General features: G+C 42.3%; 3 protein-coding genes and 1 long non-coding RNA gene across 4 annotated transcripts; 3 read left to right on the plus strand and 1 right to left on the minus strand.

Annotated features, from left to right (window-relative positions):
• Positions 1 to 6,491: 6,491 nt before the first annotated feature.
• On the plus strand, positions 6,492 to 7,519 carry LOC120958759 (uncharacterized). Its single transcript, XR_005752083.2, has 3 exons — positions 6,492 to 7,194; positions 7,289 to 7,352; positions 7,420 to 7,519. It is a non-coding gene; the product is annotated as an uncharacterized LOC120958759 (long non-coding RNA).
• A 17,288-nt stretch (positions 7,520 to 24,807) lies between these two features.
• On the minus strand, positions 24,808 to 26,424 carry LOC125906475 (uncharacterized). Its single transcript, XM_049605313.1, has 3 exons — positions 25,897 to 26,424; positions 25,503 to 25,807; positions 24,808 to 24,854 (listed from the first exon to the last, which is right to left on the minus strand). Exons 1-3 carry the CDS (start codon positions 26,343 to 26,345, stop codon positions 24,808 to 24,810), a joined length of 801 nt encoding a protein of 266 aa, XP_049461270.1. The 5' UTR covers positions 26,346 to 26,424.
• Positions 26,425 to 31,194: 4,770 nt separating this feature from the next.
• On the plus strand, positions 31,195 to 36,277 carry LOC120961148 (uncharacterized protein K02A2.6-like). The gene has a single exon (XM_040384828.2). The coding sequence runs from the start codon at positions 31,590 to 31,592 to the stop codon at positions 36,018 to 36,020; it is 4,431 nt and encodes a 1,476-aa protein (XP_040240762.2). The 5' UTR covers positions 31,195 to 31,589; the 3' UTR covers positions 36,021 to 36,277.
• A 9,178-nt stretch (positions 36,278 to 45,455) lies between these two features.
• On the plus strand, positions 45,456 to 52,505 carry LOC125906476 (uncharacterized). The gene is made up of 3 exons (XM_049605315.1): positions 45,456 to 47,421; positions 49,074 to 49,586; positions 51,906 to 52,505. The coding sequence occupies exons 1-3, from the start codon at positions 45,481 to 45,483 to the stop codon at positions 52,503 to 52,505; spliced, it is 3,054 nt and encodes a 1,017-aa protein (XP_049461272.1). The 5' UTR covers positions 45,456 to 45,480.
• Positions 52,506 to 65,737: the final 13,232 nt, after the last annotated feature.

Below are 65,737 nucleotides of genomic sequence, written 5' to 3' on the forward strand. Positions count from 1 at the left end.
GCGAAAAGGCAGCCAAGCCTCGAGAGAGCCATCAAACGTTGACAGCCGTAATTCGGGAAGCTTTACACGAGATTGCGAAACATTTGTAGTGATCGACATACCACGTTCAATCCGTAGCAATAAGTTGAAGTGACGTTTTTCGAATCGTGCATATTCCTCCTCACCGTCCTCAAAATTCTCCATATCGACCGTTTCCAAGACGGTTTGATGCCATTTTTCATACTCCGACGCCAGTGAGGTAAGCCGATTTGCAAATCCCTTCAGAAACGTCGTGTCACCCAACGATGTACCACTCAATGCTTCTTCGATTCGCTGTAATTTGTTAAGAAAATGCTTGCGTATACATTGGTTTTTATCAATAGGCCGATGCACTTCCTTTGCTTCATCCAAACCCGCAGGGATTTCCGATGACGGTCCAGCTTCTTCCATGTCAATGGGTGCAATTTTCCATTCCTCGGATTCCGCTGGCGATTTGCGCACATCACTTCTCCTGACCGACATTTTGTTGAGCTATTTACGCCGACAATACTTTTTACGATGCTGCTCTTCAAAATGGCTGCGAAGCGATCTCACCAACACTTCCAAACAGGTACAGCCTGACGACAAGTACACGCACACCAATGTATCTTTTCCTAAAAATTGTCCGCGTCTAATACAGCATACCCGATAGTAAGCTGAATTTGCACAATATCACACTCAATTGTATGATATTCAACAAAGTATCCTCTAACAGGAACTGTCTTCAAATTATCACCATAGATAATAACAACAAGATAAAACTCCACACGAACAAGGCGCATACAACGAAAGGAACACCTATGAACAACGCATACGATAATGCCCGACTGTTCACAAAGGCGTACGAATGTTCACGAAAGATCACCATAGATCACGATTTTCAAACGATATCCGGATTTGAAGGACCAAAATGTTAATTGAAATAAGCGAAATGATTCCAACTCTAATGCGGCACTGTTCGGTGGGTTTTTTACGATGTTTTATTTGCGATCAACTTTCTGCATGTGCTCTGTTCTCGATCTCCTAGCGAACACACACTCACACAACGCTTCGGCTTGTGGTTTGACAGTTCAAAAACGCGGTAATCTGTCAGAGCGCAGGTTGCGTCACTCGGTGGCTGTCAGCGGCCATGATGCCAAGCATTCTTAACAAATTGCCGTAGAGCAAATTGCACAGATAGTCATTATGATACACTGGAAAGCAGGCACACAACAAGTGATATCGCACAGCACAAATGATCAGCAATAGATCTCAATACAACAATCGATGAAAAGGTGTGCAAAAGTCACAAGCGATAGAGCATCAACCAGCCACAGGGCGATTAATCAAGCCGCGTTAAAACACTAGGATAAGCAGGAGCGATCAAAACCACATCTGTGCGTCACCAAGCGGAGAGTGAGAGTCCACGCAAAACGAGAGTGAGAGTCACTCTTGCACGCAAAATGTAACGATGTAGATAATTTCTAATCGGTTGAGCACTGACATCAACTTTACAAGCATCTTTAAGTTGTTTTTTAAGGTCTACAGCGGTAGTAAAAGGTTTAGCTTTTATCGTTTTGAGGATCATTCTGCCATGCCTTGCTTTTATTTTACACTGGGATGAAAACTCTCTTTTTTTTACATTTAATATTTTTACATTTAATATTTTTATACCGTTTAATGACGCCAAAGACCGTAGATTTTCATTCATTCATACATCATTCAAAAGGTCTGAAATATTCATACAGTTTTGTCACTTTTATAGTGGTTTATTATAATATGTCGTACGTGTAAAGGCAGGTGAGGCATTTTCACAAGTATGTCACAATATTATCAAATCATACTATGGTCTGTTACGTATGATGGTCACAAAAAGAATAAAAAGAAATAAAAACAATGGATGAATTACACATAAAATCCAAGTGTCCGGTTTTGCGTTTGACCTGTTTCTCGATATGTCCTCTGCTACGTCCAATCCTGATATATACATATATTGTTTGCCAAACATTTCTCTAGTGTTTTTGTCGATCCCAGCTCTTTTAAGGTTTATTTTGACGTAGGCTTGTCTTACAAGCCGTCTGATGTGATATCATGTAATTCAGTCGTTGTAAGCAAAAGCCTAGTAAAATCCGCTTATTCCAAACTTAAAACTTCGTTTTCACCTGGCCCCGATGGCATCACTGCCTGTATTTTGAAAAAATGTGGCAATACCCTCACTCCTATTCTCACTCGTCTTTTTTCTCGCTCGCTTAGTTTAGGGATTTTTCCTAGTCAATGGAAACTAGCTTGGCCCATTTATTAGAAAGGTGATCGCACACTAGCATCAAACTACAGGGGCATCTATATTATTTGTGCGTGTTCTAAAATCCTCGAGTCAATTGTCCATTTATCTGTAATGCCTTGTGTAATAAATTATATTTCTACGGAGCAGCACGGCTTTATGCCCCATAGCTCAGTGTCCACCAACTTCATGTGTTTTTTGTCTTCTCTATATCATAACCTGTCTAGTGGTAAGCAAGTAGACACTGTCTATACCGATTTCAAAGCGGCATTTGACAGTATACCTATCATTATTTGTTGAAAACGGTATGGATTTTTTTAGATAACACTTATTGTGCTTTTATTGTGCTGATGATGAAATCAAATAATTAGTCCACAGTAACAGGTTTTCGTTTCAACTACAAGGCGCATCCTGCCCTTTTATCACCAAACTTATCGTTTTCCCTATCTTTCCTCTCGCTCGCTTGACTTCCCTCTCACTCTTTCTTCATCTTTCTAATTCCTCTCTCGCGCTGTGACCTGGCAGATTGTTGGGCACTCACGAGTTTCCAACAATTATTTGTTGCTAAGCTTCGAAAATTAGGTTTCGGTGGCTCTATATTGTCGTGGTTCAACTCCTATCTTGAGAATCATTCAAATTTAGTTAAAATATGTGGCTCTTTCTCTGATGTTTTCTTAGTTCTTCGGGTGTCCCACAAGGTAGTGTCCTTAGTCCCTTACTGTTCATTCTCTTCCTCAATGACTGTACTTCGATCCTTCCTCCTAACGGCTTCTTGCTATATGCGGATGATGTTAAAAATTATTTCGTAGGTCGCTGGGTCATCACTCTATTCCGCTGCCTTCTTATGGCGATAGATGCACTCTATTAGGCCTTGCCAAGTTAGAGCACCGCCTCTCGGTCGCTCAGGCTTCTTTCGTTGCTGGCATATTGCTTAATACGATTGTTACTCCTTCCCTGCTATCGCGCTTGTATACATTTGTATGCACCTTGTCGCACCTTACGTTATCGTTTTCGTCTCCAGTTACCTTGTTATATGACGTACACGTCGTGCTCGCAATGAGCCGTTTGTAAGAGCTATGTAGTCTTTTAATAGTTCTTCAGATTTGTTCGATTTCAACCTATCCTATCCTGTCTACCGATTCCGTCTTCGCTCCTTTTCCGTACCATAAACTCCTTTCAACTTCTCCTATTTCGCCCTCTTCTTACTCGCGAATTATTGTGCACTATAGTCAGTAATCACTATTGCTATAACCCTACGTGGCCGAGCTATTAGTAAAATATAATAAAAATAAAAATAAAAATAAAATAGTGGACGTTCGCATTCATCGCGATCGCAGCGTCGCTAGGCGACCGATTTTAATTCTTTTTCTTATTCTTTGCATGGTTGGAAGATGCAGAAAACGAACCTTTTAAGAAAAAACCAACTTTATTAATTCCAAGAACACGAAACATGAGCGCAAAGACAGACTCAGTTCAATCTAAGTTTGTCCGGTTTTCCGATTGAGGCACTGTACATTTCAAACTCTATTAAAGTTACGGTTTGCCGTACAATTCACACATTGTTTCGATTGCTGCTGTCGTTGCGTTAGGAAATCGTAGCTTCGGATGAATTAACTCACGCGCTGGAACTCTTAAACACTCCTCTAGTCTTATAGCATTCTCCACCGCCGTAAATCCACAGGCTGTAGTGGAATCTTCGTATGCTCTGATAAATACAGGTCATTCTTCTGGATCGCCTGAAAATGTTGGAAGCTACTTCGGCTAAACATGCCTTGTCGCAATTTGTGCAGCGTTAGGGACAATAGAACACACGGTACTCACCTGTAGCGGGGCAATACCTTGCCAGTAGGACGGTTGCATCTGTTCGGGACCCATAGGTATGCCCTCGAGGTATGCCGGTTCCGCAACTCTAAAATGTAGTTACTGTTGTACCTGTCTGGAGTAGGCACCAAACATTTGCTGCTCCGGAACGGGGACTTGTGCACGTAATTGTACCTGGGAGAGGTACGCACTGGACTCCTTCCTATCCTTGTCGCACGACTGCGCGTTGTATCGTACCTGAACGGGGTACGGGCTACATTTATGCTCCTCCAACAAAGGAACATTCTCCAGGGTGTGTACCTGCACACACCACACCGCTTCTGCTGGTAATCGGGAACCTGCGTGGGGTCTTGTACCTGGATGGGGTACACACCACACCGCTGCTGATGGCAATCGGAAACCGGCGTGGGACCTTGCGCGTGGATGGGATACACACTAGTGATGTGCTGTATGGAGCGCACCCACGACTCCGATCCGACTCCGACTATTGTTAGTTCGATTCCGACTCCGGCAAAATGGAACCATTAGATCCGCCCGGAAACGGAGTCGTTCGGAGTCGTCCGGAGTCGCCCTGAGTCGTCCGGAGTCGTTCGGAGCCGTCCGGAGTCGCCAAAGTCGGAGTCGTCCGGAGTCGTCTGGAGGCGAACGACTCCGAACGACTCCGAACGACTCCGGACGACTCCGATTCCGGGTGACACCGGACGACTCCGACGGCTCCGAACGATTCCGAACGACTCCGAATGACTCCGAACGACTTCGACTCCGGACGACTCCGAACGACTCCGAACGACTCCGGACGACTCCGGACGACTCCGGGCGACTTCGGACGACTCTGAACGGCTCCAACTCCGGGCGATTCCGGACGACTCCGGATGACTCCGGGCCTTTTCGGACGATTCCGAACGACTCCGGATATTGCAGTGCGGACCTACCTTCCGGAGTCGATTCCGAATTAATCGGAGTCGGGTCGGAGTCGACTCCGGATTTTCGCCAACTTTACTTATCACTAATACACACCACACCGCTGCTGCTGCGACACAGTCCAATGCTGCATATCCATGTCGATAAAATGCTCGCACAGCTGCCACTCCGCAACGTGAACTTGCTCGAGGCGTGGCTGCTGTTCCATGGCGTGGAACTGCGCATCGCGTTGTGTCTGAGCCTGATACACACTCTGCTGTCCTGACACTGTGGCCGAGTTGTTGGTAAACGCTTGTTGCACCATATCGGCCGACCGGCTACGCAGCGGCATTTGCTCCTCTTCGCTTTCATCGGGTGCTGCGTTCCGCCCTGATGTTCTGCCCACTGCGAGGTTCGTTCTCCATTGTCTGACAAAGATGAATCGCTGTCAAGAGATTCCTCCAAGCGTAGCAGTTCTTGGGTATGCCGCATTTTCATCCTCAACCGTCTCTCCTTCAAATCTAGAAGGCGTCGCTCGAGCTCCTGGTTATTCTGCACTCTTGCAATTTCCCATGACTACCACCGGGAGCTACGCGAGCTCGGAGCACGAACATTTTTTCCACTAGTATCCATCGATGAGAAATGAAGTTCGCACCGCCTTTGTGAAACTAAATTTTCACGCTTTTATTGAGACATGAAATTCACGCACAACACTGTTTGGTGAAAAACGAAATTTTCACGCCTTTTTAGAGAAATGTTCGAGTGGAATAACAAGAAAAAAAGGGTTTCAGCCTAGCACGGTTTTGTAGCTTCTTTATTGCAAATTCGCAGAGAGCGATTGACTGTCAAACTGAGCCTTCCTCGTGCTCCTGATTTTATACGCTGTTTTGCCGTGTTATTTCTGGAATCTCAACATTTGGTGCTGCTGAGTTGTTCGTACTGGCTAGTGCGTGCCTTCGATTAATATAAAGCTGCTTCTGTTTATTCAACATTTTTGCCGAGAAAGTGTTTGGCTTCGTTTCTGCTCCTGTCACTCATCAGATTGTGCTGAGTCATCGTTATGCAGTGCTCAACCTGCAATGCACCCACCGATAGTGCTAATTCGGTGTCCTGTGCCGGTGTTTGTGGTTCCAAGCATCACACCCATTGCACGGGGTTGTCCCGTGATTCTACTCGTGAGCTTGGGCGTAATAATCAATTGTTGTGGTTGTGCAAAACATGTCACGAGTTTCGCATTGGCACAAATTCACTTCTCACAAGTGAGATAGCAGCCCTACTCGAATTGGTGAAAGCAGATATTCTCACCACAATTGACTCATCTCTCTCTTCTCTTAGATCGGCTATCAAGAGCGATTTGCTTCCTGAGATCCTCGTTCTCGTTGATAAGCGAGCGCTAACACCCATATTAGCTAAGCCGTCTGTTAGCAACGCATCCCCAACCGGCATTATCGCACGATTTTTATGTGTATCTATCATTTTTCTCATTCTAACATTCAGAAAATTTTTCACTCTGTCTTGCTCTTCTGGGTGTTGGTCACTTTTTGCTCGCAACTTGGCTGTGTTTCACCAACCATCCTCATGTTGCATATGGTTCTTCTCTTTCCATCGTTCGAGAGAAACTCTTGTGTCTCGCTTTTCTGGGACTTGTCCAATTTCGCTTGCTACACCAAGCGTTCACGCAAGCGATCTTCTCTCGTCCGCTCTTTGTATCATCTTGCAGGTACTCCCCGATATACGCTATTAATGCGGACCGGCAATAGCGTATCTCGAATATTAGCAAACGTCGAGTTTTCAGTCAAATTATAGCTAATTTTCGTATAATTTTGCTTGAAGTGGTAGGATTAACCACTTAATTAGTTATTTGATCTGATTCAACTGAAGATTACAATTGTACCCCTTTTGAAATGGCTTTTAATATTCGATCAAAAGGGAATTTATTTTGAATTTGATATTCGATGTGTCAAATTAGTACAATTTGCTCAAAGAACTTTCAAATTTAGAAAAAAAGCTTATAGCGAAATCGCGTATATCGAGTATGGCGTATATCGGGGAATACCTGTATAGCCACCAGAGGAAGGCGCTGCTTCGCGTTCACATGAAAATGTGGTAGTGTGAAATCAAGTTTGCAAGCGGTAGGCTACGTCGATGCGTGCCCGTTTTTTTCTCTCGTGAAACCAGTACGGAAAAACTATTTGGTAAGTACAGCTTTTAATAAAGGATTATATCAATCTGTATCAAACTGAATGGTATTAATAATTGGTGATATCAAATCAATTTCGTTTTCTATAGCAAATCGTAACACACGCACAAACGGAAGTGAGCACGGACCACGATAGAAATAATTAATTGGTTGGTAAGTATCATCAGTATCAAATGGAACAGCGGTTTTCAAAATAGATAATATTTCCCTCTTTCACCAGCAGTGCCAAAAACAAAAGGACAGGAGAGGCAGGAACGATCATTCAACGCGTTAGCGCCGGACGAAGGAGAAGCGGCAGGAAGGCAGGAACGATCCTCCAACGTCCTCGCGCTCCAACGTGGTCGCGAAGGCAGGAACGCGCCTGGTAGAGGAGAGGCGGCAGGAAGGTAGGGACGATCATCCAGCACGCTAGCGCAGCACCTGGGAACAGCGAGGGGGAGGCAAGCAGGAATAATTTTTAACGCGTACACACCATTCGACGAAGACAACGCTGGATGAAAGGAAGAACGAGGAGAGAAGGCAGGCAAGACGGGTACGTGTGTATTCCGCACCGGTTTTCGGCAGTGTGAATTGTGTGAGTATGTAAATTTGTATGTGCGAGTAAGAAGGTAAAATAAAGAGCGTAAGCATGTACGGAATCGACAAATGAGAGAAAGAGCTTTGTAGGGAGAATGAAGAGAATGAAAGAAATTGAGAAGGGATGTAGCATACATAAACCAAATGTATGATACACGCTGTCGCACGATTTCAAAAACCTTCTCTATAGTTCTGCTATCGAGAACGATTTGACCGCGCTATAGAGAACACTTTTTCTATACAAAAAAAACCGCTTGCAACGTGACAATGTTGGTTGGGTCGCGATCGCACACATTCACTAATGTATCGTCGCTCAATGCCACAAATACATCCAGAACGACTAAAACAGCTTCCGCTCGCCGTACATTTACTAACTCAACGGAGCTCACTGATGATATCCAAGCTGCGAACGATACCAACACTGTGGATGATTCTGACAACTGTAACCACTACAATCATCGTACTAAGCCGACTAGTGATGTTAGTGCTGGAAACTATCGAACAAATACACAAGCATCTTCTGATCCTGTTTTGAACCAAAACACCACCAACACGGGCATAGCCGAGAAAGTATGGTTATACTTCACGAACATCAAATCGCATGTCTCCGCTGATGATATGCGTGTGTGGCTTAAAGCTGTGCTACCAACGGACGATATTAATGTTTACCGTCTCACGAAAAAGGGTGTGAACCTGGACTCGATGTCCTTCATATCGTTCAAAGTGAGTGTTCCTAAATCTCTTAAGGAGCTTGCGCTGCAGTCTACTATTTGGCCAGTTTCACTTACTGTTCGGGAGTTTGTTGCTCGTGGCCTACCAAAGCAACGTGTACATGAAAGGGCTCGATTTGACCCTTCTGAGCTTATTTCGCATCGTACAAATAGTGAAAATTGCTCTTCTGCTGTGCCAAAAACTACCGCTCATCCGGATCATTTTTTGGAACATCGATCGCCACCCCCACAGCGCGTGATTCTATCACCATCCCAGATGACCGAGATCCTAGAGGCTATTCAACTGGAGTTTCCTCCCACACCGCCTCAGTTATCACCGGGGGTGGGGCTTCAATCACAATCCAATCTCAGCAACACGAACCGCTCACCACAGATCAGCCCGTTTGCCAAACGGATAGCTCACAATTAATAGACCCATTTGTGATATATTACCAAAATGTTCGAGGCCTTCGCACCAAATACAATGAATTGCGCCTTTCTGCGAATGAATCAGGGTTTGAAATGCTTGCCCTTACTGAAACCTGGTTAAATGAATCGATTCCATCCAACATGGTCCTTGATAGTGATGCCTACAACATATACCGCTGTGATCGAAGCAGGTTAAACAACGAACGTTCGCGTGGGGGTGGTGTGCTACTTGCATGTTCCGTTCGATATCCTTCTGTGGCACTTAACATTAATCAACCCACGCTTGAAGCTTTATGTATACGTGTTTCTTTTTCTAAGTTTCGTCTTTATGTGGGGATTGTTTATGTGCCACCGTATTTGAGCAGCGATCGCAACTATTTGGAATCCCTTTCTGCTTTCATCAGTGATGCATACATGCAAATGAAACCTAATGATCATCTTATCCTTCTGGGTGACTTCAATCAACCTGCGTTAGAGTGGTCGCTTTCTACCGCAGTAAGGCCAGATTCATCTTCAGCTATAAGACATTATGTGCCACATATTTCTTCGAATACATCCAGTTCCTGCTTTTTGGATATGTTAAATCTGCATGAACTCTATCAGCTGAACGGGGTGCATAACCATTTAAATCATTATTTGGACCTGGTGCTCTCCAACTCTGCTGCAGCTGCTTGTTGTTCTGTGTATCCTGCTTCGTCACTGCTCCTGCCCCAGGATGCCCATCATCCTGTTCTAGAAATTGCGTTACCGTTCTTCTTTATTTAGGGCTAGTAGGGTTATGAATGTATTACCTTCTGCTCCTAATTCATTGAGAGTTCGTTATAATTTTCGGCTCACAGACTATCGTAAACTTAATTCAATTCTATCTCGTTCCGACTGGTCTTTTTTTTATCAATGTACATCGGTCGACGAGGCTGTCCAATCGTTTAATGCTTTGTTAACCTCTGCACTCCTTTCATGTACACCTATTTTTCGTTCCCCTCCTAATCCTCCCTGGTCCAATCGTACTCTTCGCAACCTGAAAAAGGATAGAATGAAATATCTTAGGAGGTATCGTCTGAACCGATCTGCTTTCAACTTTCGTTTATTTAAGTACGCTGCCTCTGCGCATCGACTATACAACAGGGCTTGTTTTGAGGCCTATTCGAGTAGACTGCAATCGCGTTTCCGTTCTGATCCAGCATCCTTCTGGCAATTTGTTAGGATTCGAAGAGGGTGCAATACGTTACCTAATGAAATGGTACTTGATTCTCGAACTGCCTCTACGCCTGTTGAGATCTGTGAGCTATTCTCTGCACATTTTTCCCAAATGTTTGAGCCACCGGTTAGTGACCCTAACCTTATTGAGGGTGGGCTACTCTACACGCCAGAGAACTTAATTAATCTCTCCGATATTTCGGTTAGCTCTGAAACAGTTGTACAGGTGTTATTTGGGTTGAAACGTTCTTTTACTCCTGGTCCAGATGGCATTCCTGCCTCTGTTTTAATAAACTGTAAGGACGTGCTTGCTCCACACCTTGCTAAAATTTTCAACCTTTCACTTTCTCTTGGGGTTTTTCCTGCTCTTTGGAAATCCTGTTGGCTTTTTCCGGTACACAAAAAGGGATGCCGTAGCATTGTTTCTAATTATCGTGGGATAACCCAAACTTGCGCCACAGCCAAAACTTTTGAGCTATGTATCCTTCCAACCATACTTCATAGTTGTAGTTCAGCTATTAGCCCTAAACAGCATGGGTTTATGCCTGGTAGGTCTACTTCAACTAATCTCATGTCTTTCATTTCCAATATTTTTAGATCTTTTGAGGCCGGTACCCAACTTGATGCAATATACACCGACTTTCATGCTGCTTTTGATAGTTTGCCTCACTCTGTATTATTAGCTAAATTGTCTAAACTTGGTTTTGGTGATGGCATTATTAGCTGGCTGTCCTCATATTTAAGTAATCGATCATGCAGGGTTAAAACCGGGTCGTACTTATCTCAGGAGTTTTTTTGTACGTCAGGTGTCCCTCAGGGTTGTGTGCTAAGTCCACTTCTGTTTTCTTTGTTCATCAATGATGTTTGTAATGTTTTACCTCCTGATGGTCATCTCCTTTATGCGGATGATATCAAAATCTTTTTACCTGTGTCTTCTTCTTCTGATTGTCTGAGACTTCAGCATTACCTCAATGCATTTGCTCATTGGTGTTCATCCAATTTACTTCGCCTGTGTCCCGAAAAATGTTCTGTTATTTCTTTCTCTCACTCTCTTTCTCCTATTTTATTTAACTATACTCTCTCTAGCGCTTCCCTCTCTCGTGTTATGTCCATCCGTGACCTTGGTATTATACTTGACTGTCGTCTTAACTTTAAACTGCAGCTTGATGAGGTGCTACTAAAAGCAAATCGAACCCTTGGGTTTATCTTACGTTTTACCTCTATTTTTAGAGATCAAAGCATCCTAAGAATTCTTTATTGTGCTTTGGTAAGGCCTATTCTTGAATATGCAAGTATCATCTGGAATCCTCCCACTATTGATGGCTGTTCGAGAATTGAAAGCATTCAGCGCCTCTTTACCAGGATTGCCTTTCGTCGTTTGTTCGGTGCTGCCTCACTACCTCCCTATGAAACGCGATTGCAGTTATTCAATCTTCACTCTTTAAGCTTCCGCCGCCAAGTGTCTCAGGCATGTTTTATTGGTGGCTTATTACTTTCTGCTACTGATGCTCCTGATTTACTGTCGTCCATCTCGCTGTATGTTCCCTCTCGTTCTCTTCGTCCACGTGATCCTCTGTCAATTGAAACACGTCATACTCTTTATACTTTCAATGACCCTCTTCTGTCCTGTTTCAGGTTGTTTAACCACTTTTACTATCTCTTTGATTTCGACTCCTCTCTTAACTCTTTCCGTAACCGCATTTTTTCTTCTAATTCCCTTTAATTATTCTCCTTAGTATTCTATTACTCTCTTTTTTTTTGTTTTTGTTAAGTTTATGATAGTCTCTACGCTCTACTCTTGTTTTTTTTCTTTTCTTTTTTGCTAGGTCAAGACTAGGTTAGTTAGGCTTAGTTTTTCATGAATTATTTTGTTTATTTGTTAGTATTAAATTAGTTTTAAGTCTATTATATTTAGCCTTGATGGCGGATATTGTATGAAAAAAAAAAAAAAAAAAAAAAAAAAAAAAAAAAAAAAACAAACCTGTAGGTTTAACAACTGTTCATGAACAAACATGAATTTCAAAAATACCCCTAGACACTACCGAGCTGCACAAAAAACTGGTTACCCAATTGATTATCGCTGCAAACTTTCGCCGTACGTATGAACAGCTGTCAGATTTATGCGCACGGTTAAGCCGCCCGCCGGTTAATCCGTCCCCGGATAATCGACGTTCTACTGTATTTGTAAAAAAACACATGGAGCTGTCAAATTTAGAGCAATCGCGTTCTGCGAATTCGCGTATATCGAGTATCGCGTACTGCGGATAATTGCTGTATTGGTCATTTGGATAGTAAATGTTATCTTACCTTTGAAAAGTGTTCAAAAGCAGTATAACATTCTTTATCTGGGGTTGAAAACAGTGTCAAATTGATAATTTATAAACTTTTTCTTTACAGGTTTCGATGAGAAGCTAAACAACAGGAATAACGTTGTTCAAAGAACAACAGAAAGCATAGATCATTATTTGGATATTGATCAGCCGTATAAAAAAACACAAATAAATATGGTTTTACAAACTGGCACAAATACCAGTCGAAAGGCTCGAACTGCTTTTACAAAGGAACAGGTAAGAACAACACAAAAAATACAGTTTTGTAAACGTTTCGTTTAGGTTGTATTTGACAAATCACGCTAAAAACGAAATATATACAATTTGTAATGAATATTCAAACATTTAATAAAATTTTTATTTATAAAAAATAACCTAACTTATCCTAACATAACCTCTCCTAACTATAAAAAATAAAAAAAAAACCTATCTCGTCCTAGACGTCTGTACTGCTCGGCAGATAACGGAAAAAGAGAATTATCAGATCGTCCCTCGATCGAATGTCACCGTCACAAAGCTGCCACTACAGCCACGCGTATCACCGTTATACCAGTACCATGGTTAATAATGGTTATACCACATAATTCGTCACGGGGGGAAAAGACAGACGTTCCCGGACGTATTACTATGTCCTAATACGATGAATCTTATTTAATGTCGCTGAAATATTTGGCTAACGCATTCTTTACGTCCACCAAGTTGTTTGCATCTACAGTAGAGCGTCGATTATCCGGGCAGCTCGGGACCGGACCAAGGTGGATTTAAAAATATCAGGTGGTGGACTCTAGTGAATTTTGACAATTCACCACTTGACGTAAGGTCCCCAGGATTCAAGCTTTGTTTACATTTATTAAATTTGTTCAATTAGTTTATCTACCCCATTTTTTCGATTAAATATTCTTTGAAAATGTATTTTGGACTTTGCGAGTTCTTATTTAACATTAAAACATAGATTACAGGGTTTCCAATTGAGTTTAGACTAGCCGCATACTTTTTTTTAATAGTCGCATTAGATTCTTGACTAGCATCCTCTATTTTTGATTACGAGCAATGGATTATTGACTAGGAGCAATTGATTTCAGCAGGTCCTTGCATGACAGCCTAAGAGCGTCGCGTTTATAACACCCGGTGTGGCAGATCGACTTGAATAATAATCTGTGGATATTATTTAATTTCATCCACCCATTAGTTTAACGTGTTTATTTTACTACTATATATTGTCCACAAAATAAGATATATTTTATCTGATATGCTTTAGGTGCTATTGTTTTGATTTTATTAACGCACAATACAACACGAAAGCACTTAACGGCTGGATTGAAAAACCCTGTAATGTGTGTTATTTTGTGTTATTCCGCGAATTTATTTTATAATTCATTGTGTTTTCGACATTTTTTATGATAAAAAATAAAAATTCATATTTTTTTTTAATTTTTACATTAATTCCTCATTATCTACGAGTCGCATGGACATTTAACGTAAGATAAGAACTCATACTCACATGATTTTAAATTTCGTGCATAAACAAATCATCAAATCTTTTGTTAACATATCTAAATTTTTCGATAAAATCAATAGACACACAAAAATGCACATACTAGCATAGAAATCTGTTATATTTGCTAAGCTTTGTGTGCGGAAACCAATGGTTAACGGTTTTAAAATGACGTAAAGTCCCTCAACTATGGTGACCCCCCAAAGGCCCTTATCCACCACCTGATATTGTTAATCCACCTTGGACCGGATGGTTGCCGGTTAGGCGGCGCTCTGGGACCAATCGAACGAGACAAACAAACACGACTCTGTTCGATAGGTGCACTGTCAGCTGTTCGATGTCTTATAGACCTGTCATGATGCACTGCAATACGCCCCAAGTGACATTTTCGAACAGATTGTTAGCGTTTTTCGAGTTGCTGGAAGCTTAAAGAGCATGCTTAAAACTGGCTTAAAGAGCAAGCGATATTGCAGAGTTTAAGCTTATTATAACAGTTGAAACGTCAGTATGAAGCGTTTTTTTCTGGTGCCATTTTGAGAATTGTCTTCACGTTGTGCACAAGCTACCGGCCCAAAACAAAACATGTTTACTCTTCGATCCGTATGAAACAAAAAGTTTATCAAAAAACACTCTTTCACGTTGATTTGTTGGTACATTCATTTCCCCGCTATTCTGATAATCCTAGATCGATCGTTTAATTCTTCTTACTCAGTGTTTTGGTTGTTTATCACCGAGGACGAAACTGCAAGCTTCCTGTTTGCCCAGCTTCTACCGAAGTTCTGACATAAATTTCAACGCTTCAACACATCGTTGTTCACTCACACATCCATGTTTTCAAGCGTTTATATGAGGCAATGGGTTGAATCGAGCTGTTCACGAGGAGTTTTAGCTAAAAATGTAGAACAGTTGTCACCTGGGGCATATCTTTTCATCTCGAAAATGAAGCATTTTCATAGTGTTTACGTTTCATGTTTTTAAATGCCCTTAGTTCCGAGTGAGCCGGTCTAGTAGTACAGTCGTCAACTCGTACGACTTAACAACATGCCCGTCATGGGTTCGATCCCCAAATAGACCGTGCCACCATACGTAGGATTGACTATCCTGCTATGGGGGGAAATCAATTAGTCACTGAAAGCCAAAGCCCACTAGTGGTACAGGCAGGCCTTGACCGACAACGATTGTTGAGCCAAAGAAGAAGAAGAGAAGTTCCGAGTGAAAAATTTCACTTGCGTTATTTGCATATGCGTTTCACCGATAAACGAAACGATTGACAGATGCTGTTTTTGTGTGTATTGGTAGGGAATTAGATCGCGGGAATAAGCTGCCATAATGATATTCATTCTTATAACCGACCACGAAGGAGAAACGGCTCACGACAGCGCGCGTTAAATAAAGTATGTAAAATTGTGAAAGCGTGTTCTGGTTTTCATAAAAAATATAACACAACGTAGGGGTTTGCGCGATCACATAGTTTAAATGAATATCCTTCTGCAGGGGGAAGATTCAACAAATAATTTACTACTTATTCACATCAATAATAACATAAAAATCATAAAAAGTTAAAATTGAAAAATGTAAACAAACATCCATGCCAAAACACATACAGTGCACACACATGCATTATGTACACGCAATAGTTTAATATGTTTCAAACCTGTATATTTGATGTTATAATTAATTGCGAAGCATTGCAAATATTATTGATAGCAATTTTAAATATTCTGGTCGCAATTTTAAGACGAACAAGAGGCAAACTACGTAAACAAACTTGAAAATGTCCCGAATTGAATTCTATCTACTGTAGCTGTGAAGCGTTTGACAGCCAAGGTACTCACAGCACAGGTGGGTATCGAACATCACAGACAGCATCAACTGACATGTTCGACTCGATGTTTGTCTTGTTTGTTTGTTTGTATCTCACAGTGCACCTCCATATGATTGTGTGGGTTTGTTCGTGTCGGATGTCGTGTTCGATTGCTGCTAGAGCGCCGCCTTAGACGATTTGCACGGATAATGGTCCAAGAAATGTCAAACGCATATGAAACATATGAAATTCACTACAGGCGGTCCCCGAGTTACACGGTACCTCTTAAGCTACGGCTAGATGATAACTACTTGTATGCGGCTCAAGGACCGTAAAGATATCAGGTCAAGTTATAAGCCCGTTTTGACAGCTAGGTGGAAGAAGAATCGACGAAGAAAACTGACAGTTAGTTTTCCGCGTTTGGCGAACGCTTCAAGTTCTCGAAGGAAAATTTCCATTTGAAATCACGGACTGTGTTCTAATAAACTGAAATATTCACCCAAATTGATCTCCACCAAATATTGACCATGCCAAACGTAAAAATCCATCAATACATATACAAGCGGAAAACCATCTGTCAAAATCGGAGCCCAGGGGGAGGATCGCCAAAAGCGCTATAACTACACCTCATTATACATTCCACCTTGATGCGGCTACAAATGACAGCTACCAATTTCTTTTGTTCTTAATGTCAAATGTAGTTGCGGAATGTAGCTATCGTTTGGGAGCAAGGTGTGTTTATTTAGAAGGTGAATTATTAGCGCGTTTGCCGGGCACCATCATTGAGTAATGTTATGTCAAATCGCATACAAATTTCTATACCCCCCTCCAGCGCTTTCCTATTTTAATACCGGAGCCCAAGGTGGAATATAGAGGAGGTGTCTTCTTTGCGTTTGGCATGTTGCCATTTTGAGATTCAGTTTGACAATAGCCGTCGATATTTGTGTACAGGCAGCAGCTGCATTATAACGTGTAAAATGTTGATTTATGGAGTGTGGATCAAGGTGTTATAAATGACAAGGTGAAGTTGTTCAGAGCAAAATGACATTTCTCGACTTGACACATCTCTTCCGGGGGCTCCGGTATAAAAATCGGGGAGGGCTGGTGCGGGGTAATGAAATTTGTATGCAGAGAGTGACAGATGTCCCCCACAATGTCGCCCAGCAAAATCGGTAAAAATCAACCTTCTAAATACATTATCCTTCGTGTGGATGCAAAATACGAATTTTTAATGCTAAAAAATGTTTATTAAACGAAAACAATTCATATATCATATCCAAATACCAGCAACATTCGTCGCAATTGACAACTGCCGTCGATCCTGGTTTTGTGCTTTTTTCTAAAGCCTCGATGCCCAATTGTTCTACATGACGACACCTCCTTTCTACCCACTTTGCCGGAGCCCCCAGTATTGTTATGTCAAGTTGTGAAATGTCAATTTGCTCTGAAGCACTTCACCTCCTAATATCCAAACACCTTGTTTGGGAGCCCAGCTACGCTAGTTTAGTTTGCTGTCATACTGCGCTTGTCATTTATGGTTGATTTGTGTTCCCAAGTGACATTTGCTCGAAATTGTTTTCCCATATCTGCTCGATTAGTACTCGATACGCCTGAAATTGTGGATTTGTGTGTGATCAAGTGTGTTGAAAGCGCCAAGATTTGGTGTGATCGTAAATTACACGTTCCTCTATCGATGGACGATGCCGTCGAGCTCATTTTTCATTCATGACTATGGTTTTTTGTTGAAAAACAAAAGCTAATTTTATGTGACGTTATTCTATAAAAATGGGTATTCTTCTTCTTTGGCTCAACAACCGATGTCGGTCAAGGCCTGCCTGTACCCACTTGCGGGTTTAGCTTTCAGTAACTAATTGATTCCCCCCCATAGCAGGATAGTCAGTCCTACGTATGGCGGCGCGGTCTATTTGGGGATTGAACCCATGACGGGCATGTTGTTAAGTCGTACGAGTTGACGACTGTACTACGAGACCGGCTTGAATTGAAAAATGGGTATTATTTAAGTATAAAATGGCTACATGACCAACTATAACGATGGCAAACATCGTTTCCGGGCGAATCTAGAAGAAAGTAACGAAAAAGCCGCATTACATTTGATTTTAAAGGACTTTTTCTAAATTCCCTTAAACTGGTGCAGTTTAAGGGAAGTTTAAGGCTCCAGTTTAAGGGAATTTGCTCGAATTCCCGATTATTCGTGCTATAAAATGTCAGTTGGGTTTATACTTGTAGCGATTGATTGGTTTGTGTTTTGCTCCATATGTTTTATTGTTTTGTTAAGGACGACATTAAAATTGATCAAACTCAACTTCTACCAGCTATTGCTTCTGAAGTGGCTACTTTAATGATGCTTCTTATTGAAGAGGAGGAAGAAGAAAATCAACAGGAAATCGAAAGGCGCTGCTGGATGACCGATATCTTCCTGGAGCGGGAAAGTGTGTGGAGCCGGTTGTTTGGCTTCGTGCAATTTCTTTTTTGGTGCGTCTGTTGGTGTTCATCAGGTTTTTCCATTTTTCCTGGGCGTCCTCTGGTTTTTCGTCTAGCGCTGCTCCAATTTCTCGCCAAGCCTGGTGGCGTATTTCGTGGTTTTTATACTGCCGCTCGGAATCCTTCCACAGACATGGATATGTTCCAACCAGCTGGATCAGGTGCAATACCTTTTCCGTCGCTTGTATTGGCTAAAAACAAAGGAATTATAGGACAATAATCATTATTTATTTGGGAGAACAAATATGCTTAAGTTTTTTTTATTTTTATATGAACCAATTAGTGTTTCCATGTCGAATTAATCTGTCGATGGTATCTTTGACCGTCGATGGTACCAAATACAGTAGAACGTCGATTATCCGGGGACGGATTAACCGGTGGGCGGCTTAACCGTGCGCATAAATCTGACAGCTGTTCATACGTACGGCGAAAGTTTGCAGAGATAGTCAATTGGGTAACCAGTTTCTTGTGCAGCTCTGTAGTGTCTAGGGGAAGGGTAAATGTACCTATAGTGGTGGTAGTACCAATAGTGGTGCTATTGCTCTAAAATGCGGTTCATAGGGCAAATTAAAAGTAATTAAGTTATTTAAGTTAGTGTTAAATGTTCTTTAGCCTTTTACAAAGGGTTTAAAATTTAAATGAGGTCATTCCGTTACTTAGTGATCGAAAAATCCATTATTTTGTGAAATGGGTCAACATTTTTTCCAAAATCCTTAGGATTTCATAACGAAACTCATTTTTCTGTTAACGTTCTAAACGACCACATTACCACACAGTTAGCGAAATTTGGGGCAAGTGTGCCACCTTAAGCATTTCAAGTTATAACTCACTAAAACGTGTTTTTCAAAAGCCGATTTGAATCTCATAACCATTTTACATCTATTTCCTTACTTGTAAATGAGTTTCGCTTGAAAAAAGTGCAAACAAAACAGTTTTTGAAGCGTTTTAAAAAGGGTCCAAAAAGACGTTGTTTTTTGGGCTATGGGGCAAGAGTGCCACTCGTATGGAGCAAGACGGCCACCTGGTGAAAATAACCGTATTTCTTAGATAATTGGAAATTATAACGTTTGTACCACTAGTGTATGTATTCCTACATGTATTTAGTCACCAATGAACCCTTTTTGACCACCAATATGGTTTGTTACTGTTCTGTTTTTCTGGCGTGGAATCCGCTCACAATAGCGCACCATTCCGCACCACGCTACAACAATGTTTACATTTTTGACAGTTCGCGCCTATGAAAGATGGTGGCACACTTGCCCCAAAAAGAGATGGCTCTTTTGCCCCAAAAGTTGTAACTTTTTTGAAATTGAATTTTTCAGTGACAAAAAGAAAGTTTTTTTCAACTAACCCCACAAAAAATTTCACGTTTTCTCAGCTATGCGGTGGTGTAAATATTACCCAAATAGCCAAATCATGATAACAGACTCATATCAGAACCGATTTACGACGTCTTATATAGTGACTTAAAGATATAGTTATAGCAGTAATAATATGACTTGGTTTGTGAAAATTATTAAGCCATAATTATAGAAAAAAAGTACCATAATATGAAATATTTAATTTATGGTAATGAAACATTTCAGACTCATTTCATGGTTCATTTTGTTTAAATGAAATAATTCGAAAAAAATTGAAAGTTTCGATGATTCGTTAAAAAAATTTCGTTGTTTATTTTATTCGTTTAGTTTTACTTGACAGCTCAAAGTTTTTTATCTCTTTCCGTACACGCGCCAAAAACATATCCGCCGAATGAAAATACAATACAAATGAGTATTGTGTTGGGTTTGAAAATTCCTCATAAATTCATCAGACTGTAAACTGGAAGGTTCTAGTTTTTTGTTTCAATCGAGTATTGTGTTCCGAATGCTGGCTATTGCATTGGGCTATTGCCACAACTTACTGGCGAAGCACTGTAATTAAAAAGCAGAAAATAATAAAAAAATCTTTTAGTTCAAAGAGTTTGTACGTGTTTTCCGTATCCGTGAGAAGAAAGTGAGTAGTACATGAGTACAATACTGATTTTCTAATGTATTAAAAGCATTTCTATTTGTTTACAGCAATATCTAACTATGCCATTCTCAATAGTGCAAACCCGTGGGCCTAAAGGGTACGCTGAATCAAGCATTGTTCCTGATTCCTGGGTTCAAGGCACTAGCCATAAAAAAAAACATATCTGTTTTGGCCAAACGTTAAAGGAAACATACAACATCTAATTACGAATGATAATAGTGTTCCGGAAGAAGGATGGATGAAACAGGAGTGTCAGATTAAGCGGCAAGGATTATCATACGAAGCTGCTGATTGCACTATAATGATCATATCCGGCGAATCATCTACAGATTCCGGAAAGGAACCGATATTAGCTAGTTGCAGAGAAACAACTTCATACGCTGATATGTTTTCAACAAGAATTGTGGAAAACTCTTTAACTCCAATCCGCGTCGAGAATGAAATCGACATCTCCTCACCACCTACGTCGCCTCTTACACCAAGTTTGTTAGAAGTGGATGAATATGTTGGTTCAGTTGAGGTAGTCCCAGAAGAAGTTTCACGTGACAAGACGATAAAAGAAATAATAGAAGCCCAAACTAATATGATGATAGAGCTTCGTAATGAGCAAAAGCAGATTTTAAAAGAACAAAAGAAAATAGTGAGTCGTATCGGCATAATCGAAGTACAATTAAATACTTTACTTAATCATACCGAAGTAAGTACTACTAATCTTACTGGTTTTGACCATCCATTCAAAGACAATGCCGAAGATCTGGAAAAATTTGAAAAAGATTTAGATGAGGAAGAATATTATATCCAAATAGTAAGCTTATTGAAACAAAAAATTAATGATAAAGATATAAACAACAGAATGTTCGCAACCCTTGATGCCCTTTTCGATAGGAGTTTCTTAACAAAGTGCACATGGACCGGTATTTCTAAATCAGGAACTAAAATAGCAATGCATTCATTTAAAAATGTAGTAAATCTTTTTAAATGCGTAGGAAATACTAACCTTGTGCCAGTCACAGATGAAACGGTGCAAGGTTTCTTCATGAATAGATTGAAACACGCATTAGAACGATCTAAGGCCAAAGGTCTACGCAAATCAACTAGCCGTAAAAGAAAATTAATATAAATTCTTGTCTACATTTAAGAAACATAAAACCTTTCATTTATTTGCCTTACTTACTACATAAATCTAGCTCTAACATTTTCTATTTCAATACGTGAAATTAAACTTAGGTTAACGTGTGCAACAATGGAATAAACAAACATTCAGCACTATTATCTACACTATACGCAACTAATTTGCATTAGTTTAAAAAAGATAGGAAAAAAATTTGTTGTGTGTTTTTTTGCGTGCAATAGGTGTTGCATCGCCAACAGTTGTTGTTGTTGTTAGTATGGTTTAGAGCATGCAAGCAAGCATGTACGTTCTGCCGATTCGCTATGGAGACGCTGCAAGGCTATGTGGAAACGCATAGACAGAAGCGAATGCCGTAACCTCATCGGCGATATGGCCCTACGCTGTGAATAAGTGATAGCGAATAACGGTCAACACATTGACCGTTAGAATATGTTTCCGCTCTGAGGAACACCGCAACACCACCTCCCAACAACCACTTAAACAGTCCTTTTCAGGGCTACCAAATATTTCCGACAAGAACTATGTTTTTCGGTCACAGAAAAAAGTTCCTATTTTTATGTCCACCAGTGTACCTTTCCAAAATTTGAGGTCTTCTAGTGGACCAAGTTTTCGATGGATTTCTTTGGGCAGTTTAACTTTTATAATTTTTTTAGATATTTCTTCAATCTGTTTAGCAAACCATTTAGGTAGTTTTCCATCTCTCCAACCTAATAGTAATCTACGCATTATCCCCAAATCGATTAAATGAAGATTGTCACCAACTATGACATCATCAATAATATCGAAATTTTTCAAGCCTAGAAGAAATACTTCCCTGTGATGTTTTCCGTACGCCTTACGACGAAAGTTACGATCCGTTATCAGTGGTGCATTTGTATCCTTAAAAATGGTACATCTGCCTTCGTCATTGAATTCTCCCTCGCAGGTGCACTTTGCACATCCCTCCTTTGCATTGAAATATGCAACACCTGAAAAGAAAAATAGTATGAGTACTATATATTCGCATTTGAATTGATATCTTATAAAGTACATGAACACACATGATTTGCGAGATGTAGCGTAAAGCCACAGCTTGTAATCGTTGTGAAGAATTTTGCCAGGAGGCAGTCTGATTTTTAATTTTGGTAAGAATAATAGAAGGCCTAGAGCCCTTTGATCAAGTTACGCTAAATTAAACTAACTTATCTACTTTACTGTTGTGGATAGACGTGCCGAGCCCTGGATTTGCCGTAGCAGTTGCGCTGCTGCTGGTCGACATCCAGGGATCGACACTGCGCTCACGCACACTACTACGCCACACTTAGCGATGCGCGCTAAGTGTGTGCAGAGCGCATCTAACCCAGAAGAGTGAGTGTGTTACAGGCTACCGGTCGAGCAGGGCTCACGGTGCGGCTCGTGCGCGCGGTTCCATACTTCATTGTATTGTGTTTTGTTATTATTTATTATTGTATTCGTTTTAATAAATGTGTAAAAGTTTCAAAACATAAAACTTACACTACTAGTACAATATAGAATTAAAAAAAAAAAAATAAATACAGGTGGTCCCCGAGATACACGGTTAATGGGAACTGAAAACGCCCGAAAAATACAGCGTATCTCGAATTTCCGCGTAAGTCGTATCCAGTAATTTTCAAATTTAACTAATGTTCATGTAATTTTGCAAGCATGGGGTGGTTTTAGCCACTTAGTTAATTATTTAATAAAATTCTGACTAAATTTAACAGTTTTAACTCTTTTGAAATGTTTTGAACATTCGATCAAAAGGGAATTTTTTGGCCTTTGACAGTAGATGTGTCAAATCAGTAAAATTTGCTCAAAGAATTGTCAAATTCAGAAAACCGCGTATCTCCGAATCCGCGCATAAGAGGTATCGTGTATCTATAATTTTAAACATACAAATTTAAAAAAGCACCGTTAGAAGGTGAGGACCGACACTATACTTTTAGCTTTTAGCCGTTCTCTTAGGTAATGGACAGAAAAGCGCTGAATGCGATTTTGTCACATGCGCCAAGAAATTAGTTTTCTCAATTTACTACCTGTTTGAGGTACTATTATGACTCATTATTGTATCTCTATAGGGATAATCATTATATGATGTGATTTAAACCATTTGAAATTTAACAAAATGCATGCGACGAAGCGGCAAAATCGCAGCTGCTGTCATTTATGTCCAATCCCATACTAAAGCTTGCACTAAGAGCAACAGCAACGCGCAAAGAAAGGGTGAAGGGTCATGCCGCCCTGGCAGCATCGTGATCGAGAGGGCAAGGGTGCTATACCGCCCTGGATGCAGCATCACTTGCATCAGCATCAGCACCAGCAGCAGCGAGCAGCAGCAACGTGTGAAGTAAGGGCGAGGGTCTATGCCACCAAGCATCAGCAGCAGAGTGCAGCAGCAAAAACAGCAGGAACGTGTGAAGGAAGGGCGAGGGTCCATGTCGCCCAGCATCAACAACAGCAGCAATAGTGTCACAATGTCCAAGGAGGGCGAGTATGCCCTGCTGCAACACTGTGAGTGGAAAGAGGGGCGAGACCACATGACGTCCCGGTGGCAATCTTGTTCTATAGGGGCAAGGGAGGACATGCCGCCCCGGCTACAGCCCGTTTCATGAACAGGGACAGGGACTTCATAATCACCATCTCATCAGCGAGCTTCAACCCGATGAAGGCACGCACCATCACCGCCGCCACAAGTAATCGTCGCCAACACGGATCAAGTGCGATGGCGATGGCGGGGCGGAAAAGGGTGCCGGTAGCCGTAAGCTAAGAAAAGCGCCCACACCACAGCATTCCCAGATTTCATCAGCATCGGCCGGAAGGTGTCACCACACCGGTATTCCCTCAGTGTAATATCCCGTGTCGGTTCGACTCCTCCGGATAAATAAAGGGAGAGATGTTGTGGGCAGCCGTGCGTGCCGACCCTTGGACTTGCCGTGGCAGTTGGGCTGCCACCGGTCAACGTCCACGGGGACGACAGTGTGTACACGCACACTGTCGCACACACTAAGTGTTATGGCCCAATCTGCCTAACGGCTAAGGGCACTCACCGAAGACAGGCAATGGTTTTCGGGTGATGTGTGAGTGTAGCAGGTCGGGCCAGAGAGAGAGAGCCGAGCGGCAAAGTGGATTATTATACTGTAGGCTACCGCATGGGCAACAAGAGGAAATAGATAAAGGCATATTTCATATATTCAGAAAGATGAAAGTGTACTGTATTCGATAGAAGGGTGGCGATATCACAACACTAAGCGTGCAAGGCTTACACAAATTGCGAAGGAAGTGTGGGGCAAGTTTCTGTATGAATAAAAGTATAAAACACACTGGGAAATAATTTTATAGATTTCCAAATCTAAACAAAACATATGAGAAGGCGAAAAAACATAGCGCGTTGGAATTTGAGGAGGAAAACATATCAGACGTCTAGCAGTTTTTCGTCTGCGTCAGAGCGCGCACTAAAGATGCGTTACCTGTCAAAACCATACAAGTTGCATGAAAAAAGACTTCGACAACCACATTCAGTCATTTCCTAAGTGGTTGCCAATAGAGCAATCCGTATCCATTAGCCGGCAGCTGGAACTGGCTATTGACTCCGACGATTCGTAAGATTCCGGATGTCGACTGGCGGCTCCGGATGGTAAAAGGTTCTAGCCTTGGAATATAGCGCCTTCCTTACGAAGCCGCTTGGCGGAGTCATTTAGAAACGATGCCGATTTTTGTCTTTACCTATTACTAGTTTTTTTTTACAATAACATGAGATGGTATTACAAGACGCTCGATCCTCCTCTCACTCTTGTTGGCCTGATTGGTTTAATCCGATGATAGTTCTACTACAGATGTACCAATCGGGTAAAGTAAGGTTCACGCCCAGTAATCCGCACTTTTGACAACCAAATTTATGATATTAAATAGTGTTTGTGTAAAAGCGTTATTTAGGGACCAATTTTAAGTGATAGAATGTAAGAGGAAGTGTTACTTGTTTAGGTAATAAAGATCATTCGAGTCCAGAAAGTCAAAGCGTACGAATGATACAAAAAATTCGGTCAAACGTACAGACATTTGATGAAAAGGATTAGTATCTTTCAATTTTTTTAAATACATGTTTACTTTGTATTTACCTTTTAAAAAAGCTCTGGCAGGAGAATCCGCTATTATTGCCCGTACTTTAATTGTCACTCGACGATTATTCAGCACCATACCAACGTCCATTAACATATTCAGCTCATGTACCAGTGGTTTCATAAACCTTCTCACATCTTTTGGTTTGGTACGTCCACAAAAAATAGCTGCTGTGATTGGGGCAATCTGAGGCATTTCCTTTATGTTGATCATGATCGGCCAAAATTGTATTTTACTGCTTTTGTGCAACGGAAGCCCGTCGATGAAAATGTTTAAAGATAGTGTTTCTGGTACTGTTGCAAATCTAAAAACAAAACAAAAACAAAAAAGCAATTAAATAATGGAAGAAATTAATAAATTAATTAATTTTAAATGTGTTTCAACTAGCCTTACCGTAAACTTTGAATTAGACTTTTCCTAATGCCACGGTTCCAGAATGAACCATTTCCCAGATCTTTTATTTTTGGACGCTTTCTATTGGTGTTTAGAAGCGTTCTGGCATCTTTTGGGAGAGCAAAATTAGTCTTCGTCGTCAAAATCTTAAGCAACATATTTATCGCCGAGTGCTTTTGATTGGTATACAATGCAAAATAATGCAAACAATCAGAGACTGACATTGTATCAAAATCAATAGCTCCTTCGTCTATCTCATCTTCTTCTTCGTCACTCTCAGCTTCTCCTTCGACACTCTCAGCTTCACCTTCACCACACTCGGCTTCTTCTTTACCACTCTCGGCTTCTTCCTCGTTTGGACTAAAGATCAGCGGAAATTGTTCGCCATCCCCTTGAAAAGATGCTTCACCAAGAAGTTTAGCTGTAATGTCACTGTTTGGTTGCACCATACCTGCAACAAAAGAACAATTCGTATATTCATGCAATCTGATATGGTAAATAAAAGGAAAATAGCACAAACCATCAGTCGTATCGGTATAGTCGAAGAAGAGTGTGGTGCTGCTGCGGAATTCTTTTCTTAAATCTTCCAACTTCCTTTTTCGTCTGTACAACAAACCACTCTTTTTCATATTGCGTGCGTAATTTTCATCAGCCATTTTGGTTAATTAATTTTAGTTTATACTTATTTTTTACTTCAAATCAACCACGCACTGTACAACAATCACCCACCGTAGCACGCCAAGATCTGTCAAAGCATACGCCATTACACATGAAGAAATGAACGAAGAAAAAGTCTTTTCTTCGTTTCTTCTTTGATTCTTTCTGTATTTGTCAAAATCTTCGATAAATAACAACGACAATGCAACACAACTTGAAAAGACCGTTAATGAAGATGAAAGTTTTGTGAAACAGTTCAACCGTGAAAAAATTTCGATTTTTTCGGTTGTTGTCTTAGGTTTTCAGCTATCTGCATGATATAAAATAGCAAGTATCAGAACCAATTTCCTTTTAAGACTGTGGAGTCTGATAATAGAAGAAAACAAAATTATAAGACTTTTTTTCTGACCTTGTGGTCGTAATGTGGCTATTTGGGTAGCTCGGTTGATTGTTGGCATGATTTTTGAGAACTTATTTGGTTGGATTAAAAAATTATAATATTCTGCTCAATTTTGAAACTCAACATAAATCAGTTCAAAATAATGGGAAATATCGATTGGTCTATATGAAATTCGGCTCTGTATACCTAGTCATTGGAAAGCAACCAACTGTATACACAATTGATCATTAAACTAAAGTTTTTAAGGAAAAATGATTGGTGGCCCTTTTGCCCCGTATGGCACACTTGCCCCAAATTCCGCTATTAGTTTTTCAACATAACTGTTATGTAATGTTATTTTTTTACTAAAATTATTTGCCTTTTGACCATATTTATGCATTTTTAAGTGATTTTTACCATAGTGCCATTATAGGTACACAAAACAGGCATGTTCCTGTAGTGGTTATAGTTCTAAACTCAATAAATACAGGTGGTTTTAGATTTTTTCGAGGAAATTTTTGGCATGAGGTACTGTTTTCACTAAAATAAGCAACCGAAATGATTTTTATGTAGATAATTTACCAAAAACAGACCAAAATTCGCTTATCTGGCTGGTTGATAAATTGACTTCAAATCAAGCACACTCTTCCGGGTGTAGGTTGACGACAGGTGTGATGCAGTACTTTAGTGAATAGTTTCATCAAGCAAATTTATACATGTTTTACGATCAAATTACGCAAGAAACCAACATTATGGCAGTAATCGTTGCTATTCATACGAAAACAGCTTCGAAACTAAGTTTCATTAATATTATACACCGTTTTTGATGCATCTTTGTTTACCACCACTATAGGAACACAATACGACGACTATAGGAACCATACCACCATTATAGGTACAACGAAGCAATCACAAAAATATGTGATTTTTCGTAAATTTGATGTGTTTCATGGTAAAAATGGTTGTGATTGCGAAGATAAACATATTCCTTTTGGTATGTGTTAAAATATTCAGAAATTGTCGTTCCTGACACTTTAAATCCAATAAAACACATCGGTACCACTACAAATTGCACCACTATTGGTACATTTACCCTATTTTCGAAATTCATTTTTGTTCATGAACAGTTGTTAAACCTACAGTTATTGATTAAAATAATATTCTACTAACGATTAATCGATTGATTCTAGGTGAATTAATAATAAAACTAGTGAATTTCATATGTTTTATATGCGTTTGACATTTCTTGGACCATTATCCGTGCAAATCGATTAACCGGCAACCGTCCGGTCCCGAGCTGCCCGGATAATCGACGCTCTACTGTATGTCTGTCTTGGATGTTCCTAAGAAAACTGATAATAATAGCCCCAAATGTGTGCCCAACAAAAACAAGATATTTTTTCAATAATTGTGTTTCCAACCTACCTTTACTCGTTTTACCTACCAAGACACACTGTTTATAATTTTAAATTATTTTATAACATTTTCTTTCATATTAAATTAAAATTTTTGAAATAATTATGCAATTTACAAATAAATTTTATTTTTCAATGTCACTTTCCAACACTTCAATGTATGGTATAAACATGAGCGATAACAGATATGGCAATGTGTAGCCGCTCGTAACCCGCATACATCGGGTTACGAGCGGCGACAAGCTGACAGTTCTAGAACAAAGGATATCGGTAGCTGTCATTTGCAGCCGCATACAAGTAGCTATCATCTAGCCTTAGCTTTATACGCGGATTCAGAGATACGTGGTTTTCTAAATTTGACAATTCTTTGAGCAAATTGTACTGATTTGACACATCAATTGCAAATTGCCAAATAATTTCCATTTGATCGAATGTTAAAATCTATTTCAAAAGGTTTAAAACAGTTATATTCAGTCAGAATCATCAAATAATTCATAAAGTGACTAAAACCGCCCCCTACTTGCAAAATTATACGAAAATTAGTGATATTTTATCGGGAAATCACGAGATTCGACTTACGCGGAAATTCGAGATACGCGGTATTTTCCCAACCAGCAAAACCGAAGCTATTGGAAAACTTTCCTGTGTGTATGAACGAAAAACGGGAGAAGGGGAAACCGATATCCTTCGAGTGACACACACGCATGCATCTGCATGCGTATTCCGCTGAACCGAGACTACACATCTCTCTCGATCTCCCATGATTTTTCTGCTATCGCGCTCATCCGGGTGTTAGGCATCCTCAGTCTGTCCAGAACTTTCACTGTGGAAGGATGTGTTGGAGTGATGTGTGATTTCTTGTGCCCCGTACTTTGCTCGTTTACGTTTTGTGCCGTGTTCCTTCTTCTTCAATTATGGAATGATTTATCGTTGTAAATTTCTAAGGTAAGTTTCTTATCCTCGTGTGTGCTTCAGTGGGTACATTCAACTAACGCCTGTTGTCTAAAAAGTTACAGTGCACGCGCATGTTAATCGACGGTTGCCATCGACGATCGACGGAAGGAAAACGGTGTCCAGTTTTAAAATATAAAGGTAAGCGTTTCTATAATCGTATGTGCAAAATATTGTTTAGTTTGTTATAAAAAACATGGATTAATTATTGGTTAATTTTCATCAACAGATTTCATTACAGCTCTTTGGTAGAAGAGCGCACTTCAAGGACGCCTAGGATACGGCTAAACATGCGCAGCACCAGTCCGTGACGTCATTTCCAGACAGGCGCCGGCTGAACACGCGCAGCACCAGTCGAGGATATCCTAGCGCAGAGGGTAGAAGGAAGAACGAGAGGAAGGGTAACAGAAAGCAACCGCAGCATTTGGAAGGGGTGAAGCATCCTGCCGTATACATAGTGTGAGTGTGCCAAAACGTATGTGGAAAGAGTAACATTAAGAAATAGCATGCGAAAGTGTGCATAAAGCAAAACGAAAAAGCGTCACTACTACAACCAGCAATCCGAAAATATAAGGGGAGGGATAAATACAAATGTATGCGTGAGCAGGACCAGCAATCCAAGCATTTGAATGTGTGCGTCGGTTTGTGCCGTGCTGAAAGTTTTTACTTTAGCTGCTGCTAGTGTAAAAACTTAAGGAAAGCTTAAAGTAAAAAATATTTACACGGGGCGCCTTCGGAAATTGTTGGCTGGGTTGCGGCCGTTTTCGGTCCCCATTAACCGTGTGTCTCGGGGACCGCCTGTAGTTTTATTATTAATTCACCTAGAATCAATCGATTAATCGTTAGTAGAATATTATTTTAATCTATAACTGTACGTTTAACAACTGTTCATGAACAAAAATGAATTTCGAAAATACCCTTAGACACTACAGAGCTGCACAAGAAACTGTTTACCCAATTGATTATCGCTGCAAACTTTCGCCGTACGTATGAACAGCTGTCACATTTATGCGCACGGTTAAGCCGCCCGTCGGTTAATCCGTCCCCGGATAATCGACGTTCTACTACATAGGAATCATTTGCACGAATTTTGAAAACGAATCTGCTAATGAAAGGAAGCTTTTTGAGCTTTTGGAAAAAATATCCATATGATACGCTCCATCGGTTTATAGATGACTGGTCTCGGTGAGGTCTTGATGTTATCCCAAGCGCCACAGATTAAGCTTAAACGACTTAAAAATTGAATATCCACAGAAAAAAAAAAAATGAAAGCTCCACAGCTTCATTGGTTTGATCAATAGATGGCGTATTACAACTCATCATTATATTGCTATCCTTTTCTTGCAATGTATGTGTTTCGACAAGTTTCATCTTATCATGACCTATATAGCCTTCTAACTTTCTGAGCAAAAATCTATATTATGAATGGTCGTGTGGTCAGATACGTGGATATCAACACCAACGACGATTACTCAAATCTCACTTGCTTCAGTGCTGGTGGTTTCCGTTGGAGTTTAGTATTTAAACAATCGTATCGCCGTTCTAGTTCTAGCGATGCATAACTTCAATGCGAAACCATACAACAGTACAGAGGAAATGAAAAAGCTCTCCTCCAAGCGATGAAGCTCAACTGGTTGGGGTATCCCACCAACAGATAGCGCCACCAGCTTTTTTGCTATTTTTAGAATGCATGAGTCGTTTGCCGTCTGGTAAACGAAGTCTTCCTATATTCCGTTTAGGTAGAGAACTTGAGTCGTTTAGAAGCCGTTTAGTGTTCGTTTAGTGGATTTGTGGCACTTGGGATATGGCTTTCGTTTGTATTTGTGCATGTTGCACACAAGGCACTCGTTGACAGCAGATTTGATTCGATCATGCATATTTGGGAAAAAGTATTGTTGTGAGCTAACCTGGCCCGGACTCATTCACGGCGGTAACTCACGGATGACAGCAAAGCGTCATCCGTCAATGTATGCGTGTGATCGATCCGGGGGTCATCGGTTGCGCGGTCACGGACGTTGACCGCCAAACACCAGCGCGCACTGAAGAACTAGCGGTCAGCAAGGAAGCGTGCTCGAAGCCAACACCAAATTGTAACCAAGTGAAGTTGAATATATACGTTAGTAAATTTATTAGTAACGCGTGAGTTTTATTCGACCACCTCTGCGATCGAAAGAACATAAAAGTGGCGACGAGTAAAAAAAAAAAAAAGGATTTTTTTTTCATTGCATTTCGACTGTGAGTGAAGTTGTGCTGTTCGAAAAATTACGCGCCCGCGAGCAAAACGCAGAAGGATGAGCACCAGCGAAAACGGTGCATCGGATTTCCCCATGGAAGGAGAGCAGCGAAGATCATCCTTGCTGCGTTCGACTGGTTTTGCTACGGGACAGCAAATTTTTCCACCCGCGAACGAGAATGTTGTGCCAACGGTGAATCTGCCATCGCAGAATGCAGCGGGGCAGCCATCGCTACAGCATTTTGCTGCGTCATCATCAGTGCCGGCGCAGTCACCCGATTCTGCGATGCTGATGCAGATGATGCAGTTAATGCAACAGCAGATGCAGCAGCAGCAGCAGCAGGTGCAGCAACAGATGCAGCAACAGCAGCAACTAATCACGCAAGTATTGCAGCAGTCACAAGTTACAAACCAGCAAAGCCAGGCCTTCCCGACGCAGGTCATTACCCCCAGTAATCCGGAGTTGATTATTGATGCGTTGTCGGGTAGCATCACCGAGTTCCGGTACGAGGCGGAATCCGAAATAACTTTCGATACGTGGTTCGCGCGCTACGAGGACCTGTTCGCACAGGATGCCTCCCGCCTCGACGATGCAGCAAAGGTGCGCTTACTGGTGCGCAAGTTAGGCCCTGCGGAGCACGCACGCTACGCTAGTTTCATCCTGCCCAGCGTTCCTCGGGAGATACCGTTCGATGAAACGGTGAAAAAGCTGAAGGCCCTTTTTGGGAGAGCTGAAACGCTTGTGAGTAAGCGCTACAAGTGTTTGCAGCTAACGAAATCTCGTACGGAGGATTTCGTGTCGTTTGTTTGCCGCGTGAACCGCTCCTGCGTCAACTTTCAGCTGTCCGCAATGAGCGAGGAGCAGTTCAAATGCCTGATATTAGTGTGCGGCTTAAAGGATGATGCTGATGCGGACGTGCGCACGAGACTTCTCTCTCGTATCGAGGAGAGAACCGACGTCACGCTAGAGCAGCTCTCCGCTGAGTGTGAGCGAATCTCCAGCTTGAAGGTGGATAGCGCCATGATCGCTACTCAGGCGGAGGAGCAAATCCTAGCACTAAGAAGTAGAAGCAATGCACAACAGCAGGCGAGCAAGTGGAAACAAAGGAAGCAGTACCAGCATACGAGGAACAGTGATAATGTAAACAAACCACCTGGGCCGTGTTGGTTATGTGGTGAGGCTCATTGGGCAAGTGAGTGCTCATATGCTCTGCACAAGTGTCGCGATTGTAACGTAACCGGTCACCGAGAAGGTTTTTGCAACCAGCAGAAAAGAGGCAACAAAAAGGGGAAGTACAAGAAAAAAAAACGCACGTCGGTGGACATGCGTACGGTGACGGTCAATGTTTGTAATGTCCAGCAAGCTAGAAAATTTGTTAACATTTTCATCAACAGTAACAGGGTCCGCCTGCAGCTTGACACTGGATCGGATATTACAGTAATCGGACGAGAAACGTGGCAGCAGCTGGGTAAGCCAACACTGAAGCCGGTAACAGTCCACGCAAAAACAGCATCTGGGTCCCGCCTTGAATTGGATGGTGAATTCGAGGCACAGATAACGATCGGTGACAGAACGCGGTCTGCTGTTATACGCGTTATGGACTCGGCCTTGCATCTTTTGGGGGCCGATATGATAGCAACGTTCGAGCTCGGTGCCGTCCCCATGGACCAGTTTTGCAACAAGGTGGAAGCAGAGGGAGTGAAATGGGAGAGCCGATTCCCTGCATTGTTTAAAGGCAACGGATTGTGCACCAAGGCGAATGTACAGATTCAGCTCAAGCCAAATCACCGTTCTGTGTTTTGTCCTAAGCGCCCGGTAGCGTACGCGATGCGAGCAACGGTGGACAAGGAGCTCGATCGCTTAGAGGATCTAGGGGTGATTACTCCGGTGGATTATTCGGACTGGGCGGCCCCAATTGTGGTGGTGAGGAAGCAGAACGGCAGCGTGCGGATTTGTGGAGATTATTCAACTGGGTTGAATGCAGCTCTTCAATCGTACGAATATCCACTCCCACTCCCAGAGGATATTTTTGCAAAACTGGCACAATGCAAGTATTTTTCAAAAATTGATCTAACGGATGCATTCTTGCAGGTACAAATTAAAGAGGAATATCGTCCACTCCTGACGATTAACACGCATCGCGGATTGTACCATTACAACCGTCTACCACCTGGCATTAAAATTGCTCCAGCCGCGTTCCAGCAACTCATCGATGCAATGCTCTCCGGCCTAAAATGTACATCTGGGTACATGGATGATGTAGTTGTTGGAGGCAAAACAGAACGCGAGCACGATGAGAATTTGCTCAACCTTTTCCGGCGCATAAAGGAGTACGGATTTACAATCCGAGCGGAAAAGTGTTCGTTTAAAATGCCAAGGATAGAGTACCTGGGTTTTGTTATCGACAGACAGGGTCTCAGACCAAACCCAGCGAAAATAGATGCGATCCTGAAGATGCCAGCACCGACGAACGTTAGTGAGGTTCGGTCCTTTCTGGGTGCTGTGAATTATTACGGCAAATTTGTACCAAAGATGCGAGAATTGCGATACCCGCTGGATGCATTGCTCAAAAATGACACCAAATTTGTTTGGACACGGGAGTGCGCAAATGCTTTTAACAGGTTCAAAGACCTGTTAGCATCCGACTTGCTGCTGACGCACTACGACCCGAATGCAGAGATAGTGGTCTCTGCCGATGCATCGTCGGTTGGACTAGGCGCGACCATAAGCCACAGGTACGCGGATGGCTCGCTGAAGGTTGTTCAGCACGCATCGAGAGCCCTTACGAAGGCTGAAGCAAATTACAGCCAAATTGACCGCGAAGGTTTGGCGATTATATTTGCTGTGAAAAAGTTTCATAAGATGCTGTTTGGGCGCCACTTCCGATTGCAAACCGATCATCGACCCTTGTTGCGGATTTTCGGGTCACATAAGGGTATACCAGTGTACACGGCAAATAGGTTGCAGCGGTTTGCATTGCAGTTGCTGATGTATGATTTTACCATCGAGTACGTGCAAACCGATAAGTTTGGCAATGCGGACGTGCTCTCAAGGCTGATACACGAGCACGCAAAACCGGATCCGGAATACATAATCGCAAGCGCTGAGTTGGAAAATGATGTAAGTTCCATAGCATCATACTGTATTAATATATTTCCACTCAATTTTAGAGACGTTGCGAAGGCCACGGAGTCCGACCCTGTCCTGAAGAAGGTTTACGGATACATCATGGAAGGGTGGCCCCAAAATGTCGCGTATGCTGCAGAGCTGGCTTGCTTTTACCACAGAAGCGAAGCCCTAACCACGGTGCGTGGTTGCATTTTGTTTGGGGAAAGAGTGGTGATCCCTAGCAAGCTGCAGCAGCGTTGCTTGAAGCAACTACATGAAGGGCACCCCGGTATCCAGCGAATGAAGTCGAAGGCCCGGAGTTACGTGTACTGGCCATCCGTTGATAAGGACATAACGGAGCACGTAAAGGGATGCCATGCTTGTGCGATAGCGGCAAAGACTTCACCTCGCGAAAAACCTGTTCCCTGGCCAGCGACACAGAAACCTTGGGAACGTATTCACATCGATTTCGCTGGGCCAATCGATGGTGACTATTTTCTGATCGTGGTAGACGCGTTTACCAAGTGGCCAGAGGTGATACGAACGCGAAGTACCACATCAGCAGCAACGATCGCGATACTGAGGTCAATCTTTGCGAGATTTGGATACCCGGAAACGATGGTGAGCGACAACGGGCCACAATTTGTCAGTGCTGAGTTTTCGGAGTATTGCAGTAGTCGCGGTATACAGCACGTCACAACTGCGCCATTCCATCCGCAATCGAATGGGCAGGCGGAGCGCTTTGTTGACACCTTCAAGCGGTCGATGAGGAAGATCCAGGAAGGGGGAACAACGCAGGACGAAGCGCTTGACGTTTTTCTGGCGAGCTACCGGTCAACCCCCAACGCTATTTTGCCGGACATGCAGTCGCCAGCTGAAGCCATGCTAGGCAGAAAAATGCGAACAGCGTTGGCACTGCTGAAACCTCCACCTGCAGCGCAAGCAGAACCGGCCAACTTGGATAGACGATTTCAGCGCGGTGACCTCGTCTACGCCAAGTTCTATGCGCGGAATTCATGGAAGTGGGTTCCGGCGCAAATCATACGAGAGTTGGGCAGCGTTATGTTCGAGGTGCAGACGAACAATCAACGGGTTCACAGGCGCCATGTGAACCAGCTGCGAAAACGTGATTCGGCCGTGGGGGCTTCCAGCGAGGACGTGGACATAGATCATTTGCCGTTTGATCTGCTGACGGACAGCGCGGTAGCGGAATCGAGTTCTGTTCCCTTGACGGACCATCAAACTAGCGCGTCACCCACACAACCATCTCCACGCCCAATCCCGTTCGCTACTACAAAACGCCAGCAGCCGATACGGTCGCCACGCCGGTCTTCTAGGCTTAGAAGACTTCCGCGTAGGCTCGAGGGGTATCGTCTGTAATTAAAAGGGGGAGATGTTGTGAGCTAACCTGGCCCGGACTCATTCACGGCGGTAACTCACGGATGACAGCAAAGCGTCATCCGTCAATGTATGCGTGTGATCGATCCGGGGGTCATCGGTTGCGCGGTCACGGACGTTGACCGCCAAACACCAGCGCGCACTGAAGAACTAGCGGTCAGCAAGGAAGCGTGCTCGAAGCCAACACCAAATTGTAACCAAGTGAAGTTGAATATATACGTTAGTAAATTTATTAGTAACGCGTGAGTTTTATTCGACCACCTCTGCGATCGAAAGAACATAAAAAGTATGACCTCTTCATCTGATTTTCGATTTAATGTATACCTCGGTGAGTTCTTCCGTATTCTCTTGTTATTAGCTGGTTTTACTCTTCAACGGATACCACCCCGCTGCGCAAATTCGAGCAGTTTCCAGCGCAGAAAATGTACCAAATTCTGCGCTGGCTAGCGCAGATTTTGGCCCGTTCCCCGCGCTGGACTTCAGCGATTCCTGCGCTGGGTCGAGCAAGTTTAGCGCCATCTGCTGGCGAAATGGACGAACTATTTATGGCGGCGGAGCAAAAAAAACGGTCAAAAAATTTGAAAATATTGGCACCCATTTTTTCGTCCGCTTCTTCTCCCTCCCTCACCCTACCTTGCCTAACTTGCGCTTCAGCCCGTGCCTTCCGCCGCTAGCTGATTGGCTGTTGCGGTGTATGGGTTGATACTCATATGTGCATTGCGGTTGTGTATTGTTATTGGTGGGGTGGGTGTTAGCATTTATTAATTTGTGTGTGACCTTGAGACGCTGTGGGAGAAGCTGGATTGGGATTCAAAGTGTTATCGGTGTATTGATGCTATATTTTATTTCGTGCCGCTGCTGATGAGACCATTCGATGCCGATGCCAATCGAGGGGGAAGCAGCCTATTTGAAACAAGCGTAGGAGAACGTCTAACATTAATCTAATATTTTTTTTAATTTGAACATGTTTGATGCTTCAACGACCTTCTAAGCATCATGTAGCACAGTGTATAGTGGCAATAAAATATATTTTTATAAATGTGCCGAAATCTGTCTCGCGTTTTCGGGTCTCGACACACACACACACACACACACACACACAACGCGTAGAAAGTGATCGTTCACTCTATCATGTCGCGATTCCCCACCCCGCACGGCGCTAGGGATGAGGATGCTACAAGAAAGCTGAACCAACCGTTCTACCGATAAGGTAGCCGTAATCGATCATGCGTGGAGGGGGGGGGTCTTGTTGGGGGCGGGGGGGAGTGCGTGCTTGCGCGACTTCGGGGGTGCGTGATCGCGAGCGCGCTTTCGTGGGTGCGTGCTGGCGTGCGCGCTTTCATGCTCGCGGGCGCGCGTACGTGCGTGTGTGTGTGCGTGCGTGCGTGCTGGCGTGCGCGCGTTCATGCATGTGTGCGCCCGCGTGTGTGTGTGTGTGTGTGTGTGTGTGTGTGCGAGTTTGCGCGTGCGTGTTTGTGTGTGAGTTTGCTCGCGCGTGTTTGTGTGTTTGCGTGCGTTTGGAAACCCCAAAACTATTTGATTCTGATGGGTACATTTTCATCCGCTGCGGCTACACACTCCATGCATTTTCGATCTCGCTACCTGAGAGACAACACAACCATTGGCATTGGCATCTTTGCGATCGGCTCTGCTGTTGGGGGTATTAAAAAGACACACGATCAAAGCAAACGTGCGTGTGATATATTGCACATTTATTTCTAATTCAGCTAGCGGACCCAAGTGGAAACAACATTTTGAATTGAACACATACAAAAGAGGATTCTGGATTTGTTTATTATGGTGCGCGTATGGTGCTGCACCTGTCCGTCCAGAATCTGGTGGCTTGTTGGTTTGTAGTCGTTATCATGACGCCGATTGACCAGCAATGCCTTGGAATGGGTTCGGATCGGTAGGTTCATGTTTTGGCCGAGTGCATTCCGTGTATTTGTCTCGTCACAGCGGTAGCCCGGCAGCAACAAAGTCAAGACAAACTCTTACCCGAGTGTGGACTGCTACGCTAAGTTCTTTTGATTATTATTATTATTATTATTGGCGTAATAGCCAACGCGATCATGCCGGCCTTTTCAGGACTTGAGTACCACGTAGCCGGAGCCGGTGACTAACCCCTTGCTACGGTGGACGGTTCATACGCGGTTAGAACCCACGAGGGGGTACTGCCACACTGTCTCCTGCTCGATGTATACGCTGCAGGCAGGGGGAAGGATGGACCTCCACGATAAAAAAAAAAAAAACACCGCCATGAACCAGCAGCGGACCTAACGGTAGGCGGACTAGGCAGTCGCCGATGATCTCTACAAGTGTACAGAGTATTAACGACAAGGGCCCCCGGAAAGATGGTCGTTAGGGCTCCGTGGCTGGAGAACCATTTGCACCTCCCCTCCCCCCATGGTGACAACAATTTTAGGGTCTGTGACTAATGATCGTAGGGGTCCCATGGCCATAGCGATTCCATAGTCATTTTTACATTGCAGCAATTGAACTTATTGCGATTTTTTGGTTTGATTTGTGAAAATGCAACTTCATCGCTGCAATGTTTGTTAACGGCATTTTTAGGCGCCACAACAGCTCGCGAGCATTGTCCACACGCGAGGAAGAGATAGCGCTATGGAGGGAAAAAGCACGGACGACGGCTGACAGCGACTGGCCGTCTGACGCACCAACACATCCAAACCTTCGGCAGCGCGCTCAGGCGAGGGGAATGAGGCGGAGCCAGGGACGGGCAGCTCGACAAATTTGCCGTTGGAGAGAAAAGGAAGGCATGATAAAATTCTCAGAACGCCATAACGCCTTCCGTCGCTTTGCGCAGCGGGACATCTTTGATTTGGGAATGTGTCATAACGATGTAACCGCTGCAGCTAATGAGCGTTTATATGAGCGTTTATATAATATGAGAGCGTTTCTACATACACCGAGACTGCAGCTGAGAGATGGCTGTGAGAGAATTGACTATCGGTTTCTCATGCCGGTGTGTGTAGAAGCTCTGAAAAGCGCCGAGATGAGACTTTTAAAATGATGTTGAAAAAATCCATTTTAATCGCTAAAATGAAATCAAAAAAGTTTCTTTTACTTTTTAATAATATTTCTACGATTATTAGACGGCAAAAATGCCAACTATAATTGATCGATCGCTATAAACTGCCAATTCATGTTTTTCTCAGCTCCATCGTTCTTTGCATGCCGAGGAGAATTCTCTGACCGAAAATGCTGTCAGTCGCTGTCAAAGCATGCCGTCAGTTATTTTCTCAGCTGCATTCTCGGTGTATGTAGAAACGCTCTGAGATCCGATCAAAAAATCGTCCCATATAACAATTTTCACCACAAATTCACCTCAAAACCTCTTGATTTAAGCAAAACAAGAGATTTGGTGATATTTTGAATGCATCAAGGTGAATAAAAACCAAGGTACGTTTTCACCGAGGATTGTATAGTTTCACACATTCGAAATTGTTTTCGAATGTCATGTTCGATTCGAAGATTGCATAAAAAAGCCGCGCTTTTATGTACGCGCCTTGTCAATGTGGATATGTGTGTGTTATTGTGCGCACCCGGCTTGGCTTGCTATCTTTATTTACTTTTGTGAGTACTGTGATTTGTAGGCGGATCTTCTCGCATCCCATCTGCCATGCCGTGATTTTGCTTGCTTAATTGCTGTATTTGGAGAAAAGACAGAGAAGACTGTAAGTAGAAATTAGAAGTATTAACTTTACCGGTGTTGGGCTGTTCCCGTGGTTACTGTTGTCGGCTACTGGGTGGCACACATCTACCTACGCTATCGGTGAACAAAATAATGTTCTTACATGTTTTTTGTTTCTTTTAGATATGGATTCTAAAACCATCGAACCACATCATGTGCAGTTGCATCATCCAATGTCATTTCGCGAAGTAATAAAAGAATGCCATCAAAATCGCTTTCCTCCTCCTGTTCCAGATCTGGCACACTAACTACATCCCGACTTCCTGTGCTTGTAATCAGCGAAATCAACCTTTAGTACAAAATGCATATGCACCCCGTCCGTTAGACAATTAGCTGGACGCTGGTGCTTCATCGAAAACCCGTCTTCCTACCAGGCAAACAAACTCATCTGCCTCCTCTAGTTTTAAGGCACCCCATAAGCCCCTTCCGGTCCTTCCCACAGTCTACCGACCATTTGTGGAACCTTTGAATTTGCCTCAATTTTCTGGATCTATTTCTAATATCAGTGATTTGTCGAAATCCCATCTTACCGTACTTCCATCTGTACAAATAGGAACACCTAAAACGAATATGTCATTTACGAATATGCCTTCATCTACTACTCCCTTTTCCGTGGAAGCTTTGACGGAGATGATAATAGAAAGGTCCATGAAGGTAGATTTAATTTACGATACAATGTATCACAAAAATGCCACAGCCAGAAAAGCGTAAATTAATTTTTTTTATGAAGCAGGATTGATTAATTTTAACGAAAGATTAAAATTGGATAGCCTCTTTAAGTTGGACACAGCACAAAAACTTATATTTTATGTTACAAGTGTTAAAAATATAGCAGGTAGACTCAACTTAGTTTCAGAAGTAATGTTCGATCGTAAATTTTTGTCCACTTGTAGTTGGTCGGGGAAAGTAGTGTAAGTGCACGTAAGATAGATTTCAATCAATTTATATACGTACTTCATTTATTTAGAGTTGTAGGAGGTAACGGTTGTCTTGAGGCCACGGATACATTAGTAAAAAAAGTTTCTTATGATGAAACTAGGCAATGCGTTGACTGCAAGCGAAGCAAAAAAACGAAAAACCGAAGAATTGCTGTGATTTTGTTTTATTGTAAAAGGACTATGAACAAAGATGAATTTCTTAAAAGATGTGATGGTTTGTTAACTAGTTATGTAAGTAATAAGAGCTATATAATTGAATAACAAATGAACTTTTACAACAAACGTTTACTTCGTTCTAATGAAACCATGATCTTTCATACCAATTGGCTCATATTTTATTAATGAAAATCACCCAACTGCCAGGTTCCAACTAGCTCCAATTATAGAAAACCCCTTTCCTTCAATTGTTAAAATTGCTACTAGTTTAATAAAATAACCGAACTGCTCATATTTATATGGTTGACATGTTCTGATCATCGTTTATTAGTCCTTTATATTAACAGTTTTAAAAGCCCCCTTTACTAATAGTTTATAAATATTGTAGAATTAATGTAACAAATTCTGCAATAAATATAATCCAGCTAGCACTATGTGGAGGTTGGGATAGGAGTTCAAAGATGCATAAAAGCGTCAAAGCAATTGCTAGCCAGCTGAAAAAGAAAAAAAAGGAAAATTGTCGAAGCATTGCTGCCTTGCATGGAACAATTAAAAGGTCTTAAGCTATCTTAATGAAACCATGTCTAACCTATTCAGCTAAAGTATGTAATAATGGACTGAAATGATACTGTTGAGACGTTATCAACAGGATTTTTTATTTCACCCGAAATATGTAAAACAAGCGGTTTTCAGCAACGTTAATTTATTGTTTGAGGCTAAAAATTCAGTCGCTTGGCTCGGGGATACGTGAACGAATGGCTCACGATCGTAACCTTTGCCGAAATCGGAAATTTTCGTGCAATCGGGACCCCAGATAGCAAAGCCGAAGACCTTTATATGGTAGCCATCGCGCTCATCAAGGCTCACTGTCTGCGCCTACACGGGAGGGCCAAAACAGCCGAAGTCATACAAAATCATGAAAAGTCTGCGCCCTTTTGTTCCGGCGTCCTCGTGAAGTTTACCGAGCCGAACCGATCAGTTGTGTTCGATAAATATGTGTGCGTATCAGGTAGCAGCATTTGTACTGCTTACCTGCCGTATGCCGCTGTGATACCGAGCGAGACGCATAGACAACGCATCAAAAGGACATGTGTAGCCGTGAGGAAATTTTTCTTTGTCTCTTTTGCCTTGTCCTTGCCTTTAGATCCTGATGAGTGAAGCATGCATACCTTTCGGGTACGTTCGGGGTATAAGCTCTATCCCTCTCATGTTAATGGTGAAGATAGAATCGTATGTCATCGGCTCTGCATTCGGGCGTGGACAGGCCCGTGGACGCCGTTTGTTCGCAGGCACTTAGTCGCGCGCATAAAGCAAAATGTGCGCGAAGGCGAAAAACCCCGAAAGCGCTTCGTGTGGCCCTCTCTCGTGTTTCTAGTTTTAGTCTCTCTCGCATGTCATCACTCTCTCCCAGTTTTTCGGATTGAAATGAGAATTCACTCTCTTGATTTGGTTGCGGCAGCCTAGCTGCTTCCCAAATAGCATTGGAGCGTTACGTTTCGCGATTTTTGTATGGAGGCGTTACTGCTCGCTACCTGCTCATAACACTGCTCGATAGCAGTCCTTAGTGAGCAGGTAGCGTGTAACATTCTATGTAAGCTCAATGAAAGCTCAAAGCTAAAGCGTTACTTAGCGAGTGCTCGAACCACAGTATCACGCTATGGGTTCTGTATTCGGATGTAGACAAAAACACACACACTTTTTTAAAATTTCGATGCACATTGTCCAGTACAACGATAAAATGTATTTTATTTAACTATTATTCAATACTTACATGCCCCAATATATGGTTTTACACGTTTATATACGATTTCAACCATCACTTTGGATGGTATCAACGGATGCTGACGGCGTTGTTGTCTCTGCGTCAGGCACATGTATTGTTGCCGCTTCTAATGCTCGGGTCGTTTTTTCGTTAGCAGTAGCACAACGATTAAACGCACTAATTGTACCACTTGCAAAGCGATACAAATAAAGTAAAACACGTAATACACCGTACAACACACTTCTTAACAACACTTGCACATTAAAACCACTTGTCGATGCGGTGATCCAATGTCCTGTTTGCAGTGGAAAAATAACAATGAAAGATTAGAATGCTTTCAAATATGACATTATTTTATAATACTTTCCTTTCCATGCTATTTTGTGGTGTATGGCAACGTTGGTTTGCTTGAAGATACACAACGACCGGTGTGTTGGTCCAGTTGAGAATGTGCCGATCACGATACGATAGTGATTGTTGTAGAAACTGTAACAAAGATCAATATCATTAAATCTGCATTATTTTTACAATTCATTGTGATTTCATGAAAAAGTAAAGTGAAAAAGTAAAGTAAAAGTGAAAAAGTAAAACATTTCATCTTACCGGCGTCGTGTTTGTTTACGTTTCTGACTTGACAGATATGCGACCTCGCCAATTGCAAGTCTGCTTTTTCAATTGAATACAAAAAATCCGAGTTGTTCACATAAATATGAGAAAAAGTCAGTTAATCCACGTTGTATAAAATAACAAACCTGACAAAATACGCAGACATTAGTCGTGTTACAAAATGTCTTTCTAATAAACAAAATCTATTTTTTTTTTGTAGACATATGATATAAATGCAATTGGCGAGTTCTAATTGTATCATATATATTGCTATTTTCAAAGAGGTTTAAATTAAAACAAACATCAGTTTTTTTTAAACAATCAGAACGATAATTATAAACTTTGACGTTTGACGTTTAACTTAAAAGTCGCATTCGCGTTTCGCTCCGTATATTTTCTTGAAAATCGCGCTGTTTATCACACTATTTTCCGGTTTCTGTATAATCACAGTATTTTAGAACACCGTTCCATTACCGTTCAATAGTGCGTTTATCTCTGCTGACAATAAAATTCGCGTAAATTTCGTTTTTCGGATCGCATTTGAGTTCGCGCGTCCTAACCGCCATCGCTCTTATTGCTGCAACGAAAACCTGCACCGCTCCCGTAGAATGGCCCGTATTTGCAACGCCTGCACTATGGAAATTGTGGAGGCATCTATCAGCTGCTGCCTGTGCGACTCTCCATTTCACCAGCGCTGCACGTCGGTTCCTGCTGATCTGTTCCTGCGCATTGCGGAATATAAACAATTACACTGGTGCTGTATTGGCTGCAACAACGTATTTATGAATCCGCGCACCAAGTTCGTAAAAGACGCAGCCATGCAATCTGGCTTCCAGGCGGCAATAACAACAGTCGCCGAATGCATCAAGACCGTTATGGAGCCATTGACTAATGAAATTAAAACTGGGTTTGCACGGATGAGCCAGCTCGATCTAAAAACTCCACGAAGTAGCCACCCGCCTGCTAAAATTCGTCGCATAAATCAGTCAAAACGTTTGTTCTCGGAAGTCGCTACTGACAACCGTACGTTGTTTACATTTGGCGCCAGACCCATCAACACCCAAATCAATAACAACCAGAACCAACATAATAAGCCGATCGATGATATGTATCGCAAAAATCGAGCACCCATGATCACAGGCACAAACAAAGATACAACTACATTTCCGATCAAAATAGTCCCCGCTCAGTCTACGGTGCAAAAGTGCGCATTGTATATTTCCCGGCTCGCTCCAGATACATCCAGTGACCAAATAGTGCAAATGGTCAAACATGCTTTGTCCATTGAGGATGTCACTGCATATTGCCTTATACGACAAGGCACAAACACAGCAACACTCTCATTTCTATCCTTTAAGGTGTTAGTGCCTCTTACTCAACGTGAAAGGGCTCTTTCCCCCGATACCCCGATCCCCCGATTCCCCCGGTGCGTGAATTTGTCGACTACCGAGCTCAACAACCAGGTGCAAATTTTCGTCTACCGCCAATGAGACTTTCAACACCTACAACCCTATCTACAGCGCAGGATATTCGATTACCACAGCTGTTGGATCACACAATACTTTCAGCACACACTCCACGCACTTCACCCACACCGCAAACCCACTAATTATCAACACCGATAAACAATTCACACACATCACGCACACTCGCACGCACGCTAATCAGCTGAACACCGCATATGAGCCAAATAACGCCGAAACAACTTTTGTTGATAATTTACGCACTCACCTGATGATTGTTCCTCCAACAACAAACAACTTTACCAGCACTGAAGCAGTCTGTAGTAACGGCATCTCGTGCAGGCCACTTAACGAACGTGAACCCAACACTACGCAACATCAGCAGCACTATTGCTACAGTACAGATCCTACACTCACACAAACGCACGACGGTCATGTCATTCCTGCAGGGGTTGCCTCCTTAAATAATACTGACGATTTGTTATTTTTATATCAAAATGTAAGAGGACTAAAAACTAAATGTCATGAGGTATTCGATTATGTTTCTACTACTCATTACGACGTCATTATCCTGACTGAAACATGGTTGGACTCCTCTATTGATTCGGCACAGTTGTTTCCGGACCATTATTACGTCTTCAGAAAGGACCGTAATGACAGAAATAGTAGGAAAACCAAAGGTGGTGGGGTTCTCATAGCTGTCGCCTCACATTTGCGAGTACTCTTATGTTCTACAACAGACACTGTCGAGTAACTTTGGTTAAAGATTTACAGCATTAAGAAAACGTATGTTATCGGCGCAATGTATGTTCCTCCTGACATGGCAAATAACACGTCGGTTATTCATACAATCTGTTCAACTATTGACGACGTAGCATGTAAAGCTAATGAAATGTGTTTGTTATTCGGGGACTTCAATTTGTCAAACCTGAATTGGATACCCGATGAAACAAATCCAATTATGCTCCAAGTTGACTACGAAAGCTCGAGGATCACGGACAACTGTCGCCTTCTTCTTGATTGTATGAATAGCAACGGACTGTACCAGATTAACAAAATTCATAATGCGTCGATTAACTACCTCGATTTGATCTTTGTATGCGACGATATCCTGCAACAATGCTCTCCACCGACAATAACACCCTTCCCTATAGTTGCTATTGATTGCTATCATCCGCCTATAGAGCTGTGCCTGCCGAACGGCTTAGCCAAAGCAGAACATCATACAACATCACATCAAGAATCAGGCATGCTCGACTACAGTCGCACTAACTTTTCGATTCTAAATGATCTACTGCAATCTTCTGACTGGTCATTCCTTGATGGAAACCCGGACGTAAACCATGCACTCGATATGTTCAATCGGAAATTTACGGAACATTTATCTGCCTGTTGCCCTATAAAACGTCCACGACAGGGTCCACCGTGGGGTAATGCTCAATTACGCCGCTTAAAACGAAACAAATCTTCCTGCTATCGGTTTTATCAAAACAGTGGAACACAACAATCGAGATTGCGGTTCATCGCTGCACACAATGTATATCGAAGCTATAATAGACAACTTCACTCTCGTTTTTTGATCCGTATACAGTTCAGCTTAAGAAGAAAACCGAAAAAATTTTGGAGGTATCTCGACACAAAACGGAAAAACAGCTCCCTGCCAGCTATAGTTTCCTTTAATGGAACAACTTCGTGTACCAAAGAGGAAACCTGCAATTTATTTGCTGATCGTTTCATGAGTTCGTTTGCCACTGAAGCTCCTGGCTTCTCATTGGATGCTGCTCTCAACAACGTGCCCTCCAACGCTGTCGATGTTAATGTGCGTGACATAAACATCTCCAGAGATTCTGTGCTAAAGGCGCTCAAGCAGGTCAAACCATCCTACAACCCTGGACCTGATGGTATTCCAACCGCAGTTCTGGCCAAATGCAGCGAAGTTTTGGCCGGACCTCTGGCTCGTATCTTCACACTCTCGCTCAATCAGCGTATGTTTCCAGCAGCATGGAAATCGTCCTACATGTTTCCTGTGCATAAAAAGGGGGATAAGAGCTTAGTGGAAAACTACCGTGGCATTACTACTTTGCCTGCAGGTGCTAAGGTTTTTGAAGTCGTCGTCCAGAACTCGCTCTTGAACTGTTGCCGCTCGCTGATATCAACACGCCAACACGGGTTCTTCCCTCGCCGCAGTGTGACCACCAATTTGGTGGAGTTTGTATCTCACTGCCATGCTGCATTCGCTTCGGGAGCCCAGATGGATATCATCTATACCGACCTTAAGGCTGCCTTTGATCGGGTGAATCATCGCTTGCTGTTGGCGAAGCTTGCTCGTCTTGGTTTCTCTACCCCTTTTGTGGAGTGGTTCGAATCTTACCTCACCAATCGTCGATATCGCGTCAAAGTTGATTGTATGACATCTAGGGAATTCGTGAGTTGTTCAGGCGTGCCACAGGGTAGTAACCTTGGACCCTTGCTGTTTTCTCTATTTTTCAATGACGTTACTACTGTAGTAAGGGAATCTGAATGTTTATTGTATGCGGACGATCTTAGACTTTTTTTTCCTGTGAGGTGTTTTGGTGATTGTCTTGTCCTGCAAGCATCGATCGACTCTTTTTCCGAGTGGTGTCTGAACAACGACCTACAAATTTCTATTGATAAATGTTTGTCCATGTCGTTTCACCGTTCTAATTGTCCAATAGTGTTTAACTACTGCATCTCCGGTACACAATTACAACGACACAGTGCAGTAAAAAACTTAGGAGTTACTCCTGACCGTAAACTTGACTTTCATGTGCACCGTAACGAAATTATTGATAGAGCGAACAAAATGCTAGGATTTATACACAGGCAGTCGAGAGAATTCTCCGACCCACATTGTCTTGTCGCACTCTACAAATCACTAGTCAGATCCATCTTAGAATACTCCTCAGTAGTTTGGTGCCCATCGTCGTCGTTATGGTCGAATAAGATTGAGTCAGTGCAGAAAAAATTCACCCGTTTGGTCTTACGGTTCACACCCTGGCGTAACGTAGCAGCGAGACCTAGTTATCATGCCCGGTGTTTAATTTTTGGACTCGAATCTCTCGCTACTCGTCGCGAAACGGCGCAAATATTGTTCATGAAAAAAATCATCCTAGGAGCGATAGATTCACCGGACCTTTTAGCTAGAGTTAATTTCCACGTACCTGCTCGTATTTTAAGAAACTTTAGGCTACTAAGAGTTGACCAAACTAGACGTGCATATAGCGATAATGAACCTTTGACTGCGATGGCTATCAGATTTAATGCACATTATGACTCTTTTGACTGGAATTCCCTAATTTAACCTGTTTTTCTTGCTGTGATACTCTGTGTTATTTATTTTGTGCTGATGTTACATTGTACCGTGATGCTTTATGTTATTATAAGTTTAGTTTATAAGATCAGTGATAAGGCCAATTATGGCCAATCACTTAACATTTACAAATAAACAAATAAACAAATAAACAAATAATGATTAAAATGTATTTTATTACATTTATGTACAACGATAACCTAACTAGTAAGCATGTTCATGAACGTGTGTAATTATTTGATATTTTTTTGTGTGATCCCAATATGAATGTTATTAAGTAAAACAGACAATTTACTCTGTTCCTTTTTCAATTCTTCAAGATATATATATATATATAATATAAGATATATATATATATATATATATATATATATATATATATATATATATATATATATATATATATATATATATATATATATATATATATATATATATATATATATATATATATATATATATATATATATATATATATATATATATATATATATATACAGCGTCGGACAAATCGATAGGACCACTTATCAATTTATTATTCACTTATCATATTTCATGTTTTAAAGTGAATCAATCTTTACCAAACTTTCATGAAAGCTTTATTAGAATGTTTACTTTAAGAATGTTTTTAAAGTTTGGTGAAAAGTTAAGAAACAAAAAAGTTATGATAAGAAATTTAAAAATAACCCAAAAATCATGCGCCAAAATAATAGGACCAGTTCAGAAAATTTTAAAATAATTATCATTTATTATTGTTAAAACACAGTTTTTGATGTTATTGAGTTGTCGGATAACTTAACTTAAATTAGTGAACTAATGCGTATTCATTTTTTTTGTAGAAACGCTTAGCGCAGTGGCAATTCGCTGTGTCTTTAATTAACATGCTCTAATTTACTAATGCAAGAATATTACGGCACTCGCTTAAGGGTTTTGAGCTCCCTTTGCACTGAGAGACGAAATAGTGGTGAGTACCTTCGTCTACGGGTATAAAAGCGCGTCACAGCGCTGGATCGCTTACACTGTGTTCTAAGCCGTTGCCTAGAACACTTCACACGATCCATTAGCTCGTGTATTTTTGGGTGCACTACTTCAAGCGCTTGATTGAAGGAATTCCAACGATGGGCCGTAGTGCACACTCCACACAACAACAGCGTTTGGATATCAAACGTTTGTCCGCTGCTGGGTACTCCCAGCGTAAAATCGCGGAAATACTTGACCGATCCAAAACATTCGTGTATAACGCGCTGCATAGCATGGGCACGAAAATACCAACGAGTCGGCCACGCAAGACATCCGCTAGGGATGATGCTCGGATGACGCGATTGTGCAAGGCTGATCCTTTCAAGTCGACCAGGGCAATTAGGGACGAGCTGCAACTTTCCGTAAGTGATCGGACAGTGCAGCGTCGCCTATTTGAAAACAACCTGGTCGGCCGGAATCCCCGCAAAGTTCCGTTGCTTCGACGGTGCCACGTTCAAGCCCGGTTGCAGTTTGCTCGAGAGCACTACGACTGGGCAGGTGAAAACCTGAACAAGTGGCGAAATGTACTGTGGTCGGACGAGTCCAAAGTGAACTTGGTAGGTTCGGATGGGAAACGCTTTGTGCGTCGTCCAAAGAATACCGCCTACCGGCCACAGTACACTTTAAAAACCATGAAGCACGGCGGAGGCAACATAATGGTTTGGGCATGTTTCTCTTGGTACGGTGTCGGTCCTATCTTTTGGATAAAAGATATCATGGACCAACACCGATACTTAAACATCATCCATACTGTCATGCTGCCTCATGCAGAGTGGGAGATGCCATTGAAATGGCAATTCATGCATGACAACAATCCAAAACATACCGCAAAAGCGGTTAAAAAATGGTTTGTTGATCAAAAAATTGACGTCATGAATTGACCTGCACAATCGCCTGATCTGAATCCGATCGAGAACCTGTGGAAGATTGTTAAAGCTAAGCTTCCACCGGCAGGTTCTCGAACTAAAGAGAAACTGTGGAAGCAAATAGAGAATGCTTGGTACAGCATTCCGCCATCGACTTGCAAAAGTTTGGTGGAATCCATGCCTAAAAGGATGCGAGCTGTCATCCGGAACAATGGGCATGCTACCAAATATTAAATGCTACCAAGTTAGCCCAGGATAAGGCTGTTTTGTTATTTTCTTTAGTTTTTCAAACGTACGGGCTGGCCACATTGCGAATTAAAAGCCGGAGCTGTTATTTAATAATGATAAATGGTTAAAATAATAAAATTTTCTATACTGGTCCTATTATTTTGTCGCATGATTTTTGGGGTTTTTTCACATTTCTTATAATAACTTTTCTGTTTGTTAACTTATCAACAAACTTTCAAAGCAGACTTTAAGCCAACATCCGAAAAGTGCTTTCATGAAAATTTGGTAAATATTGATTGACTTTAGGTAATGAAATGTGATAAATGAAAAAAACATTATTAAGTGGTCCTATTGATTTGTCCGACACTGTATATATATATATATATATATATATATATATATATATATATATATATATATATATATATATATATATATATATATATATATATATATATATATATATATATATATAGATATAGATATATCTATATATATATATATATATATATATATATATATATATATATATATATATTTACTTTATATATATATACATTTATTAATATGGTATATTATATTTTGATATATATAATATGTTATATATAACTTGTTAATATAATTTTTTTTACATCATTATACCGATGGCGGAAACCTTTAATTTTTTCATTAAATTTTACTATAAGTTTCTGTTAATTTTGTTTTCAATATGTGATCTGGATCGTTATGAAATATTCATCACTCATCGTTTCCAAATTCAGTTAGACCATCTCGCTTTGATTTGAATTCTAAGTCAGAATGTATGGGGTGCGCGGTACGGGTAAGAAGAACATAGGGGCAGGGGACCAATTAACGCATCACAACACCAAAGTCTGGGTGAGACGGTGATGGTGTGAAACGCTTCTTGCTTCAAGCTCTTGTGGTAACAGTGTTAAAAGCAACAACAACAACAGAGAATAACGCATCGCGTAGAAACAAACACACCATTCGTGGGTATGTGAGGGGGGGAAACAACGGGAAAAGCTCAATTCTCTCTCAGCGATGCCGCTTGGGTTCACACTCTTTATTCTCTTCTTTTTGCAGTTCCCACAACAGGATTCACACATGTGTTCTCACATACTTAAATACACACACACACGGTGGTTGGAAGCCTGGCGGGGCTGATTCCAATTCTGTCTTTTCTTCTTCCCTCTTCACACCGCGCTGGAGCCCGTGGTGGTGCGCGTGTTCAGCCTGCTTGGTTCAGGAAAGATTGATGCAACATCAACTGATCTTTGCCATAATCCTGATTGCCATAACAGAGCTGCCAACATCATCTGTTTGACAGATAAACAATGCGGTGTGACGCGCCTAAAGTGCGCATCATTTTCTTCTTCCTTTTTTCTCTCACTTTGCTTTGAACTATCATCAGCGTTAAGACGTGAATAAACTCGATCCTATTATTTTGTATTGTGAACGCTCTGTAATTATTCATTTATTGTGCAAATACCTCTGCCCAACAGGTTATGGGCCCAGGGCTTTGGTGACGCAATTGTCTAGAGGTTCCTTGATAAAGAAAGGCGAGTGTCCGAGATTGCGAAATCGATTTGCCCGCGTTTGAGCGTGCTTTGGAGAAAGAAAAAGCACAATGGCGGAATCTCATGTGTATTGGAAAAGCTGAATGATAAGAACTACTCCATATGGAAGTTCAAAATGGAACTTCTGTTGTCACGGGAGAAGGTAAAGTCTGTGGTGACTGAAGCAAAGCCCGAAGCACCTACCCAACTCATTCATGTGATGCAGACGACTACAGCAAAAGAACTGTGGGACGCACTGAAGAGCTACCACGAGCGATACTCCCTTTCAAGCAAGATCCATGTCATGCGCCAAATGTTTGCTACCAAGATGCCGGAAGGTGGAAACATAGATGAGCACTTGAAAGAGTTATCAACGTTGCGGCTCCGACTGATCGCATTGGGTGAGGAAATGAAGGATCCTTCTTTTGTTGCTTTGATGCTATCCAGCCTGCCAAGATCGTACGACGGTTTGATCGTTGCGTTGGAAAGTAGGCCGGATGCTGACCTTACAGTGGATTTCGTAAAGGGAAAACTGCTCGACGAAGGACGACGTCGTGCGGATGGTTCGGATGAGGAGAAGGCGCTACTATCTGGCAGTGACAGGAACAAACGTGAAAAGAACAAACGAAAGCAGTGTCACTATTGTAAAAAGGATGGACACATCCGTAAAGAATGTCGTAAATTGATGGCCGATAAAAGAAACAACACATCCACAACTAACCAAAACGCAAATTGTGCAGTCAATAGCGAAGACTTGTGTCTGTTTACCGGAAAACACCTGATAAACGATTGTGGTGTTTTGATTCAGGAGCAACTGCCCACATGACAAGCGATGCGTCCATTCTGGTAAATATTGATGAAATGAAAAGATCAACAATTAGTTTAGCTAATGGACAGTCGATCAACTCGGCTGGTGTGGGAAATACAAAAATAGTTTCTGTAAACGGAAAAGGTACTCGTGTAAACGTGACACTGGGAAATGTGTATCATGTACCTATGCTCACTACAAATTTGCTTTCAGTAAGCAAAATAACCGACTTAGGTTTCGAAGTCGTTTTTGATAGCAAAGGCTGTCGTGTTGTGAAAGGAGAAAATGTAATGCTGGTTGGAGAACGCTCAGGTAACCTTTATAATCTAAAACATTTTTCTGAGCAAGTCCTGCTTACAGGAATAAAACGAACTTGGCCATGGACTCAAGTTAGACCACTGTGACATGGACTCTGTGTGTGTGTCTTGCTGCCAAGGAAAAATGAGCCGGGGCTCATTTCCAAAGACGTCTACAAATCGAAGCACTGCTGTTGGGGAACTTGTTCACACCGATCTTGGCGGTCCCATGGAGGTTGCGACACCTCGTGGCAATCGTTTTTACGTCATGATGGTTGACGACTACAGCCGTTTTACGACGGTGTACCTGTTGCAGCATAAGTCGGACGCAGCGGAAAAGATACGTGAATATTGTAACCTCATGAAAAATCAATTTGGATAGCGGGTACATGAAAGTTCAAGACAACAACGAAGCTCTATCCGATGGATCTAAGTACAGAAGTATTGTAGGTGTACTCCTTTATATCGCTGTCTATGCGCGCCCAGATATCGCCGTTAGTGCAGCGATATTCAGCCGTACCGGCGAACTCGTACGACGAGAAACATTCGTCGCTCATGAGTGAACAGGGTTGTACCACTAGGTTGGCTAGTACAAAATCTATACGGTTTTCTAATTTTTGATCTAGAGGGCTATGAAATGAGTGAAAATGAGCGTCGCGGCGAACGTTCCCAGGAACGAACGAGTTCGCCGGTATGGCTGATTAGGTCGGAAGGTTGAAGCTCCAACGCAAGCGGACTACGTGGCAGCTAAACGTGTCATACGATATCTAAAATCGACACGCGATTGGTGTTTGTTATACGACAAAGCTGATAGCGGTTTAACCGGCTACACGGATGCTGACTGGGCTGGCGACACTAGTACCAGAAAATCCACATCTGGATTTGTATTCCTTTATGGAGGAGGAGCAATTTCATGGGCTAGCCGAAAGCAGACATGTGTGACTTTGTCATCAATGGAGGCAGAATACGTGGCTCTAAGCGAGGCAAGCCAAGAACTTGTCTGGCTACGTGGTTTGCTAGAAGAGATGGACAATCCCCAAGATAAACCTACACGTATGTTAGAAGATAATCAGAGCTGCATAACGTTTGTTGGCTCTGAAAGATCCAGTCGTCGATCAAAACATATCGAAACAAGGGGACATTTTGTGAAGGATTTGTGTGACCGTGGAGTTTTGAAACTCGAATTTTGTCCAACAGAAGACATGGTAGCTGACATCCTCACAAAGCCTTTAGGAGCTACAAAGCAACGGAAGTTTTCAGGAATGTTAGGGCTGTCGGAAAAACATGGCACTATCGATTGAGGAGGAGTGTTGCAACATCAACTGATCTTTGCCATAATCCTGATTGCCATAACAGAACTGCCAACATCATCTGTTTGACAGATAAACAATGCGGTGTGACGCGCCTAAAGTGCGCATCATTTTCTTCTTCCTTTTTTCTCTCACTTTGCTTTGAACTATCATCAGCGTTAAGACGTGAATAAACACGATCCTATTATTTTGTATTGTGAACGCTCTGTAATTATTCATTTATTGTGCAAATACCTCTGCCCAACAAAGATGTCATCAGATTTGGCGCGCCTCAACCGCGGTGTTGTATGAAGGCTGTTGATGAAAGTACACAATTAATAGACACACTTGGGTAAAAAGATTACACTTGATTTAAAGTTGTGACAAACTTACCTTTGTGCTTGAGGATCAATTGAACATTAACGCCTGTGCACACAGTTTCGCAAATTGAAGAGGTTTTGGGAATGATTATGATTATGAAAAATTAAGTTGAGATTGTTCCTACAAAATACCACACATTTAGTTTGACAGATAAAATCGGATGCGGCGTCCGACGAAATCAAAAAATTTTGATTCCGTCGTACGACGAAATCGCACGTCCGACGTTATCTGTCAAATCCCATATAAAATTTTGACAGGCCTTCCGATAAAATCGCATCCGATGGAGCACAGACACGGGCCTTATTGAGGTCTCATCTCGATTTTGCTTATGTCCTATCTTTTTCTTAAATAATTTATCTATTAAGGGAGCGTCCATAGTTGTGCCTTCACCCTGTGGTGCATCTCGTATTTCGCTAGCTACAGGACATTTTTTTACGTGTGCTACCTGCCTATGATACAGTATAACGTCGAATATCCGGGGCGGGTTGCGCATAAATGTGACAGCTGTTCAAACGTACAGCGAACATTTGCATGGTGGTGCTCTGTCAGACACAAACAAACTAACAGCTAGCGAAATACGAGATGCCCCACAGGGTGAAGGCACAACTATGGACGCTCCCTTAATAGATAAATTATTTAAGAAAAAGATAGGACATAAGCAAAATCGAGATGAGACCTCAATAAGGCCCGTGTCTGTGCTCCATCGGATGCGATTTTATCGGAAGGCCTGTCAAAATTTTATATGGGATTTGACAGATAACGTATAATTTAAATTTTTTGATTTCGTCGGACGCCGCATCCGATTTTATCTGTCAAACTAAATGTGTGGTATTTTGTAGGAACAATCTCAACTTAATTTTTCATAATCATAATCATTCCCAAAACCTCTTCAATTTGCGAAACTGTGTGCACAGGCGTTAATGTTCAATTGATCCTCAAGCACAAAGGTAAGTTTGTCACAACTTTAAATCAAGTGTAATCTTTTTACCCAAGTGTGTCTATTAATTGTGTACTTTCATCAACAGCCTTCATACAACACCGCGGTTGAGGCGCGCCAAATCTGATGACATCTTTCCTGAACCAAGCAGGCTGAACACGCGCACCACCACGGGCTCCAGCGCGGTGTGAAGAGGGAAGTAGAAAAGACATAATTGGAAACAGCCCCGCCAGGCTTCCAACCACCGTGTGTAATATAACATTATTAAAATCATTCAAATAATCGCAATATTATACGAAAAAGCGTTTGACAGCACGTGCGATGAAATCGCATGCGATGGAGCACAGACACGGGCCTAAGTAAAAGGCCAAGAAGATGCATCAACATGCCATAGAGGTACAATGATTGAGTTTTTTTTTATATGCGCTGTTAAACGAAAAGTACTGTATTTTGTAAACCTAAGTTCTCGAGATATTGAATTCATCTAGTTATTGTTATAACGTTATTCATAGTTTTGGACTGGGTAACATGTCGGATACGTATGTTAAAGGATAGAAATTGTAAACAATAACAAGTATCAGAAGGAAGAACTGTCAGTTGTCGGCAGGGGAGAAGACTGCGAGAGACCAGAGCAACCGGCAGTTGACTGGTAGGCACCGAAGTAAGCGGACTAAATAAATAGAGGAACTCTACAGAAAGGTTTACATAATAGGACATTTGTTAAAGAAGAACAAAGTCAGCTTTAGTACTCCGTGTAGTTCAGATATCATACAGTCTTTCCCCGAGTTACGCGACACTCGAGTTACGCGAATTCGAGTTACGCGAATTTTTATTTTTGACAGTTCAGATGTCAAATCAGTACAATTTTCTCCATCAATTGTCAAATGAAAAATAATTACCGATAAATAACCAAATTTTCTACACCAATTGCATCAAATAAATATTAAATTACATAAATGAACTAAATTCAATCAAAAATTATGATAAATAAAGTATATTTTTGCTGTAACATGTGATATTCGACTTACGCGAAAATCCGAGTTACGCGAATGTCTCCGGAACGCATTATTCGCGTAACTCGGGGAAAGACTGTATTTAATTATGAAGGTAAAATAGCTGATTTATCAAAAGAATTAGGTAGGGTTTCTATAGGTAGTGTGATGCGTAAGCTTGTAGCAAATTCATTAGATGAAGGAATACGGTATCTGTTAATTATTAAAATAAATATTTACGGTCAATCCGATGGCACATTAGTGTTTTACAACAATCCCGATAGAGGACGCTATCGAAGTGGAGTCGTGTGGACAACTGCTGATAACGATCGGGCCAAGTCGTCCCAAGTAGCAACCGAAGCCTGTTTCTCCCAGTTTCAACCCCCTCATGACCAAAAATTGCCTTCGCTCACTATTCCTATCCCATTTCTACAAACCCATATAATCATATGGCGGTGCTCTGTCAGACACAAACAAACTAACAAGACAAACATGTCAAATCCCATGCATTTTTCATGTTCGATGTCGTGTTCGATTGGTGCTAGAGCGCCGGATAACCGGCAACCGTCTGGTCCCGAGCTGCCCGGATAATCGACGTGCTACTGTACTTGTTTCCTTGCTCATTAACGACATTTACTTTTGTGCCATTTCTTTGAGTTACAGTAAAACGCTCTGATCGAAAGGTTGGCTGCAGTTTCCCTATTTCATTGTTCCTTATAAATACGGTGTCTCCAACACTGATTTCAGCGGCTCTCGCATGTCGTTTTTTATCAGCATACAACTAGTAATGAGTCAAGTAGCTCTGTGCCGCCACGCACACACAGCACAGTGTTATAATCACACCATCCATTCACTTGCAAGGCTCAACGAGAAGTGCCGGGTTTTATTTCTCATTTCTCTCCGTACAGTTACATGCTATAATATGCTATAATCTAGTCTAATCTAATCTAATCTATAATCTAATCTTAAATCTACAATACATAATGGATCCCGCTGCGCAAAGCGACGCAAGAAATCATGGAGTTCGGAGAATTTTATCATGCCATCTTTTTCCCTCCAACGGCAAATTTGTCGAGCAGCTCGTCGAGCTACCCGTCCCTGGCCCCGCCTCACACCCCTCGCCTAAGCGCGCTGTCGAAGGTTTGGATGTGTTGGTGCGTCAGACGGCCAATCGCTGTGAGCCGTCGTCCGTGCTTTTTCCCTCCATAGCGCTATCTCTTTCACGCGTGTGGTCAATGCTCGCGAGCTGTTGTGGCGCCAAAAATGCCGTTAACAAACATTGCGGCGATGAAGTTGCATTTTCACAAATCAAACCAAAAAAGCGCAATGAGTTTAATCGATGCAATGTAAAAATGATTAAGGAATCGCTAGCTCACGCTGGAGGGTTTGCTGTGCAACGCGCAGAACCCTAATTCGCATTCAGCTCATTCAGCCCGGCGCTGATTTTCATCAACATTCTGTTCCGCCGGCATCTAGAACGCAAGTTGATTGTAAAACCGGCATACTGGAAAGTCCACTGGCAGTGGGCCTGCCATCGAACTGAATATTTTAAGCACTAAGCATAACTTTGTTACACTAAGCTTTTGCTTTCAAATGGTTTAGATTACACAGATCTGCTGAGCCGTATGCGCAAGGGTGTGAGATAGCGTGTGTGTGCAAAACTGTCGCCAAATGTGTTTTCTTCCGGAATGTTATGATCCATCGGTCAAAGAAAGGAAGGTGTTCATGAAAGGCAGAAAGACGAATTGAGGCCCCTGTCAATGGTAACTGATGACCGGGAGGAGGGGGTACTGGCACACAGCTGTTGGAAGATTGAACGGTATACTTAAATTGCCGGCGGATGGGGGGGAGGGGGGGTGCCCATGGGACCCCTACGATCATCGGTCACAGGCCCTAAAATTGTAGTCGCCATGGGGGGAGGGGAGGTGCAAATGGTTCTCCAGCCACGGAGCCCTAACGACCATCTTTCCGGGGGCCCTTGTCGTTAATACTCTGTTTACTTGTAGAGATCATCGGCGACCGCCTAGTCCGCCTACCGTTAGGTCCGCCGCTGGTTCATGACGGTGTTATTTTTTATCGTGGAGGTGCATGCTTCCCCCTGCCTGCAGCGTATGCATCGAGCAGGAGACAGTGTGGCAGAATGCAAGTTACCCGCTGGATAGGAGCGGTCGCGCGGCAACGCCATCATTCCGCACATCTGCATGCCCGTCGTGGGTTCTAACCGCGTATGAACCGTCCGCCGTAGCAAGAGGTGACTATCCGGCTACGTGGTACTCAAGTCCTGAAAAGGCCGGCATGACCGCGTAGGCCATTACGCCAATAATAAGAATAATAATAAGAAGAAGAAGAACTTAGCATAGCAGTCCACACTCGGGTAAGGTTTTTGTCTTGACTTTGGTGCTGCCGGGCTACCGCTGTGACGCGACAAATGCACGGAATTCACTCGACGAAAACATGAACCTACCGATCCGAACCGGCTTGTTAGCCACCAGATTCTGGACGGACATGTGCAGCACCATACGCGCACCATAATAAACAAATCCAGAATCCTCTTTTGTATGTGTTCAATTCAAAATGTTGTTTCCACTTGGGTCCGCTAGCTGAATTAGAAATAAATGTGCAATATATCACACGCACGTTTGGTTTGATCGTGTGTCTTTTTAATACCCCCAACAGCAGAGCCGATCGCAAAGATGCCAATGCCAATGGTTGTGTTGTCTCTCAGCACACACACACGCACGTACGCGCGCCCGCGAGCATGAAAGCGCGCACGCCAGCACGCACCCCCGAAATCGCGCTCGTGAGCACGCACCCCCGAAGTCGCGCAAGCACGCATTCCCCCCTCCCCCCACTAGATCACCCCCCCCCCCCCCCACGCATGATCGATTACGGCTACCTTATCGGTAGAACGGTTGGTTCAGCTTTCTTGTAGCATCCTCATCCCTAGCGCCGGGCGGGGTGGGGAATCACGACATGATAGAATGAACGGTCACTTTCCCCGCGCTGTGTGCGTGTGTGTGTCGAGACCCGAAAACTCGTGACAAATTTCGGCACATTAAAAAAAATATTGTCACTTTACACTGTGCTACATGGTGCTTAGAAGGTCGTTGAAGCATGAAACATGTTCAAATTAAAAAATATTAGATTAATGTTAGACGTTCTCCTACGCTTGTTTTAAATAGGCTTCTTCACCCTCAACTGGCAGGGGCATCGAATGGTCTCATCAGCAGCGGCACGAAATAAAATAAACCATCAATACACCGATAACACTTTAAATCCCAAACCAATTCAACCAGCTTCTCCCACAGCGTCTCAAGGTCACACACAAATTAATAAATGCTAACACCCACGAATAACAATACAAAACCGCAATGCACATATCAGTATCAACGCATACACCGCAACAGCCAATCAGCTGGCGGCGAAAGGCACGGGCTGAAGCGCAAGTTAGGCAAGGTAGGGTGAGGGAGGGAGAAGAAGCGGACGAAAAAATGGGTGCCAATATTTTCAAATTTTTTGACCGTTTTTTTTTGCTCCGCCGCCATAAATAGTTCGTCTATTTCGCCAGCAGATGGCGCTAAACTTGCTCGACCCAGCGCGGGAATCGCTGAAGTCCAGCGCGGGAGACCAGGCCAAATATGCGCTGGCCAGCGCAGAATTTGGTGCATTTTCTGCGCTGGAAACTGCTCGAATTTGCGCAGCGGGATATAACAACTCTCCTCCCCTAAGGAAATTATAGATTTAGCCTTTGAGGCGCTTTCCTTACTCTTGTTGATCTACGTAAATATTCTGTGCTATCTGTTGGAGTCTCGTTTAGGGGTGTGTCTCTTGTTCGTTGGTTCGTTGTGCTGATGTTTTGGGGTATATTGTTTTCTGTTATTGAAGGGTACATATCGAAAGGTATTCTTTGCTGTGAGTTAAGATTATTCTCCTCCCACTGCATTCCTGGTCCGGGGCTCAACTGATCTATATGTCGTTTCCATTCCCTTCCGTCGTCTAATTGTACTTTGTAATGGAGTGTGCCTATTTTCTCTAATATTTTTCCAAACCTCCACTTTTCATTATTGGACATAAAATCACGGGCTGATACCCTATCACCCACATCAAATGATCTAACTGTTTTTTCTCTCTCTTTATCTGATGTATGTTGTTCGGATCCGGGAATCATTAGGTCCAATTTTGATTTTAATTGCCTTCCAAAAACGGCCAGGGCTTTTCCCGGTACTGGGATGTGCCGTCCTACGATATGCCCTTAAAATATTTTGTAAATGTAGGTGTACCTCGGGTCTAGAGCATGATAGCGCTTTCAACTTCTGTTTAAATGTTTGAACAAACCTCTCTGCCTGACCGTTTGTTGCCGGATGGTATGGAGCACCCATTCTGTGTAAAATTCCGTTTTTCTTTAGGAACGTTTGAAAACTTTCTGATGTAAATTGTGTACCTCTGTCTGACACTAGCATGGCTGGTAACCCAAATGTAGCAAAGAATTCTCTTAATTTTTTTATCGTGGTTTCTGTTGTCGTGTCTGATATTATTTTTACTTCCGGCCACTTTGTTCCTGCATCTATAATTATTAGGAAATTAAGTCCCAAAAATGGCCCTGCAAAGTCTATGTGTATGCGTTGAAACGGTTCCACTGGTTGTTCCCAGCTATATCCTTGCACCTTTTGTGGGTTTTTTCTAACTTTCATTCGTGGATTCCGAAATGACCCATGTGTAGCTCCTTTAATATTGTTTTACGCAAAGGTATTGGGATGTAAACTCTAATTCCGCGCATTAAACAATCGTTTTGCAAGCTGAATTCGGTTTGATCTATTCCGAATCTAAATCGACCCTCTACTGTCCGGCCTGTCCTCAATGCCCTTACTAGTTCTTGCACTGTAGTGTCTTTCAATGTATATCTTGCAACTTCTTTTGCAAGGTAGTGTTTTCTGGTAGTGATTCAGTCTGATTGATTTGTAAGACATCGATCTCGTCTGCCTCGCATATGGGTTCGCCCTTTAATGGCAAGCGAGATATGCCATCCGCATTTCCGTGGTCTTTTGATGTTCTATATCGGATTTCAAAGTTAAATGATTCTAAAAATACTGCGTAGTGTTGCATGCGCATAGCTGAGAGTGTCGGAAGCCCTTTTTGTGGGGATCAAATCTGTGTCAATGGCTTGTTATCTGTTACTAGTATGAATTTTCGACCGTATAGATATTTGAAAAAGTTTTTTATGCCAAAAATTACGGCGTACGCTTCTTTGTCAATCTGTGTATATCTTTGCTGAGTCTTTGTAAGGGTTTGCGACGCATATTGTATTGGTTTTTCGCTTCCATCTGCGTAAACGTGACTTAATACTGCCTCCACGCCGTAAGGCGATGCATCCGTGGCTAATATTAATGGTAGTTTTGTATCGTAATGTGTAAGCGCTTGTTTCGATTGCATTTCTGCTTTCATCCATGCGAAAGCTTTCTCACAGTCTGGAGACCATTCAAAAGCAACCTCATCTTTAAGTAAATTGTTGATTGGGTACATGTGTGTGCTAAGGTTTTTCATGAATCTTCCGTAATAATTTACCAAACCTAACAGTGCGCGTACTTGCTCTTTGTTTTCTGGTCTTGGCATATTTTCTATCGCATCTATTTTGCCTTGTAATTTATGGATTCCTTTCTTGTCTATCATGTAGCCGCAGTATTCAATCTTATCTTCTAAGAATTCGCATTTCTTTAAGTTCACTCGCATATTGTGATCATTAAACCGTTTTAGTACTTCTCGTAATCTTTTTAAATGTTCCGTATCATTTAGGGCTGTTATTTTAACGTCATCTAAGAATACTGTTACTCCTGGTATACCTTGTAGAATTGAAGTTATTTCTCTTTGAAATATGGCTGGGGCAGAGGCTACCCCTTACATAAGCCTAGTGGGTTGATAAAGTCCCATGTGCGTATTCAGCGTTAGTAGGTGTTGATCTTTTTCCCTGATTTCCATTTGTAAGTATGCTTGGGCTAAATCGAGCTTTGAGATTTTTTTTCCTTCACTCATGTTTGCAAAAAGTTCATCGATGGTGGGCAGAGGGAAATCATCAATTAATAGCCCTTTGTTAATTGTTAGTATATAATCTCCGCACAGTCTTACTTTGTTACCCGTTTTCCTAACTGGTACTATTGGGGTCGCCCATTCGCTTCTCTCTACCTTAACTAGTATGCCTTTATCCACCATGTTCTTTAATTCCTCTTCCACTGTATCTCGAATAGAAAATGGAAGAGGCCGCGCTTTAAGAAACGTTGGATTCGTCCCATTTTTCAAATGCAAAGATGCTTTGAAACCTTCTATTTTTCCTATTGTGTCCAAAAATACTGCAGGAAATTCGTCTATTATTGCTTTTAAACCATTTTGGGTATTCGATGATTCAATAATTTTATCCACTGTGTACTGTTTACCATGTTTACATTTTATTCCAATCGTAATTTAAGGCTCTCATCCATTCGCGACCCAACAATGGTTGCCTATTGCCCCCAACTATGAACAATCGTAGTTTCTTTATTCCTTCTTTTGTCTTGATTTTCACTTCAGCCATTCCTGCGACAGAAATTTTTCCACCGCAATAACTTCTCAGTTCTACGTCCGTTTGTACGAGCTTGATATTTTTAAGATATTTCTCTTTGTCGTGTTTGTTAATTAGAGTAACTGGTGAACCACTGTCTACCTCGAACTTAATTGGTGATTTTCCAATTTGTACGTTCACAAAATTTTTTTGCTATCTTTCACATTTTCTACTTGGAAAATATCTATTTTATGGATTTGATCCTCTTCTGTATCCTGACTGTCACTATCCTCGCATTGCTCCACGAGATTTGCTGTCCTACTCACTCGTTTCTTATTGTTCATCCCATGTGCTTTCCCCATTTTGAAACACACTCGTTGTAAATGACCGACCTTCTTCCATAACGCACACACTTTCATTTTGTGTTCGCATTTTTTCGCTAAGTGCGATGAACTGCCGCATCGGAAACAATACCGCTTGGTTCTTGGCGCTGGATATCAATCCATAAAGTTTACTGACTGAGCCCGTTGGGCTAAAATTTCGACACCGTCGTTGACTGTTTCCATCGAGAATGCGACTTGCTTTGCTTTCTCGAACGTTAAGTCTTTTTCGCCTATTAACCTCGCGCGTATCATTTTGTCACGTAAACCGAACACAAACTGGTTTCGCAGCCCTTTCTGTAAATAATCACCAAACGCACAGTTTTTCGCTTCACGTTGTAACGCCGCCACGAACTCGGTGATGCTTTCTGCTTCCTTTTGTGTGCGTTGTCGGAACTTCCACAGCTCTACCATTTCCAATGGTTTGGGGTCGAAATGATCGTCTAACGCGCTGACGATCTGGTGGTACGTTTTCGCCTCCGGTTCGTCCGGCGAGAGTAAGTCACACAGCACGTTGTAAGTCTCACTGCCCATGTAATGCAGGAGCGTCTGCTGCATGTCCGCTTGATCCACTTTGAACACTTTAGCAGCACCAGCAAACCGCTTCACCCATCTTTGCCAGGTGGACTTCTCGTGCACAAACGGCTCGAAATTAAATGTAGCCATTATCGATTCGTTTTTTAATGTATTGCCCGCCTCGTCGCCAACTGTTATAATCACACCATCCATTCACTTGCAAGGCTCAACGAGAAGTGCCGGGTTTTATTTCTCATTTCTCTCCGTACAGTTACATGCTATAATATGCTCTAATCTAGTCTAATCTAATCTAATCTATAATCTAATCTTAAATCTACAATAATGGATATAACACACAGTAAAATGTGCGAGCACAATTGAACACTTTATAAAAATTGTGGTGCCACACTTCGCACATTTTTAGTGTTCCGCACGATTTTTGTGCTCCGCACAGTTTCTGTACTCCACACAGTTTCTGTGCTCCTCACAGTTTCTGTGATCCGCACAGTTTCTGTGGTCCGCACAGTTATTGTGCGCGCATAATTACACCGCGCTCTGACACCAATCGAACAAGACACCAGTGGCGGATTAAGGGTATTGGGGGCCCTGGGCGGTAAGAGGAGTTGCGACCCCCTGTAAATGTTGTTGGGGGGGGAGTGGTACTGGCACTTGGGTTGGGAGATTGAATAGTAATCTTGAGGCCCCTATGATACGTCACAAGCTCTAATTTTTTAACTGGCCGGGGGGGGGGGGGGGGGGGGGGGAGTTGCACATGACTCGCCTGCATCGGGGCCCCAACGTTCATCCTTCCGGGGGCCCTTGACGCTAGTACTCTGTCCATACGGCATACTGTAGACTAGCGATCTACGGGGCCCCTAAGTCAGCGGGGCCCAGGCGACCGCCTAGTCCGCCTACCGTTAGATCCGCCACTGCAAGACACCACATTTGTTGTGAATTTGATCGAGAGGATGTTTGTCTTGTTTGTTCTTGATTTCTAACGGGAAATCCTCACGTTTGCTCGACTCTGATTTGCTGGTTATACCAGCGGCACACGAAGCGTAAACTCAAAAAGTTCACGCTTGATTTGTATGGGAGAGCATAAACTTCCCGTCAAAAGATTATAGAGTTGTATGGCTTAAATCCAGTTTACGTCAAAGTTTACGCCTCGTGTTACGTCCGTATGATGTCTGTTTCGATTGATGCGAGAGCGCGGTGTAACTGTGCGCGCACAATAACTGTGCGCGCACAATAACTGTGCGCGCACAATAACTGTGCACGCACAATAACCGTGCGGTGCACAGAAACTGTGCGGAACACACAATAACTGTGCGGAGCACACAATAACTGTGCGGAGTACAGAAACTGTGCGGAGCACACAATAACTGTGCGGAGCACACAAACAGTGCGGAGCACACAAACTGTGCGGAGCACACAAATTGTGCGGAGCACAGAAACTGTGCAAATTGTGTGGTAGCACACTAACTGTGCGATAACACAGTAACTGTGCAAAAAATGTGCGGGAACACAGCTACTGTGCGACCACACATTAAGTGTGGTACCACGCACACACAGCACAGTAGACTGTGCGTGGTACCACAGCACCACACAGTGAAAAGTGGTATTTGACTCATCACTACATACAACTTCCCATGCAACTTTTTCATCCTATCTTTATTCCGAACTTCTTCGTCACTATTCCAGTAAGGGTCCGTTTTTAATGAGGGTAGTAAATCTTTTACTGGTCTACTCGTTAGGAGTTCCATTGGAGGTTTTCCTATAACCGAATGGGGCGTTGTATTATAAATATACACGTATTCCAGAATAGCTTTCCTCCAATCGTTTGTGGTTGCTTTGGCAATTCTTAGCGTCCGGAGGATACCTCTATTCTGTCGCTCTACCAACCCATTCATCTGCGGCCAGTATGGAATAA

Source organism: Anopheles coluzzii, chromosome X, assembly GCF_943734685.1.
Source record: "Anopheles coluzzii chromosome X, AcolN3, whole genome shotgun sequence".
NCBI classification, from domain to species: Eukaryota; Metazoa; Arthropoda; class Insecta; order Diptera; family Culicidae; genus Anopheles; species Anopheles coluzzii.

Excerpts from the sequence above, each read along its gene's own strand:
- LOC120961148 (XM_040384828.2), top strand. The coding sequence starts at position 31,590 with ATGAGCACCAGCGAAAACGGTGCATCGGATTTCCCCATGGAAGGAGAG.
- LOC125906475 (XM_049605313.1), bottom strand. The coding sequence starts at position 26,345 with ATGGTGCAACCAAACAGTGACATTACAGCTAAACTTCTTGGTGAAGCA. Across the intron at positions 25,808-25,896 it reads AGTCTAATTCAAAGTTTACG|ATTTGCAACAGTACCAGAAA; the intron begins GTAAGGCTAGTT and ends TTTTGTTTTTAG. Across the intron at positions 24,855-25,502 it reads TGCCAGAGCTTTTTTAAAAG|GTAACGCATCTTTAGTGCGC; the intron begins GTAAATACAAAG and ends TGGTTTTGACAG.
- LOC125906476 (XM_049605315.1), top strand. The coding sequence starts at position 45,481 with ATGTATGTTCCTCCTGACATGGCAAATAACACGTCGGTTATTCATACA. Across the intron at positions 47,422-49,073 it reads AATTACAACGACACAGTGCA|CTCGTGTATTTTTGGGTGCA; the intron begins GTAAAAAACTTA and ends ACGATCCATTAG. Across the intron at positions 49,587-51,905 it reads ACGAGTCCAAAGTGAACTTG|ACGACTACAGCAAAAGAACT; the intron begins GTAGGTTCGGAT and ends CATGTGATGCAG.